General features: G+C 36.7%; 9 protein-coding genes, 1 long non-coding RNA gene and 1 pseudogene across 15 annotated transcripts; 5 read left to right on the top strand and 6 right to left on the bottom strand.

Annotated features, from left to right (window-relative positions):
• The first annotated feature begins 1,016 nt into the window (after positions 1 to 1,016).
• LOC117619795 lies at positions 1,017 to 2,756 on the top strand (annotated as a pseudogene).
• Positions 2,757 to 3,056: 300 nt separating this feature from the next.
• LOC117615456 (cryptochrome-1) lies at positions 3,057 to 7,919 on the bottom strand. Of its 2 annotated transcripts, XM_034344536.1 has the most exons (5): positions 7,146 to 7,919; positions 6,277 to 6,495; positions 5,163 to 5,869; positions 3,646 to 4,442; positions 3,057 to 3,390 (listed from the first exon to the last, which is right to left on the bottom strand). In XM_034344536.1, exons 1-5 carry the CDS (start codon positions 7,456 to 7,458, stop codon positions 3,387 to 3,389), a joined length of 2,040 nt encoding a protein of 679 aa, XP_034200427.1. In that variant the 5' UTR covers positions 7,459 to 7,919; the 3' UTR covers positions 3,057 to 3,386. The 2 variants fall into 2 exon arrangements, with proteins under 2 accessions (XP_034200427.1, XP_034200428.1); XM_034344537.1 differs by lacking the exon at positions 3,057 to 3,390 and having other exon boundaries at positions 3,642 to 4,442; positions 7,146 to 7,662.
• Positions 7,920 to 13,757: 5,838 nt separating this feature from the next.
• LOC117633414 (mediator of RNA polymerase II transcription subunit 18) lies at positions 13,758 to 19,961 on the top strand. Of its 3 annotated transcripts, XM_034367032.1 has the most exons (9): positions 13,758 to 14,215; positions 14,386 to 14,457; positions 14,569 to 14,622; positions 15,014 to 15,113; positions 15,527 to 15,584; positions 15,686 to 16,042; positions 16,444 to 16,532; positions 17,106 to 17,166; positions 19,846 to 19,961. In XM_034367032.1, exons 3-8 carry the CDS (start codon positions 14,587 to 14,589, stop codon positions 17,123 to 17,125), a joined length of 660 nt encoding a protein of 219 aa, XP_034222923.1. In that variant the 5' UTR covers positions 13,758 to 14,215; positions 14,386 to 14,457; positions 14,569 to 14,586; the 3' UTR covers positions 17,126 to 17,166; positions 19,846 to 19,961. The 3 variants fall into 3 exon arrangements, with proteins under 3 accessions (XP_034222923.1, XP_034222919.1, XP_034222932.1); XM_034367028.1 differs by lacking the exon at positions 19,846 to 19,961 and having other exon boundaries at positions 17,106 to 17,286; XM_034367041.1 differs by lacking the exons at positions 17,106 to 17,166; positions 19,846 to 19,961 and having other exon boundaries at positions 13,760 to 14,215; positions 16,444 to 16,794.
• Positions 18,136 to 19,665, bottom strand: LOC117633438 (transcription factor MYB93). The gene is made up of 3 exons (XM_034367053.1): positions 19,533 to 19,665; positions 19,143 to 19,272; positions 18,136 to 19,034 (listed from the first exon to the last, which is right to left on the bottom strand). Exons 1-3 carry the CDS (start codon positions 19,663 to 19,665, stop codon positions 18,242 to 18,244), a joined length of 1,056 nt encoding a protein of 351 aa, XP_034222944.1. The 3' UTR covers positions 18,136 to 18,241.
• Positions 19,962 to 23,088: 3,127 nt separating the features above from the next.
• On the top strand, positions 23,089 to 25,698 carry LOC117614749 (signal peptidase complex-like protein DTM1). 2 transcript variants are annotated; one of them, XM_034343648.1, is made up of 3 exons: positions 23,089 to 23,511; positions 24,204 to 24,340; positions 25,591 to 25,698. In XM_034343648.1, the coding sequence occupies exons 1-2, from the start codon at positions 23,180 to 23,182 to the stop codon at positions 24,289 to 24,291; spliced, it is 420 nt and encodes a 139-aa protein (XP_034199539.1). In that variant the 5' UTR covers positions 23,089 to 23,179; the 3' UTR covers positions 24,292 to 24,340; positions 25,591 to 25,698. The 2 variants fall into 2 exon arrangements, with proteins under 2 accessions (XP_034199539.1, XP_034199538.1); XM_034343647.1 differs by lacking the exon at positions 25,591 to 25,698 and adding an exon at positions 24,694 to 24,884 and having other exon boundaries at positions 23,090 to 23,511.
• A 324-nt stretch (positions 25,699 to 26,022) lies between these two features.
• On the bottom strand, positions 26,023 to 28,746 carry LOC117616102. The gene is made up of 3 exons (XR_004584104.1): positions 28,296 to 28,746; positions 28,109 to 28,173; positions 26,023 to 26,186 (listed from the first exon to the last, which is right to left on the bottom strand). It is a non-coding gene; the product is annotated as an uncharacterized LOC117616102 (long non-coding RNA).
• A 1,105-nt stretch (positions 28,747 to 29,851) lies between these two features.
• Positions 29,852 to 31,003, top strand: LOC117614837 (multifunctional methyltransferase subunit TRM112 homolog A-like). Its single transcript, XM_034343753.1, has 2 exons — positions 29,852 to 29,960; positions 30,431 to 31,003. The coding sequence occupies exon 2, from the start codon at positions 30,491 to 30,493 to the stop codon at positions 30,857 to 30,859; it is 369 nt and encodes a 122-aa protein (XP_034199644.1). The 5' UTR covers positions 29,852 to 29,960; positions 30,431 to 30,490; the 3' UTR covers positions 30,860 to 31,003.
• A 75-nt stretch (positions 31,004 to 31,078) lies between these two features.
• Positions 31,079 to 35,307, bottom strand: LOC117614836. Of its 2 annotated transcripts, XM_034343750.1 has the most exons (8): positions 34,876 to 35,307; positions 34,656 to 34,796; positions 34,317 to 34,544; positions 33,586 to 33,793; positions 33,305 to 33,441; positions 32,583 to 32,663; positions 31,626 to 31,692; positions 31,079 to 31,544 (listed from the first exon to the last, which is right to left on the bottom strand). In XM_034343750.1, exons 1-8 carry the CDS (start codon positions 35,178 to 35,180, stop codon positions 31,245 to 31,247), a joined length of 1,467 nt encoding a protein of 488 aa, XP_034199641.1. In that variant the 5' UTR covers positions 35,181 to 35,307; the 3' UTR covers positions 31,079 to 31,244. The 2 variants fall into 2 exon arrangements, with proteins under 2 accessions (XP_034199641.1, XP_034199643.1); XM_034343752.1 differs by lacking the exon at positions 34,876 to 35,307 and having other exon boundaries at positions 34,317 to 34,549; positions 34,656 to 34,764.
• A 1,235-nt stretch (positions 35,308 to 36,542) lies between these two features.
• Positions 36,543 to 39,680, bottom strand: LOC117616441 (probable mitochondrial adenine nucleotide transporter BTL3). Its single transcript, XM_034345768.1, has 4 exons — positions 39,047 to 39,680; positions 38,384 to 38,687; positions 37,191 to 37,658; positions 36,543 to 36,885 (listed from the first exon to the last, which is right to left on the bottom strand). Exons 1-4 carry the CDS (start codon positions 39,589 to 39,591, stop codon positions 36,817 to 36,819), a joined length of 1,386 nt encoding a protein of 461 aa, XP_034201659.1. The 5' UTR covers positions 39,592 to 39,680; the 3' UTR covers positions 36,543 to 36,816.
• Positions 39,681 to 43,193: 3,513 nt separating this feature from the next.
• LOC117614879 (synaptonemal complex protein 1-like) lies at positions 43,194 to 49,560 on the top strand. The gene is made up of 19 exons (XM_034343804.1): positions 43,194 to 43,347; positions 43,437 to 43,486; positions 43,709 to 43,916; positions 43,997 to 44,122; positions 44,252 to 44,350; positions 45,166 to 45,842; positions 45,925 to 46,173; positions 46,252 to 46,380; positions 46,465 to 46,533; positions 46,613 to 46,723; positions 47,261 to 47,368; positions 47,454 to 47,564; positions 47,638 to 47,724; positions 48,039 to 48,125; positions 48,221 to 48,328; positions 48,552 to 48,638; positions 48,770 to 48,832; positions 49,108 to 49,210; positions 49,402 to 49,560. Exons 1-18 carry the CDS (start codon positions 43,194 to 43,196, stop codon positions 49,207 to 49,209), a joined length of 2,625 nt encoding a protein of 874 aa, XP_034199695.1. The 3' UTR covers position 49,210; positions 49,402 to 49,560.
• Positions 49,561 to 49,821: 261 nt separating this feature from the next.
• LOC117636371 (expansin-A16-like) lies at positions 49,822 to 51,048 on the bottom strand. The gene is made up of 3 exons (XM_034370845.1): positions 50,836 to 51,048; positions 50,423 to 50,741; positions 49,822 to 50,293 (listed from the first exon to the last, which is right to left on the bottom strand). The coding sequence occupies exons 1-3, from the start codon at positions 50,993 to 50,995 to the stop codon at positions 49,984 to 49,986; spliced, it is 789 nt and encodes a 262-aa protein (XP_034226736.1). The 5' UTR covers positions 50,996 to 51,048; the 3' UTR covers positions 49,822 to 49,983.
• Between the last annotated feature and the right edge of the window lie 9,900 nt (positions 51,049 to 60,948).

The raw sequence follows: 60,948 nt of genomic DNA, 5'->3' as shown, positions 1-60,948 counted from the left end.
ATTCATGTTGAATGCTTGTCAGAATGAAGGGTGTCAATTGGCAGCAAGGCATTGAATTTCCGAAAAACCTGGTGGTGACATCTGTTTGCTACATATTAAATTCTAGGAAGGTCTGCATGTGATAATTGGTCCTAACATCATTAATCGTTAGTCAAATATATTGTTCTTGATCTAAATGAAGTAGGGTCGAGCAAAAATCAAACTTTTGATGTAAATATGAAGATAAGTGCTTTATCATTAAAGTCAGAAGTTTTCGCTTAAATCTTCGTTAATAAGTTTCATGTTAAAGTTTCATAGCTGATGTGTAGCAGTGGAGCTGCCAATATTAAATGAGACTCAATTCTGCAACCAAAACTAAGAACTTCTGCACAATTTGTTCAATTTGAAATTTTGCTTTGCAAGGTTGTCTAGTTCCTTCACTAAGCCACAAACTTTGTCGCTTGCTTTGTAATTATTCTTGGTAAAATTTTACAAATGAAATTCAAAGGTTGAATGGACACTGTGTTCCATGCAATGGAATTATAGGATATGACTCAATGAGCATAATTACATTTCACCAAAAGGTTAAAAAAAATCTAACTTTCTTCTCTTGTTTCTCTTCTTGTTAACCTGCTAGCTGATACTGATATGAGCCATTCACTGTTGCATTTGACCTAGTTCTTGAACATGACAGATACTTTTGTAATCGACAGATGGAAGCCCCACATCAAGTTTACTAGTTCTGATACCACCAAATTGATTCCCAAATACTAAAAACGTATGCTATTCAAATCAATTTCCAAAAACAAACAAGAAAAAAGATATTTAGTCCGGCTTCAATAAATTATGCACAACTACAAACCAAAACAATTCATGGCAAGAAAGTATGATGTATAAAATTCCATAACATATATGGAAAATATCCTTGTGACAGTGCAGACAAACTCCTTTTTTTAATGCAAGAAATACTGCATATATATGTAAGTGAGTGCTAGAGGTGGCCATCAGGTCAAGCTCAAGCCCTCTGACTTTTTGCAATGTCTAATTCATTTTCAATTTCTTCCCCTAAACTTGTCTTGTCCACTGGACACACCGCCGTGCAAGAAGCAGGGGCAACTGGTACTCAGAAGAAACGTACAGTTAAGGCTGAAATTTCTACTTCAATCTTCCAAAGGGTAACTGATAATACATCCATTTTTGTGGTTAAATCTTTCTTTTGATTCAACAATTATTGTCCGTGAAAGTGGAGACTGAGTGTCACTAGGCCAAAAGATAGTTGGCTTTCACAACCATAATTGTTGTGATCATCTACTAACCAAGAGTTTTAATTCCCATTTTCACCATCTGGGATGTCTTTGTTTGTGTGAATAGATGATGGCAGAGCTTGTGGGCACATACATTCTTATATTTAGTGGCTGTGGGGGCTGCTCTTGTCAACAATATACAATCTCTTACAATTGTGGGCATAGCACTTGTATGGGGTCTTGCTTTTACGGCCACTGCATATGCAGTTGGGCATGTCTCTGGTGCCCATTTCAACCCTGCAGTTACCATAGCCTTGGCTGCTGGCCGCAGATTTCCATGCAAACATGTGAGACAATAACACCGAAGTTTGAGGGTTTCTTGATGAAATAACTTGTTTATAACATTTAATATAAAATGTTTTCCCTTTCCTTCTCTTAAAAACTTAGTAAACTAACTTGTTCTGAAATGGAAAAGATAAAGATAGAGTCGATATGTGAATCGATGTCTCATGTTCTCATCTTAACTTACATCTCCGACTCAATCTTGACTATAACACGGCCTTAACATGGTAATAACATGTTAGTTTTCTAAATTTTTATTGGATATGTAAACAGATAAGTCTTTTAAAGAAACCCAAAATTATTCAAGGGTGTCTCTAAACATTTTCAATTGTAACTTGGTTAAAATATGCTTGGTATTGTTGTGTAGGTACCTATGTATATCATGTCACAGTTGTCGGGAGCAACCCTAGCAAGCCTGACCCTGAGGCTGTTGTTTAACGACCAAAACAACATTCAAGCAACCGTGACTCAGTTCTCTTATTCAACAACTTACATACAAGCCCTCACCTGGGAATTTATAAGCACTTTTATATTGATGTTCACCATTTGTGGTGTTGCTACTGATGACAGAGCGGTAAAATCATCTACTTTGTAGGCTTTGCATTATAGAATTTCATCAACCCACCCATAAATATGTTTTGATAACCCCAACAAGTTCATTTTCTCCCTTTCATTTTGGTGCAAGAAAATACTAACCCTATATGCTTGACTGTCAAAAACAGAGCAAAAATATCTTTGGAATTGCTATAGGTGCTGCTGTTGTGTTTACTGTTATGGTTGCTGGGTAATTAACTCCTCAGTAAAAATCTAATAACTGATTTATTACAATAGCTTTGCATTTTACCTTCATTGTTATAGCACTAGTCTGCTGAGTTTTGTGACATTTTTTTATGCATTGGAATCTGCAGGCCTATCACTGGAGCTTCTATGAACCCTGCCAGAATTTTTGGCCCTGCTACCGTCACTGGTATTTATAAGAATATTTGGGTCTACACTGCAGGCCCTATTCTTGGAGCCATTGCCGCTACTATGGTGTACAGTGTTCTCAGGGTACCTACGCCGGTAGGATCTGATGACAGTGTTCTCCGTTCACCCACGTCTGTAAAATCTGATGAGAACGCCAGTGTCGTACACAATCCTGTTTACTCAAGCAACGCTGATCTGATAGCCAGAACACTTGCACAAGTGTGAAGTTTAAAGAGGAGTCTTGGCTATGCACAAAATCACTCTGGTCATGCCAAATAAGATGTAGAACGATTCCTTACTTTTAACAAGATTTCTCATATCCCCAAAAGTAAAGAACTATCCCTATACTCACAGACATCTTCAATCGTGTAGTTCGTCTCTTTCGCATTGATATTGCATTAGTATGTAAAGATATTGGGGCAGATACTTAGTGGGTGCAATTTCCATAACAGATCAGTAAATTTCCAAACCTACAACAAAGTGTGGATACATAGCATACGTTATAAGTATCTGCTACCAATAGAATGAGAAAGCAAAAACCTGAGTTTATTCAATGACTACATATCTTATTTCACTCTCTTCCTTTATAAGTACAACATTGCTATACAACAGAGCTGCATTATAGTAGAACAAGAAAAAAGAAGAAAAGGATAGCTAATAAGTTGCCTGTATTAATTAGAAAATATCACACACAGGAGGTCTACTGCTGTTTGAGGTCACTCGTGGACAGGAGAAAGGGTTGGAAGGTCAATGTGGAAGATATGTTCACCTTCCCCAAATCCATTTGATGGCGTGCATCACTTCACCACACCACACTTTTTTTTTTTTTTTTTTCCCTATTTGCATCTATATGTTTTACCTGTAAAAGAAGAAAATTGGGAGTGAAAATGAGATAGCCAGTGTACGAATATAAACATAAACTCTCAAACAAATAGGCATTCACTTAATGCTTGGTGATACATTGTTTTAGAACTTAACTCCTCAAGAAATTTAAGTAATACACCAACAGACCCAATTCCATTTTGTGATATGCCTCAAAGCTAAGCTTCTTAACTGCTTAGGCAAGAGGAAGGTTTTAAAAAGTCTGCTTGGCGAATTGTTCAAAAGTTCTTACCCAGTTTGAGATAGCCGCCTCCAATTCATTATTTGGTGAGACTGTGGATGTCTTCGCAAGTAAGAACTTGTTCCAATGCTATTGTCATCACTTGCAAACTGCTCCGAGTAGCTAGAAGTTGAAGGAGACCAGACTGGAACTACCCCTCCATCCCTCTCTCTCCTACTGCTACCGGAAGATTCTGCAGTGGAATCTTCAATAGCATGTTGCAGCCCTATTGCGGCATTTGGTTGTGGCAGAGTGTTGTTACGAATAGTCTGCAAAACCCCTTGGTTTAAAGTGTCTCTTCTTGGTTCTTGATTCACCATTTCATTCGTAGGCACTTCTCCTCTGGTTTCTTCCACCAAATTTTGAATTTCCAATGAACTTTCTTCCTCTTCAACTCTCACCAAAGATGTAGTCATGCTTGGGACCATCTGATCTTCATACCTTCGGGTGGCAGGAAGGTTGTTCCTCACGGGTTCATAATTTTCCTCCATTTGTATGTCTTGAGGAAAGGCAATTGGGGTTGATTCAGAGGAATCTCCAAGCCCTTCTTCAGTTCCATTTTCAACAGCAGCTCTTGAAGCAGCTTCGTGCTGCCACATCTCTAATAATGCTTCTTGCAACCTGGTTTTCGCCGCATCTATTCCTACAATAGGGAGAGGGTAATTCGATCCTAATTCAATTCCAGCTGCTTGGAGTACAGATTCTGGTGCATTCCATGGGTGGTGTATCCATTCAGTTGGAAGTCTGGCAAGTTCAGGAAGCCACTTTCGCACATATTCTCCATTTGGGTCAAATTTGTAACCTTCAAACTGTAGAAATCAAATCAATATGAGATTTTTTATTACTGAAACTTGATCAACTAAGACTGGTAATATTGCATTAATCCCCTCAAACAAAGAGGAGCATGAATCAATTGTCAACTTTCAAAATTGCGTCTGCACTCGATGCTTCAGACACAAATATAGCTAAAAGTGAAGAAACATTATATAAACAAAGCTTTTCAACACAAGATTTTTACAGGTTTTCATGTATGATTTGATAGTCCATGTGTGAAAACAACTCCACGAGCTTCATTTTTAATACTTTAAAGAGCAGCATGTCAATGTCCATAAAAAGCAAAAACCCCTGTATTCATCAATACTGTAGACCAAAGATTCCTAAGGGGTACTGTTGATGACCACCAATTACACTGCCCTTATAAACCTAGTAGCCACTACTGCCGGGGCCTTTCAGGTGAGGCACCATATGAGAGTGGAATCAAGGCAGAACTATGTCTCCCAGGCTTTTGAGAAATTGCTTCTTATGAACAGTCATGAGCACTGACAAACAAGGTGCACTAGATTCTATTCATTATTGATGACCTTTGATGAGGGACATTAGAATATCGAGCTGAAACTATATGTCTAAGATTCGAAAGCCAGAATTGCAACATATGAGTAAAAAAGCATGGATAAATTTTTTGCCTTGTAAAATTTAGAGCTGTGTGTGTATGGTCTAAAATTCAAGATAATCAAGCTCAACATTCACACCTGTGGATTATCTATGCGGTCAAATTCACGACCATCGGGTATAGTACCAGATATATACTGCCAACCAAGAGCATCACTTTCAAGATCAGCATCTAAGAGTGTATCCCAGAAATACTTCATTCCCCACCTCCATGGAAGCTGTAGAACCTTTACAAAAAAACTAGAAACTACTACTCGTATACGATCATGCAGCCAGCCTGTGGCCCACAACTCTCTCATGCCAGCATCCACCAATGGATAGCCAGTTCTACCTTGCCTCCATGCCTTAAAATAGCTCTGATTTATAATCCAGGGGAAGAACTTTAGGTGCCCAAGAAGAGGTCTTTCGTGACTGTAAGGATGATTAAAACTAATGTACCTTGAATATTCCCTAAGACCAATAGACTTCAGAAACAAGTTCACACTCTCTTCACCAGCCTTGTTGCCTTCATTGGCCCAAAGAACCTGCTTGATGCAAACAAGATGAAATGCTTTTCTCACACTTAGCTCCCCAAAATGCAAATGGGGAGAAAGTAATGATGTTGTGGCACCATCAGCCTTCCTGCGGTTTTGAGAGTACTCAAGTAATGGTCCATTTATAAATGTGGTCAGAGCCTTATCAGCGTTGCTCCACCCAGGTGACCAAGCTCGAGCAAGAAGCGCATTGCTTCCCTTCTCTGATTCATCTTCAAAAACCAATGTATCAGAAGGGCACCTTGATGTGTCACCTGAAAAGTTCATGAACTTTCAAATGTTAATCTAATACATGAACTGAAAGGTGTTTCATGAAAGTATTACTTGAAATTCTTGTAGAAAAAGTACGCATACTGGAGGAATCAGGAAACCTATAACACGCATAGAGCAACAACAGAAGAAAAAATAAAAAACCCAACCTAAGCCAGCAGTGAACCCTGCATGTTCACCAGTAGCATAGTCAAGACAATTACTCCCACCTTAGAGGCTATATAAATATCATGAGGCCTATCAAGGCAGTGACATAATTCCAGCACCAAAATATTTGTTGAAATATAAACAGGATGAGAAACAAGATGGGACATAAGATACAATAAGATGCTTGATGTGTATTGATATTGAATACAGTTGAAGTTCAAGAATAATTTGAATCCAAATAAACCTGATATAATTCTCTTAGGGGGGAGAAGCGGTGCATCTGGGTCATATGGCATGCTAAGGCATCTTCCCCAAAAAGCATCGAAGGTGGTGAACGGGCGACCATTGACATCATTAACATCCCATGGTTCGTAGAGCAAATCCGCATTAAAGGAACGCACAGCTATGCCTTGAGCAGTTAAAACCTCCTTGGCCCGGTGATCCCTAACCAGTGATATAGGATCTGAAATATAAAGATTAAGCATTAAATTGCAAAATGATTTTTTACTTTGATTTCCTCAAGTGTAATGGAAATACAAGAATTAACTAAATGAAGAACAGAAGGATCCTTAGACAGAACACACAAACTCTGTTCCTTGTAACTAAATATGTTGATAGTTAAAAAATTCTTCTTTTTATACTTTAAAAAATTCAATTAGGCTTAATGAACAAATCATAACTGAATCTGTTCCCACTGTTGGTGAGAAAGGACCACTATACTACAAACAATCAAATAGCATTTTTGCCCCAATCAAGAAACCTCAACACTGTCAACAGCTACTGAATAGTAAATCACCCAAACAGGAACATGGTAGGTAATTAATCAAATACTCAAACAATTCAGCCAGACACCAAAGCACCAACCTTTTTGAATTTGATAAGAAAACAAATTGAATTACTTTTCAACCAATACTACAGATTTACATGCCAACCCAATAAATTTATTGAACTAGCCCCAAACCCAGAAGAGGAGAGAAAATCAAAACGCCTATAGAAATCAGAATCATCCCTATATTCAAGACACAAAAACCAGATCATTGAAAAAGAAGACATCTTTAAAACTATTGTAACATATAAGAATTAAGAAAATTGGTGTAACAGATAAGAACTGACCATATAAGTGGTTGAAGAAGAGCTGAGTGGCACCAGTGGAAATAACAACCTCAAGAAGAGAAGAAACACTGTCAGTGGACCTCTTGGTGATGAGAGATGTGCCCAGACTTCTCAAAGAGGAATCAAGATGAGCCAAGCTGTGTTTGAGCCACCATCTTGACACCCTTCCCGGGTAATATGGGCCTTCTTCCTCAGGTGCCCAAATAAAGACACAAACCACACTTCCTGCTCTCACTCCAGCAGCTAAAGCTGGGTTATCTTCCACCCTCAGATCTCTCCTGAACCAGACTACACTGCATCCACCACCTGACATCCCCAAAAAATATTTCACCAACCAACAAAACCCAGCACAAGTATTTTCTATCTCAAACTAATATACCCATCTGATATATCTCTCTCTGTGTCTTTCTCTCTCTTGGAGCCAGGGGGGTTGTAATTAATCTTATCTTTTGCTCTGTTTCTCATACTTTAGAGTTTTATGAGGATGGGAATTTAGACCCAACAGGAAAAAAAAAAAGTTCATTTCTTTTTCAGGAGTGAAGGATTTGATTTTTGCCCTTATCTTTTACTTTTCTTTGTTATTTATTTATTCCTAATTTTTTGGATGAAATTCTCCCCCATGCAATTTAGGCTAGTTGCTACAAAAACGCCTTTTGGGCAGAGAGAGAGAGAGAGAGAGAGAGAGAGAGAGAGAGATGGGCTGGGGGGCTGAAGTGAGTGAATACGATTGGTTAGTGCCAATGGAGTGGGTGGTATACAAGTTACAACAAATTGGTAGGCGAACTGCAGCCACGACTTTTATTTTCTATATTTTTATATTTCTCTTATCTTATTATTACGCAACAAAACAAATCCCCATCCACCTCTCCAGTTCCTTCTCAAATCCCGTCTTTACCTTGACAGGGTGGAAAATATTTCTTAGCTTGCTCGGCGAATTTCTTTAATAAATTAATTTTGTTTAGATTCATATGCAACATGACATCGAAGATCTAGCTCTACAGGTCATGAGTTGAAAACCTTGACTCCTTCTTTGTTGAGAGAATCTTATATCCGGAAGTTAAACTTTAGCATAATAATAATATTATGGATTTTAATTTCCATTGTGAAGATATTGAATATTTTGAGAAAATATTATATTGGGGCGTTAAAGTTTAGCATATTAATAATGTTATGGATCTTTATTTCCATGGTCAATTAATTTTAAGGGACATTTTGAAAAAGGTCAAATGAGGGAGAAATATTTTTAAAATAAGTCAAAATGGACAAAAATGCCTTTATTTATTTTTAGATTTCTTAAGGAATCTTTTACATTTACATGTCTTTTGTTTGAAAGTTGAGGTGTTTTTGTCTTTTTTGAAAAAAATTGGCTTTTTCTAAAAGTGAATGTTTTTTTGTGGCTAAAACTTAAATTTACTTAATTGTAAATTGAATACTTTAATTTTCTTATATTCAGACGTTAAATTTAGCATAACAATAATGTTGTGGATCTTTATTTCCAACATCATTTAATTTTATCATAGTAAAATTAGGAAAAGTATTTAAGTGGATTACTAACAACAACATGAATTTATGAGTAAGTTATCGATATGGGACTTATACATCGAATACATACCAAAAAAGAAATCTCTTGCTTAGTGTTTAATCACCATCATTTGTCATTTCACATTGAATTGTCTCTAGTCTAATGCAGCCAGTCTCAGTCATGATTTAGGGTTTTGCTACTTGGGGAGAGATTTTGTTTCTATAATTAATCATTTATCTCGTTGTCTCAACTTGGGATTGCACAATTGGCAGCTTGGATTTTTGAAGGGGACATCTGGCATAGAGAGATAGGCATGCAGCATGCTGACTCTTTGCATTTTGGTTTTTTATTCTTTAGGTGGGCTAGTCCTTTTTTTTGGGTTTGGGCTCTTGATAAAGCTTTGTCGTATCATAGTGGTCAGATTCCATTTATGCGTCACTGTTGGAAGTGAATTGTGATGTGGCGCTCAAACAAATTCCATTTTCTAATGCATCATTTCCAACATTACATTTCTTCTTCTTGTTCTTTTTTTTTTTTTTTTTAAATACAAAACTTAATGTATTTTCTATAAAAAGTTTTTTTAAATTTAATTTCTGCACAATAAAATTTGTTGATAAATTTCTGTACGGTAATTTATAACTGGATTACATACCACCAAATAATAATAATATTTGGATTCCAATAATAATATCCAAGAATTATTTCAACAAATCTCTTTGGAGGTCCAACGACAGCTCGTGCCAAGTTGATGGTTTGGTTGTTTTTAAACTGAGTTCACAGCGTTACGGAAACATGTATTCTAAATTGACCCAAATTAAAGAGTAATTCTAGTAGCATCCAAAAAACAGGTCACTAAATCCAGTCTAGTTATTTTTCTCACTAAAACACAAATTTAGAAAATTAAACTTTTACCACCACACCTTACTATATTCCAAAAATACACCCTGGAATAATTAATTATATGATCCTTTAAAATTTACAAGAAGAAAAGGGTTATTAACAGAAATGATCCCCAAACTATTGCTCCAGTATCATTTTGGTCCACCAACTAAAATTTTCATTTCAATGGCCATTCAACTTTTCATTTAGTATCAAAACAGTCCTACCGTCAAAGTCTATCAATTTTAAGGTTAAATTAAGGGGTTAAACCGTTCATATAAACTAAACATCATCTCAGCTCTCAGCTCTCCCCTTCCCCCACCTCCCCTATGTTTTTTTTTTCTCATCTACAATAACATAAGCAGCAACCAACACAATTTTTGAAAACCAAATCAAAGAAGTAGAATGTGTTCAGTGTCCCTCGCTCTTGAGTTTTGGGCGATATCATTTCTTCAATTTTTTGCCCAAATTAGAATTTTGGGGCTTGGGGCTTGGGGTTGTGGGTTGCGGGTGGGGATGAGGTGGTCAGGTTGTGAGGGAGAATAAGCAGAGGGGTGTGTTGGGGGAGGTTGCAAAGTTAGGGATGAGGGTGGTGACTGGTGAGTGTCATTATTTTCCCGTACAGACTTTAGAAATGGGTGTATTCAATTAGGATTGTATAAGATTTTGAAAGATTTTTTTTTAAGTGACAGATTTCCTGGAATTGTATAACTCCTATAGGTTTTACCCGGATTTTTAATAAACTTTTATAAACTTTTATTATTGACTTCCATACTTTTGTATGAACTTTTGTTATAGATTCAGATCAATTTGCATAGACTTTATTACTCTTTCTTCCCAACACTATTTTCTTTACCTAACCTTCCATAGACTTTATAACTCCTATAGGTTTTACCCGAATTTTTAAGAAACTTGTATAAACTTTTGTTATAGATTCATATCAATTTACATAGACTTTATTACTCTTTCTTCCCAACACTATTTTCTTTACCTAGCCACTAATCGACCACTGAAAGCTATTTTAGTTATATGATTCGGGTGCGTTGAAACCTGCAGAACGGACGTGATGGGTATTGATGGTTTCTCCTCACATTCACATGTCAAGCCATAATATTCATGGAAGACCAAACTCCCTGACTCCTATTTTTCAGTCCTTCTTTTCCTCTGCTAAAGCCTCAGCTCTGTTGGGTTTGAACAATACCTAGAACAAGAAGAAAGGAAAAGAAAAAAAAAGGCAATGTCTTGAATAAGAGAAAGACACTTCAGAAATAACAAACTCAATTTGATTAGGCTGTTAGGCATGGAAGTGTGTCTGTCATCTTGCACTCAAATTCGATCTTCTTCTTTCATAAATTATTTAGATAATCGTTTTAGTATATATATATATATATATATATTTATTTATTTATTTATATACGCGAAGTTTAAACACAGGGCATCTATGTTAAAGCCATTACATCGAATTAATTAGAAGTTCATACAAAATCCCCTTAAGCATGCATGTAGTCAAAACTAACTTTTTGGAACCCTTTTGTCAACTCCCTAATTGGCTCTAATTAGAACTAGGTTGTCTACAAAATTGAATGCCTCGGCCACCAAATTTATTATTATTTTTTCAAAAAGGTCAAAAAAATAAAACAGAAACTTGAACATGAGACCTGTTCTTGTATGAATCATCACAATTTGATGAGGGGACTGAATCCAATTAGAGATGGACATGCTCTAAACAAATTACTTGCAAGAAATTATAGAAAGAAAAAGAGAAAAGTCACGAAGTTCATGGATCAATAATTGAGAGCTTGATGCCTGCGTCATGAAGGAGGAGGCGGCATTGGTGCTGAACAAGTACACAGCAAAACTCCTCACCAATTACACCAATTAGTGTCCAAACAGGAAAAACAAACTCTGGACAATGTCACCTTTTTAGCCCAAAATTAGTGCACATGTCATGTGTGCCCTAGCAGCTACAGACAAGATATGATGATAGTCTTGTTTGCAAGGTCCCTTTTCATCTCTAACCTCTCTCTCTGTCTACCAACCAAGCATCAACGCATGTATCAACCAGAAATGGTTGATCTGCCATTCAATCATTGAAGAACATATTGGCTCGTGATTAGGGGTAACGGAATTGAAAGATTGGTTTGGTTAGTAACTTATTTATTGATTTGCCTATGGCCTTTACCAAAAATCTCGGTTTACTCTTTGACTTTGCAATTGGGACAATATGCCTCATGTGCTTTTATCTCGTGTCCTATGTGCTCTCTTCCGTAAATTTTTTCAATAAAACCATTAACTTGCTGATCTGAAAATATAACTATTAGCATGTGCAAAATCTCAACACCAGCACATTAATTTTGCATTTATTTCTTCTAATCACATGTGTTGAAAACAAAAAAAAGTTACTACATTGATTTCTTCTAATCAGTGATGTTGGGGATGAGATTTGGAGATGGGATCTGGATGATGATGATGATGGTGACAACCGCAAGGGTGGGTGTGGCTTGTGGTGGGTTGTTGTGGAGCTGCGGCGGGGTGGCTGGGGAGGGGTCGAAGGTTGCTGCGATGGGATGGTTGGGGAGATGAGGGAGGAGGGGCTGCTGGATTCTTTTTAAAATATTTATTCAAAAACCCATTTTAGCATGACATATTATACAAAAATCCATATAGAGCTTATTTGGAGAGAAAAACCCAAACTAATCACTTGTCAGTCAGGTGTCATTTTCTAATTGGTTGTGTTAAAATTTTATAAGAACCAATTAGAAAATGACAATTGGTTAGTTTTGGTTTTTTTTTTTTCCCTCTGTCCAAATAGGTTTTATAAGGGTTTTTGTATAAGAAATGTCATATTGAAATGGGCCTATTTGTGGAAAGCCTCTTTTTTTGGTAACTTTTTATTTTATTATTATTAAATAATTGTAGCTTCTTAAAAATGTTTGTAATCTTTTTTGGATTTTAACTTACAAAATAAATAAAATGTCTACGCCACATCTACAAGTTAACAATGTTAGTGATCAAATTGACGGAATGGGACAATTTGAGACACGAAATAAAAGTATATGGGGCATATTGACCCAGTTACAAGGTCATAGGTAAATTGAGATTTTCGATAAAACTCAGGGGGTAAATCAATAAATAAGCCTTGGTTAATTGCTATATAAAATTATAAATGGCTTATTAGGAAGTAGTAGGGTGGATACATTCTTATTTCAATTGGTTTCATCGAAAAATCGTTAGGTGCGATTTGGTTCAATTTAAACTAAAATTAATAGAGAAATCGTAGTTTGGTTTGGTTTTGGCAATTTGAGCTTAGACTCAATACTTTATTTTTATTTTTATTATTAATCAATTATTGATCCAATCTTGCTAGCAGGAGACTTGAACTTTGATTAATCATCTATCAAATCACAATTGTTGTTGAAATGTCAGCTCAACCTTACTAATAATTGTGTACCAAGTCTAAACTGCTCCAAATTCTTTTGATTTTTGTACCGCTTCTGTCCCCTTCCATTTTGTTTACAAGCTGGCAGGACCACCTCTTAACACCTACAAATTTGTTTATTTTATTTTTCGTCTTCTACCAAAAAAGCTAACCGAACATAATGTAGAACTGTCTACATTCCTACTACATTTTTTTGGCTAATCAAAGTCTCATTCCATCCTTGTACCTATTTATTATCACTCATTTTTGCGCTGCCAATAGAGGTACTTAACATTGAAATCAAATTATTAGCTATATTATTTTGCTAAAGAGATTTCAAATTTGAATCTCCATATTTAGATAAATAAAATTAAATGAGATCGATTAAACCAGTCAAGCAATTTAATTCGACAAATTTCAATTATGTTATTTCTTATGAGTTCCGATAAAAATCCAACTAAACCGAACCAATCCAATTATATATGTTTTTAGGACACATTTGGTAGACCGGACTAGGACATGGATTGGACTATTTAGCAATAAGACCTGGATTAGGTAGGCTTAGAACCTCATTAGGTGGGCTTAATCTAGTCCTCTTAATTAAGTCCAGCCCAAATTAAGACCCAAAAACACCAGGTCGGCGTCTTCGTGCCAAATCGTCGGGCTTAATTTTCCTATCTATTTTTTCTCTTTCAAATTTTATTATTTATTAGACAAATATAATTGAATGATTTCAATTTGCCATCTTTTTCAGTTTGTCATAAACTCTGGAAGCCCAAGTTCAGCGCATCTGGCCAACTGGAATGGTAAATAATCTGGGAATTGAGGGTTTCGGGGGAGTTGGGTAAAAAGCTGCTGCTCTTTTGCCAAAAATGAGCAACTTGTTTCTGTTTCTTTACTTCATAAAAAAAGAGCAACTTGCCTCAACAAAACGACGTGTTTTGTTAAAAAAGTTGGAAGCGCCTTAGAAAAACAACGCCGTTTTGTCAGACGATTAAAAAAATAACACACGCAGCTTCTCTTCTTCCCCAGCAAGCTCTCCTCTTCCTCCTCAGGCTTTTCATCAAACAGATGGTGGGCAGTTCAAGGGTCACACCTCCAAGCCTATTTCCATGACTGTTAAGGGGTCGTTTGCCCTCTATGACCCCCCAAGTTTCCTCCATATCTAACCAATTTCTGTTTCTCTGGTTCGAATTTTTGTGAGGTTTTGTTCAACCGTAGTTTGAAGAGGAGCAGCAGCCAAAATCTGAGGTAGACTTTTCTTTCGAATTTTTTATATTTAATTTCGAATTTAAAATTCTATCAATGATGTTAAATTTCCTAGTATATAAAGCGTTTAAATGGGCTTTTCAAGGCCCAAACAATTTTATACTTGTGCAGTCTCTCTTTCTCCGGGTCACCACGTTTTGAACTTTTTCCAGGTCCCATAGGAACCCCTCTTTTTTCTCCATTCTTTTAGCTTGCTGCTGTCGCGCCGGAGCTGCAACTACCCGGTTAGTATTTTTGATTCGTAATCACTCCCTCAGAAGTTTATGCTTGATTTCTTGATGTTTTTCCCTTCATTTCTACGTAATTTCTATAAAAAGTTTACTGGGTTTTCTTAGATCAACTGTACCAACTTGATGGAGTGCGTGGTTCAGGGAATTATAGAAACACAGGTAAGTACTTTGATAATGTGGGGGTTGGGTTAGGCTTACATTTTGTTATACAATTTCTGGAAATGCCTCTAAATTCTGATCACTTGATAGCACATCTGTGTATTGCTGCTAGGGGAGAAAGATTGAATCTTCTGCTTAGAGCTCACTTTTTGACACATGTCTTCTAACCATGTTTACCAAATTGTTCATTTGAGGTTAATATGTGAGAAAGGAAGAAAATCTATATTTGGTTTTTTATTGAGTAGTTTTTGTTTTCTGGCATGTACAAGTTATTCAGGATTATGGACTCTATTTTGTTCACAATTGGAAATAGATCCCTAAAAGAACCCCTTTTCCCCCATCTGTGGGTAGTTTCTGTAGCTGCATCTAAAATATGGTTTTCATTTTGCAGCATGTTGAGGCCCTTGAGATTCTTCTTCAGGGTCTTTGTGGTGTTCACAGAGAACGTTTGAGGGTCCATGAGATATGTCTTAAAAGTGGCCCGAACCTTGGTAATTCATTTCTTTTCCTCTTTTCATATTGAGCTGTGAAGCTAGAATAATATGCACATTTTCTGTACAATTGAGCCAAAGTCAGAATAGTCAATTTTCCTCTTTTATGGACTCATTTAAAGAGATGTTGAAAGCCTTCCCTGGTGTGCTTAAATAAATTTTCATAGCAGCCCGTTGTTTTTTAATCTGTTTGGTACTTTTACTGTGTGACTCTTAAGTTCACATTTTTTCATTAATAACCTTTGAATTGATGCGATGGTTAGATGGATTTTTTTGAAGATTTTTATTATTAGCAACAGTGTTATTTTGTATAGATTGCTACTACAACTTGTGGTCTGGTTCAGTTATCAGCTGAATAGCACAGAAAGAAATTATTTTGTAAGCCGTTCTAGTAATGATCTTCCTTTCTATAGGGGCTGTAGCTTCAGAGGTTCGACTTATATGCAATCTTGAGCAAACTGAACCAACGTGGTAAGACTTAAAAACCTGCCTTGTCATATTTGTTAACATGTGGAAATTTGTGTTTCACACATATATATGATTGTTTCTATGCCAAATTCTGAGTTCTGTAGGACCGTAAGGCATATAGGAGGTGCAATGAGAGGTGCAGGTGCTGAGCAAATTTCAGTTCTAGTAAGAACCATGGTCGAAAGCAAAGCAAGCAAGAATGTGCTTCGCTTATTTTATGCACTTGGCTACAAGTTGGACCATGAGCTTCTGAGGGTGGGATTTGCCTTCCATTTCCAGAGGGGCACACAGATCACTGTGACTGTGGCATCAGTTAATAAGATGCTACAACTGCATGCCACAGATGAGGCTGTCCCTGTAACTCCCGGGATACAGTTGGTAGAAGTGACAGCCCCGGCTACATCTGAAAACTATACTGAAGTTGTAGCTGCAGTATCATCTTTTTGTGAATATCTTGCACCGTAAGTTTTTTTTTCCCCTTACTTTTTATTTATTTATAAAAAAGCATTAAAGCCCACCTACCTACACATAAGCTTGTTGATCTATGCCTCATGGCTAGGGGTCCCTGTGGTCCACGCTTGAAAACCGAACAGACTAGTCCATTTTTGTCTTGCATATCTAGTGGCTGGATATCCTCTATCATCTTTTTCATAAATAAGTCTTCATTGGGTGATCCGCGACAGTCCAAAGGGTCCTAATTGAATATTTCTTGCACCGTTTTTGATCATATTATAAATGACGAGGCATTCAATAGTGCATATAGATTGCATATAGGAAAACTGATTTTAAGGTTTATGATGACTATATATTGAAAATTTGTTTACTTGACAACATATTCATTCACCTGGAATTGATTTCTCAGGCTCCTGCATTTGTCAAAACCGGGCATTTCAACTGGGGTTGTTCCTACTGCTGCTGCGGCTGCTGCATCTCTTATGTCAGATGGTGGGGGTACGACCTTATAGCAGAAGTTGTAAATTGCTTTGATTTAAGTATCTCATGTCAATGTTGAATGATATATATGTATCATCTATAGCAATCAGAACTGCTTGTCAAACTTCATGTTAATTCCCCAAAGTAGTTTTTCCATAACTTGAACTTTAGATAGTTGTGTTAGTGACAGTTCCTCACATGTAGTCGTGATCGTCAATGACAATCACAGCTCTCTCTTTTCCCTAGGCAATCTGTTCAATACTGAATGAAACATTTAGCATTTGCTAGTCAAAGGATCAAAGGCTAAACTAGCCTGTAAAAAATGGCTAAGTTAGCCCTAGATCATTAGGAGTGTTGGCATCGAGTAGGCGCTGCTGGAACGGTCGACTAAACCCGTCTTGTGATGATGCTAAAAAACTAATTATGTTTCATAAATGAAACCCAGTTAATGATATTGTATATGCCGGCCTCCACTTTGTTGCCACTGACTTATTAGCACTTTCTACATTTCCACTCCAAACCACTTCATCAAGATCCCATTGCATTGCATTATTGCACTGCGTTTTATTCGTCTTTTTTGTTTTTTTCTAGGTGAAGAGTTGAGTTCCTAGAGTAACATCCCAGAGTTCCATTAAAGCCTAGAATAAAGGAGGTAAACTTATTTACACAGATCATACACACTGATTATCAGAACAATGAATAAGTGCAGTCTTAAACTTGTTTCAATATGTTTGATTTATTCTGCTGGAAAGAAAGATCCCTGTCTTTGTTAGTTGCCACTTGTAGCCACCATTTCCTTGCATTGTTTGGACATTAAAGAAGTCTTGTTGAACATGATTAATTGTCATGACATAAGAAACGTCTTTAACATGATTGCCATGACATAAGAAACGTCGAATGGGATGGGATTAGGTGGTGAAATTTATTTCTTTGAATTGGGAAAAAGGGAGGAAGAAACCTAATCAACCTTGATTTTCTATGTTGCTTTGACAACCATGACCAACTATTTAACTACAAGAATAAGGTTGGGTTAGTGTCGCTGTCAAATTCGATGCAAGTAAATGACATGATACAAACACAACATAACTCGGGTCCTAACCCCAATGTCTTCTGAACAGCTTATCAATGCAGGATGCATGTTTGAATTATGTTTTTATGTGTGCCGCTTAAATTAACGGTTAGAAATTGCCCACACACAATTGATTTTAGCAAAATTATATTATTTTGTTTATATCTCACTGTACATCTCTCTCTGTCTCTGTCTCTCTCTCTCTCTCTCTCTCTCTCTCTCTCTCTCTCTCTCTCACACAAAAGAAGACTAATTTGCATAGCCACAATCTACTAATTACAAGATCCCCCAGCCACGCTTGTTTACCTGCGATCAAAGTAGACCTTATTAATATAGTCGTGCCTTGCCAGGATCATAAGTTTCCCATATTTGCTTTGAGTAATACCAATATGATAATCACATTATAATGTGAAAAAAAGTATATTCCATGATACTTTAGTCCCAAATAATGTACATATAATACAATGCACATAAACATATATAAGATGTGTACGTGTACAAATAAATGTACGTAGATATGCATTACATCACACATATCTGTATGTCGGTATATACACATGCAAATGCATGGAATAAGTAAGAATTAATAATGATCAAAGACAAAGGCAGCAACCCCCAAATCTTTCTCAATCTGTGATAATAATTAACTAAGAATCCCTCAAGCATAATTGGCGTCCTCAAGAAAGAGTTCAGGCCAGTAGGAAGAAGAACCACTACTTCTACCTCCATAGCTTGAAGTGCTGCAGCAGACATCTCCTCCCTGGTTGCTAATCGACATCCCGGTCATAGTTGGAGGAATAGAATTAGGAGCAGGAGACATAAGATTATCAAACCATGGAGAGTCATCATGATCATGAGGTGGGTTATCTTCTTGGCTGACCATTGTATAGTTGGAGCCCATTTCATGATTACTATTCAAAGATGGTAGAGAACTGAAAGGGACTTGTGGGTCATGAGGCAGTAGGCTTTGATGGTGGGGTGGTTGAGAAGTTCCACCATATCCAAGAGAAAATGAGCTTGGATTTTCAAGCTGGGATGAATTTAAAATTGGGTTTTCTTTGATAGAAGGAACAAGTGAGTTCAACAAATTGAAAGCCTCCATGTCTGTATCAGCTGTATTTCTGTTCTGGCTATAATTCTCACCACTGCTTATATAGGCTACAGATTGGAGCAAATGCTGCATGTATTGAAGCTTGGCCAACTGAGCAGCTTGATCTGCTTGTAATGTTGCAGCATGTTGATCAATATCTAACGGCTGATATTGCTGCATGAGGTCCTGCAGGTTTGCCAGGGCCAGAAGCTGAGACAAACCGGAAAAGAGATCGGTTCTTGGTTGATGGGTCATTGGATCAAAACCCATTTGGATCAGCTTTTTCTTCAAATGGGTGTTCCAGAAATTCTTGATTTCATTGTCAGTTCGGCCATCTAGGTGTGTTGCAATTGCTGACCATCTTGTAAACAAAAGCATAGATATATAAAGAGTAAGTTCAAATATTCAAACATATTGAAAATTTGATGGGTTTAGTCGTTGAAAAAAAGAGAATAGATTAAAGAATTACTTGTTTCCAAGGATAGAATGGAGATGTAGAATTGTTTGCTCCTCTTCTTCAGTAAATTTGCCTCTTTTGATATCAGGTCTCAAGTAATTTGTCCATCTTAACCTACAACTCTTGCCACATCTATTGAGACCTACAAAAGAGAAAACCATAGCAATTTAAATGAAGCATTTGGGTTTTTGTTTGGTTACAAGGCGGGGCGAACCCGAACCCGAAAACTAAAACAGAAACTAACAAAGAACACATTGGACCGACACCGGCCTCTAAATCAAGCTTTCAGAGATAGTGTTAAACCAACAAATCTTAATGACATGTGAAGGGTAGTCTTAATATGAGCTTAAGCTAGTAAACCATCCAAATTTATCAACAAAGAGAGGCTTTGATTAAGCAAACCTGCAAGCTTTGGAAGAGCTCTCCAACTTCCATGGCCATGTTCTTCAATGTACTGCACAAGCTTTTGATCCTCTTCTGGAGTCCAGGGTCCTTTCTTGAGGCCACTTTCATCACAACAAGGAGATCTCCCCATTATGTTTCAATTTGTAAATGTATTGCTTCTTGAGTTGATCTGTTTCCAGAAAAAAACTGTGGCTGCCTATTTATACACAAAATAATTAGCACAAGGGCTTCTATGTTTCCATACGAATTAATTTTTAATGCCAATGCTGAAAATGAGTGAAACTTTCAAATCATAATGTCAACGTTGCAGGTCGCTTCTTTGTCAAACTCGATCCATGCACGCAAGAAGAGGCACTGTCGTCATCGTTTGCATGGCTTCACGGAAGGTTATAGCTTTGTTACGTCTTCAACTCTATGAGACCTTTAGCCCTTAGGCTTAGGGTATCTACAACTAAAAGTGATTATTTATGTATAAATTTAAACTAAATATGATATATAGGAAAATGTTGCCTCGCTATACTCTCCGACTATATATGACGCTTATGTTGATATACTGTAAATCTAAATAACTTATCAAATTATATATTACAACATTCTGTTAGTTAGATTTCATGATCATTAGCTTGACTAATTAAATTATCATGTATTTCTCTTAATAGCCTCAAACCATAAATCAAGTTCTATTATTATGTATGTATATATCTAAGGTATTTCTCTAGGTATAAATTCAAATATTAATGAATTGTTGTGATTTACGAAAAAGATAAAAATAGTGTATTTATATATTAATCTTGAAATAAACTATCACAATATCTGAAAAATTCATATAAATTAGTCATATGGATACAACCACTAAGTACGAATGATGTTGAACCTAGCTGGTTCGTTGGAAGCAAGAGTTGAGTTGTGCCGCACCATCCTACATGATAATCATTTCTCTGGAGAAAAAAAAAAGAAGAAAAAATGCATACAAAGTTGGCCTCATTGATGGTGCCTATACAGACAATTATAATATGGCACTTGTCAATTGTTTTTCAATGCTTTAGTTAAAATCAATCAGGTAATCAGAAACTAGAAAAATCCTTGAAAACAATGTGTACCAATCCCCATTCAACCCCAGAAACAAACATGTAAAATATAATTAAAATTATTTATTTCAAAAGAAAAGACTAAAAATTTATTGGTGGCAGTAGGCATGGGTATATATAATTGGTAGAGAGGGACAGTAGAAAATGTGCAAAGATGGCCCATTTGACTTGGAGGGTGGGGCAGTTAGAGGGGAAGTTGGTGCAGCAAATGCCCCAAATTTGAACCAATTTTTTCTCTTCTTTTTCTTTTTTGTGTGCGACACACAAGACATTCTTTACACGCTTGAGAGAAACTCTTCCATTTCCATGGGATTTGTTGGTGGCTTGTCGTCATTCATCTGGTTTCTTATGCACATTTTCCCTTGCTATTGGTAAACTTCTCTTCTGTAAATCAACCACTAAAGTAAAAGGTTATCTTCTAGTACAAGCCATTGTCTTTTGAAGGTATATTCATTTAGGGTACCCAACAAGTCCAGCTTCTTAATAAACTAACCAATTTCTTTAATCTTAATCCTTATATCTAGTAGACATGAAGTTTAGCTATGTTGGCTAGAGCGAATGTGCTCTCCACTCTACATTGCACCTGAGTTTGAATTTCCCCTCCTCGTAGTTTAGATTAATTTAAAGTAGAATATCACTTGTATAAAATAAATAATAATAATAATAAAATCCTTGTATCTCTATTAATCAACCTACATTATAAGTGCTTATTTCATATATGAGCACCAAAACTGAGTAAAAGTTAAGAAACTAACGACTGCCATTGGCATGGCATAAAGTGTAGCTTCTACTTGTCTAAGAATATGCTTTATTTGATGCCTAAGATGCAATTTCCCCCTCTTTAATAAATGAACTTGCAACCCTATTTTTGAACCTTCTAGTTAGCTACGCTGGCTCGCATTAATTAAGGGTAACAATTTTAACACTCCTAATTTAGCTTCGTTTAGCTTCTTATTTATAAGTGCGTAAAAGTTTATAAAATATACAATTTGAAGCATCATAAAGCTAAACCAAGAAAAATGTCAAAATTATTGCCTTATTTATAAATAAATAAAAAAGATTCCTACACACACAAATTTTGATCCTCCAGCCTATGTTCCTCGTCGGGTGACCAATTATTTATAAATAAGGAAAGGCCTGCGATGAAAGCTAAGCTTGACTTATTATAATAAATTATCTCTGCTTTCCTTGTCAAATTAACCAACTGATTTGTTTTCTGAAATGAGTTTGCAAACAACAAGTAATTATTGGGCCCAATCGCCAATCATGTACATCTCCCTTTAACTCCAACCAGACTCACACAAAAGCTCCCCATCCAGCCTAGACAAATCAATGGACACCTGTTGAATTCAGACTCAATAATCTCCTCTTCTGATCAGGGCACCATTAGGTTTTCCTATTCCAGTCAAAACTTCTCAAATTATTGTAAATGTTGGATAAGTTTTTTGTTTATGTTTTTACCTTCAATGAAATCGAAATAGTTCACTTCATTTTTATGCTACGTACTACATTGCGATGAAACCGAATCATCTTTTACATACCAAACCAAAGTTTTCATTGATTAATTGCGATAATTTCGGTTGTGAAATCAAAGTCGATGCGGTGGCTCTCAAAGGATTTCGATCTCATTCTTTTACTTCAGAATCGAAACCCTTTCGAGCCAACCAAATGGGCTTAACCCTTCAAATTAAAGATATGTATGGCATGCATGGGCTTGAATAGAAACCTCTCTCAAGCCCATCAAGCTTCTGTAGAGCTTCAACAAGACTCAATTTTTAAGTGTAAAAAAATAAGGGTTATTCGTTTTATTAGTCATTGAACTTAGACCTGATTTGCATTTGAGTCCATAAATTTCCAAAATCATTCCCGTGGTTCTTCAATTCAGTTTCGTTAGGACAAATGGTCATGCAGTCAATTTTGTTAACTTTTCTGTTAAATACATGAACAAAATAGTATAAATTAATTAAAATATGAATAAAATATTAAAAAGAAAAAAAAAGAAAAAAAATTCAAGTTTTTAGGAATAAGAACTAAATTTTAATTTTTACTTTGACTGAGGATAGGAATAAGATTTTTTAATTTTTAATTTATTTTTTGGGTAAAAGGAATATTCAGAAATTGGAAATTAAAAATAATACAAAAATTCTATTTTATCCCTGTATTTAACAGAAAGTGTTAACAGAATTGACGATAGGACCATTTGTCATAATGAAACTAAAGTTAAAGGACTATGGGAACGATTTTGAAAATTGAAGGACTCAAATACAAATCAAATCAAAATTCAGAGACTAATAAAACGAAAAATCCAAAAAATGAAGAAATGGGCATTATTACGTGGCATTCCCCATGCAAATAACAGCTAAGCCCCGAACTGAAAGAGAAGTTAAACATAAAGGAAAAATGCATTTATAACAACAGCTGGGTTCGCATTGAAAGCATTTTCCAACCACTTCTGCTCTTAATTTGAAGCAAATCCTTAGACTGAGAGAGAGAGAGAGAGAGAGAGAGAGAGAGAGAGTATTGTGTGGCTGGCATGGCCGCCACCACCACCCATTCATGCCCATTTCTTCCTTCCCCACACTAGTACTCTCTCACCCATCTTCATCCCCTACTTCAACTTTATCATTTTTATCAAGCCACCCCATGGCAAATGATGCCGTTTTCAGGGCCTCTCTTGTTTGGTTGGCTGCAGTTATAGTGGTAGTTGGAGTATGCACACAGTCTTTCAAGAAGATGATGTACACTTACGTGGTTGGTGTGCTGGGTATTTCTGGGTTGCTCTTGCCCGATTGGGGTTACTTTGACCGAGACTTTTCGCGGTGGACGTCTCCGGTTTCAGCCGAGGAAAGAGCCTCTGAAGTTGCTCAAAGATCTGGGTTAATTAGAAGGTCAGTTTATTTTTATTTTTTCGGACATGTGAGATTTACTGGTTTTTCAATTGAATGTTGTGACTTTGTTGTGGAAGAATATTAGTGAGCAATTGATTGATGTTTATGTGTTTAGCTTAGGGTCATCATTAAGTAGTAAAACATCAACAAACAAAATTAGGGATCAATGTTTGGCCCATCGACTTAAGGTTTGTTGGACTAGACCGGCCCAAAATTTGGCCGATATGATCATATTTTACTTTATAACTTGAGCTACAAACCCCCTTGCAGCAACTTATTAATCAGTACTGTTATTAAAAAAATGTTGTTTTTTTTCAATGAGAGAATTAAGAAAATATTGTCTGTCAAGTGTTAGAGTACAAAAATTTAATGATAACAACAATAAAATTAAAATTTCAGGGCAATATAGTAATTAACATTTTTTTTGTTCTCACTTCTATACGATAACTTCTTTCTACACACCAATACAATCTAAGTATATTTTACGTATGTATGATATATCACACCTATATATAGAGGGGTTCCTCAAATAAGTTTATTTGAGCGACACTCTTATAGGGTCCACCACATTGTATTTCAATAATCCAAACCGTGTTTGTCTATTTTATTGATCACAAGTATATTCATGGACTAAATTTAGGTAGTCCGGAGTGTTTGACTTGTAACCTAAGAGACAATTCTCCCTTTTGCAGATTTAGAAAAATTCCTATGAGATTGGTTGCTTATGCCACAGCTTATGGGTTTGCTCTACACAAGTGGTGGATGTTCATATCAAGCTAATATCAAGCCAGAGAAGATCAATGGTGTTGGGGTACTTTCTAGTTTATCGGTATGTAAATTATGAATGATGACAGTTGCCATTGCAATATTTCTTTGGGTTCCATATATATATATATATATATATATATATATATATATAAGATTTCCAAATCCAATTTACTTGGAAGATATAGCTCCAATTTCCTCTTGGTTTCTAACATGCTTAATTCGGCTTAAATTTGTGTTGAAATGCATGCTACGAAGACTAGATTTTTATACCACATGATGTAGAAAGTGATGTTTATTTTTCCGATAGGAAGTAAAACTTGAAAATAAAAAAAGAAAAGAAAAGAAAAAAGACTTTTAATTAGTTGCATGGTGCAACGATTTTTAGTGACGACTGGGTGAATGAATTGCTTGCAGGTATGATTGAGTAGAGAGTGTGAAGAAAGGAAGAAGAGAGGTGACCGGACAGTAATTATAGGCACAACAAGCACAAATGTTATTGTCCTAAGTTTTCAAGTTGTTATATGTTATTTTCTGTAATCATTCATCAACTAATTGTTGTTCAGAAAACCAAAATTTAAATATGGTATATATATGGTAAATAAAGATATCATAATAGTTTAGAGTATGGCGTGTATAGAGAACAAACTAAAAATAACTTAGTAGAATAATAATTAGTACTCAACCGTTAACAGAAAATCCGAATTACAATTTCAAAAGTAGCATAAAGGAGGTTTCAGCCATCAAAGTTACATGCTTCTGGCTTGATAATCTTTGTTCAAAATCTGAAAGACAACAACAAATTGAGCAATGGACTAGCATCCACCTCGGGTTATCTGGACTTCCAAGACATGAGTTGATTTTGAATCTGACTTAGATGATACCGGTTTGAGATTGAATATGCAGGCATCCCCATCTTTGAGCTTGTTGGCTTCATAAAACTTGTACCATCCTTTTCTAGTAGCTATACGATAACTACCCCTGGTTTTGCTTTCCCACTTACTTATGATCAGCGGCCATGATCTTCCAGAAGGGTCTTTGAGAATGATTCTGGATGTGGCCACAATGCCATTTGATCTTGCAAATTTCGCAGGAAAAGTCTGTCATAAAACAACTACCAAATTTAGAGAAAATCCAAAAAAGAAAAAAGTTGTAAGGATTGCAACTCAACCCCGAACAAACAGACCAATTTCACAACTCTGCCTAGGGCTTTGCCACTATAACTCCAGACTCAAGAAGTGTGCTTGAAGTGAACATCATGAAATTTTTTATCTTCAATAATATGCAAATAATAACATGACACACTTCATATAGGCAAAGAGAAGTTAGAAAACTTACCATATAAGCATGAAGAGGATCCCCATGGGATTTACTCATCGTGGTACTGAACAATGTCCTTGAGCTTGAGGATGCAGTTCCTTTTAAGGTTCTTTTTCCTGAAAGTAGAACCCACATTAGATGCAACCCAACATTCATTATAATTAAGAGGGTGCAATCCTATCACAAGCAAAAATATAGAGTGTAACCTGATGTAAATCTTGTGGGAAATGAAGGCAAATGAAAATTAATATGCCACTGCCATTCTTGTGTGAAATGCAAGAGAATTTTAAATTTAACCCACCTTTGTAATCATGCTGGTGCTTGTCGCTCTGCAGTTCATACTCTTTCTCACTACCAAGTGACTCATAGGCAACCACATTGAACACCATTTTGCCTTTGTGTTCAAATACTACCATTTCTCCAATGTTCAGGCCATGATGGTTCACAAAAACTTCCCAACCTTCTTCGAAAGAAAGTACTCCATCAACACTCCTGCCAAGTCTCACACACCAAGACCCCAAGCAGCTTTTAATAACTGCTTTATCCAGTTTCTTTTCACTCAGAGAACTACTGAAAGCTACTGGAAGTGACTGTTCATATGTAGAACAAAAATATTAGGCGACAATCCTAATCATTCAATTTTACTGAAAAGTATAAACAGTTTACACGTTAAGTAAGATGTGGTAGATGCCACAAGTACTTTCGAAGAAAAAAGCATCAGGATTTTGGTGGATATACCCTAATTTCAAAATAAAAGGAATGGGCCCATACCGTTAAACATAGTTGAAAAATATTGGGAATGTAAGTCTAATTTGAAAGCAAGGCATGTGACGTTGAACCATCTAAAATCATCACGCCTGTTTTACCCTGTTCCTAACATCCCTTTTTTTCATTACATAAACATAAACTACCTGCACACGATTCTAAAAATAAACAATCTTTTATCGAATAAACTTCTTTTCTACGGCTACAATCTAATATAAACTACCTCCATGTAACACCTGTTAAAGGTCCAAATGCAGAACTATAGAAAACAGGATGCAAATTCAACTGCATCTGCACTCTATAATCACATACACACTCAAACAAGTAATACCATGTTGCAGACAAAATGATATGCCACAAAAGAAGATTGTATACCTATTATATTGATCCACTAAAACTGAAGATGAATTCATAGTTGAACTCAATAATGTATTTTCAATGAAAACATTAAAATCTCTGTCAAACCAACTAGAACAAAATATATGTGAGCAGTATGTTAAGCTACAAATCAATGTACATCAGAAATCAGAAATTGCGTAATGAGCAGTATGCATTATTGATAAGTCTAACCCGAGAAGACTAGGAACATTTAATGGAACAACTGCAAATTAACCTTTTCCTCCCCACTGATTGATTGAATCAAAAGTCTCATATGACCATTTGAGATACCAATCTTTTGAACACTCCCACTGACAAAACTTTTAGTTGGAGATTGCGTGCCAATATGTTCAACATCAATATTGTCTGCAAGGCCGGAAGTAACTATAGTAGTTTGTTTTGCACTTACAATGTGCCAAAAAATATGTTTGAAACCAAAAACATATCAACATATAAATAACTGCATGCATCTTTAATGTTTTGAAAGGCGAGGCGTAGAGACAAAGCATTTTTATTCGCGCTATGCGAGGCGTAAGCCTTGAAGCGTTGAGGCGTAAGCCTTTTGAAGATTAATTTATTTTAATAAAAAATTTGATAAATAATACAATACACAATTAAATTATAATACTAATTATTATTGAACCCTAATAATGTATTAAGTATAATCAAATATAAGTACTAATGGTCTCATTAATTCATGCATAATAATCAATCCCTAAATCTAAAATATTTATTCAACATCAAAACAAAAACACATATATTAGGGTTATACTATAAATAAATAAATAAATGAATATATATATTTATCCATGTTAATATATTAATTTATGAAGGAAAAAAAAAAAGGAAAAAAAGGGTAAGTAGTGGTGTTTCAGTGGAGGCGTTAAGCATGTTGTTTGTTAAAAACAAAAAATCATGATTTAAAAATAATAAAAAAGGCATGCTGAACGTCAGTTTCTTTAAGTAACCTCAGTGCTAAACGTTCATTAACTATATGAAACGAAGGCGTTTCATTAACAACGAACCCAAAAGAAAACACGCGTGGTTATCTTCTTCCTCTCGCAGCCGTTTGCAGAACAGCGGCCCTTCGTCCGCCTCAACGTGCAACCTGCTAAATAGATGAACGCTTCAGGAGATATCCTTCCGCCTCGCTCCGACGCGCACTCCGACACGCCCTAAGGCATGCCTTTGAAAACACTTTCTTTATTCAACTTTCAACTTAAAACACCAATTTACCCTATAATAAATAACTTACCAAGACATAGAAACTCTAGATTTGTCAAGAGAAAGCATAAGATCAACTCAAAACAACATAAACCTGGAAACCCACATATATATTAAACAGAGAGCGAAGAGAAGAGAATCATACAAGTCTTTTGTTGAACCCAGGAACCAAAAACTTGAAAAACACGGAGCATTTCCCAGCCATGAATCCTGATGAGATGAGTGAACAAGAAAAAGAAATGTAAAGACAGAGAGGAAAGTTGAAACTGTGAATGGACTGAGATCTCTGTGGCTTGTATTCTCACGAAACAAAATATTGGGTTTAGCCTTACCAACTGAGTGCAAGATATATATATAGCCTGAAAGGACCAATCGCTGCTCTCCAACGCAGCATTGGCTTACAGAGAAGTGATGGAAGCGCCATGAATGGCATTGGCGGGAGCTTGTACTTTGAGCACAGAGTGCAGGCCATAGGGGTCGGAAAAGCCTGAAGCTTTTGCAGCATCGTCTGTGTCTGTGACTCTGTCTCTGTGCTACTAACGCGTACGCCTAAAGAATGGCATATTGTTAGAGAAGAAGCCAGCAAAATGGGCCTGCTGTGCCTTTAATTGACTGTGCCACAATGAGAAAAAGGCCCATTAACTCTAGCGCATTTCATGTAAAAGGTAAAACCTTTCAAACACGGTACAGAAAGCTGCGCCGAATTGCACCCCTTTCGGCTTCTGTTGTGTTTATTTGACTTGTGCTTTTCCAGGGGTATTTATAAGGGTTTAGGGTTTTGGACAGGTGAGGGTTTTAATTTAAACGATATAATTCACTCACTCCACACACTACCCTCTTTTATATCGTTGATTAAAAAAATGCCCTCTTTTATATCGTTGATTAAAAAAGAGAGCCCTATTTAGTGTCAAATTGATCATGATCACTACCTACATTCCATCAAATTGTGCACTACAAATAGGAGCTAATAAAAACATATGTGTGATTACAAATGGGCATTAAGACCGAAAATCGAGTCATACCGGATATAAAAAAATCGTGTTGACTAAAAAGTCAATAAATTGACACTGAACAAATTCAAATCGATTCTGATACCAGTTTCACACCTTACAAACCGGAACATGTGTGCAACTTTTTAAATTAAAACAAAATTATTTAAGTCCATACTAAATTTCTAATCTCATAATTAATGGTTAAGTTCAAATATAAAAAGGCATTTAGGAATTAGTTTTCATTTGAATCAAGTTTGCAGCAACTATTAGACCCATATGGCTTGCTATCGAACCAGTTTGAACAAATTCATTATTTGAAGACTAAATCAAAACCCCATTGAGATGAGAAAAAAAAAATTACAGGACAAATAAAAACTCAAATTTGTTCAAATTGACTCCTTTTAATGTGAAGAACAAAAGCTTTAGAATAATTAAAATATGAAGCGGCAAATGAGATGTATTGTGATGTCATGTGCCACCTGTGTTGGTATTTAAAAGTTGAGACTTAAGTTGGTGTCCGTAGCATTATTTGTGTGATAAAGTGTTAAGGTATACAATGTATTTTTGATAGTTAAATAGGGTATGCTTAGTTAATTTTACATTTTGATTTAAATATTTGAATGTACTTAATTAATTTTAAAGTTCATTAAATTAGCAGCAATCTAAATTTTTCTCAAGGAGGAGGAGGAATTAAATACATAACCTCACTGCCCTGGCATGGTAATATTTATTAGTTTTTAGTAAACTTTCTCAAATTTTTTTAATCCGTTAGTAGAATAATGGGTAAATTACTCACTGCTACCTAGTACCTTCCAAATTAGCAATTTAAGAGTAAGGGTATTCGGGTAATTTTCTCGATCAAATAAAACCCTAATTCTTTTCCCCTTCACTGTCATAGACGCTCACCTTCCCCTCCGACTCTCTGTATTCTATCTCCCTTTCTCCATCTCTCTCCACATTGCTGCCGGCGGCCAAATTTCAGTCCCCACCTTCGGAGAATCAGAGGTACTTAGCTTACTCCTACTCCCTTTTTGCTTTTTTGGAAAATCAGAGGCACATGATTTAAGTTTACGAATTGTTCAGTTTTTGTGGTGGGTATGCATGAACTTATATTTCCAATCGTTCAAATTTCTGTCTGATTTTAAGGGCTTCAGCTTCTTCTCTTGTTTTCCCTCTTTTGTCTTGTCCTATGTGCTTTGCCCTTTTTCTGTGCTCTGTCTGTAGCTATAGAAGTGTTTAATCAATTGATTGCAATTTATTGTACTGAATGAGAGAGAAAGCTTTGATCAAAGATGTTTTATTCATTTGTTTTCTTCGCCTCCTTGTAAGATTTTTTAAGCCAATTTTTGTGTGTTTACATGCTGTCTCTGACTGCGTACACTTTTCGAAAGCACGAACGAGCAAAAACTCAACTCTAATTGCAAAAACACGACACATTGCTAGGTCTAATTGTTGTTATTTACTTGTGACCTCAGGTCCTCAAGCAAAAGTGAAAGGAAAAATCACTGCTGTTTAGGCTAGATAGTTAGAGAGAGATGAGGCTGCTAACGCACAACATGCTATCTTCCAACATCAAAGGCGTGACCAACGGCTTCCCTCTGCGCATTGAAATAGAGAAGGTCGTGGAGAAGCAGGTTGACTTCAATGCTGATTTCCTTAGGAACATGTTCCCTAAGATCGAGTGGAAGGCCCTCGTGGGCGCCGCTCGTACTTTGGGCTATGTTGAGCTCCCTGAGGAGGTTGAGCCTTCCAGGCTTGATTCTGAAGATTTTCTGCGCAAGTTCCATCATGCCCTTTTGGAGCTTCATCTCGAGGAGGGTGCGCTTGTTTGCCCCGAGACTGGTCGCCGGTTTCCGGTTTCTAAGGGAATACCCAATATGCTACTTCATGAAGACGAAGTGTGAATCAAGTTATGGTGGACTGGACTGTCATTGCTCATCTTGTACTTACTGAAATTAGAGATTTTGTTCTGCAGATTTTGTTACTATAAATTGGAATGTTATGGTTTTGTTTAGTTATTATGTTTTATTTTGATATGTTGAAAATCATAGCAGGGCTAAAACAATTTTTAAAATGTGGCCTTATCTCTTGAACTTGAAGTCTTAAATAATTGAAGAGTCATGTAGAACTAACAGGTCTGAGGAAGACAAACTCGCGTATTATAAATTGAAGTTATTGAAGGGCAGTAATAGAATGTTTGAACTATGGTACAAATTTCCCCTCCATTTGGTTTAGAGGAAGTACAAAAGAAAATCTCTCTTCAAACTGAAAATTGGCAGATACCTCTTCCTAACTCATTTTGCAGCGAGGGGTTTCACAAGAAGGAGGTGGGACGCCAAAAACCCAATCAAGGACATTCAAGTATTTGGATCGGAACACTTCCCTCTCCTGTGCATAGCAATGCATTATGATTGCCGTGGATAAGCTGAAGATTACAACATCAGCTCTCTTCATTTTTGTTGATGGTGGCAAGTATCCGGTATCAGCCATGCATGTGAAAAAGCTCTCGATGGCCCGAGCAAGACAGTAGAGGGAAATCTCAGTTCGCCTGCTTTTCTTCTCAATGGCCAAGGCCAAGCCAGTTGGGAACTGCCGAACAATGCAATTGATTAAGCAAAGATATAAGATTCATCTTGCTACCAAATTAAAAGAGTTGAAGAATGTTCATACCGTCCCCATTGCTACCATTGGAATATTACATCTCCTGAAAATCCTAAATAGAAAGCATGTCCATGCCCTGAAGAACAATAAGAGATGGCTTTTTAACTAACGAATAATCCACTTTCTCAACAAATTTGAAGTGATCAGAAGTAACAAGGTGGAAATACAATGATTTACCATTTTGAATATGCAAGTTCATGTAATTATTTACCTGACATATAGTGGTGAATATGCTAGTTTAACTTTTCTTTTTTCGTTTTTATAAAAAAACCCAGAAATCACCCAAACCCGCTTCACCCTGGATACGAAACTGGGGCCCCCGCTGAACCCTACTATCTTTGTAAGGCAAGAAACTCTAGCAAATAGCTAGATACCTTGGGGAAGTGAATCCCTGACAACGTGGGAGCAAACCATGGGCCTGACCACTTGACTAGCTGATTCCATATCAGATATTGTCCAACATCACTAGATTATAGCAACTTATTTATCCCTTGAAATATCAGATTTTCTAAAATTCGTCCTGCTGATGATGGTCCAGGCAACTATTAACCCAGAGAAGGATAAAGGAAACAAGCACAACAGAGTTTATTAGTCTAGTAACCTAGTTCTTGGGGGTCCAAAGTGTTTCATCTGGTCTTGAGTTCCTTGAGTATTCTATATCCACTGGTTTCCTATGCTTTGCCAAAAAAAAAAATATATATATATATATTGCACTATGTTTCAGTTCAAGTTTCATCAGTCCTTACATCTGGGACTTCATGCCCCATGAAAATAATTTTTCTGAAGAATGATATATTGAAAACTTATCACAGAGGTATGAGGAAAGACCTAAGTTTTAAAAACTGATTCTGGATGCTTCCCAGGTTCTCATCTATGCATATTCAATAAAGCGGGCAACTTTCCTAGCAGCAGTGTTCACGTAAATGGTACCATTAGAATGTGAGATAGAAGAAAATAGCTGCTAACCAGGCAGATGAGCAATATACGGATAGAAACAAGCTTGATCTTGCAGTACCAAGAAGGCCCTTTAGTAGTATAGAGTAATGCCTGCATATAAACAGCAAACATAAGGAGCAAAACTGACAAAAGCCAAGATTACATTAACACAAATACAAATATCCACTATGTATATTGCAAAAAGAAGTTCAAACATGGCACGACTATATGATTGCAATATGCATATAGGTATGTATCAAATGAATATGATAAGAAAGAATGGGTAATGGTTTATAAACAACTTCTAACAAGACATCAGGGAAAATCAAGAAACAAGACTCAGGAGGGTTCTTCAACTTAAAAAAGAAGGGAATAAACAACTGTAAATCAAAATGTTTCTATTGCTCCAATTTAAAATCGTCAATCATGCCACAAATTGATTAGTGAATCAAATTCCCATTCCCATCAAATAATTGCTAAACCAAAAAGCTATCCAGTGGTATAAATTTATTTTAACAATAAAAAAAGCTCCTAAATTACTAATGCATGGACTGCTTAAAGGTATTTAAGATTATCCACCAAAAGGACTTATGGTACACCTAAAGCCACAATATCAAAATCTCAACACCCCTCAGTTCTCAACTTCTTTTTCCAGGAAATTTATACTAGAAGATGATAGCACTTGACCACATCTCCATAAAGCATCATCAGTATAGGAAAAAAGATGATCAAAAGGAAATTATATGAATTACCTTTTCAGGAGATCTTGGCGATGAACTATAAGGGCGGGAATCAGATACACTGGAAGATAAACTGGTAATGCTCTCTTATAGGCTTGAACTAGGAAAGAAATAATATGCGCACTACACGACTGATCTCCATGTACAATCTGCATGAATTGTGAAAGCTTAAGACTTCAAATAACAAGATTGAAGTTAATGAAGTTTAAACAATTTTGATAAAAATGACAAACAAATGCAAATTATTTTCACATGGTAGGAAAAAGGTAGAATGATAATTGAAGAATGCATACCGAGCAGGGAACTTCCATGGCTGGATCTAGTTTAATATTTGTTCCAATGGATTTGTAATATTTTTCTATTGCTTCCAAATTAGTAAAAGGTATGCCACTTGCAATCTCTTTTACACCTTGCAATATTACTGTATCCTTTCCACCATGTTTATTGAGAAAAGATTTGTATGATGGAGGTAAACTTTCCTGCTTCAATATGTAAGCAGACCTGAGAAACGAATTGTTTCCTCCTTTTAGTCTTAGTACAGTCTAGGAAAAGTAAAGGGTATCAAAAGACCCTAAAAGTTAATGGTAAGCAGAAAATCTTGACAACTTCAGGAATCTATAAAACACTGAACATACATTTCTAAGTTTGATGCATATGAATGGGACACCATCCAAAAGCCAAAAACATAAACTTTGAATTGCATCAGCAACAATATCCATTAACTTTTAGGTAGGTTTGGTTAGCAGTCACCAGAGGATCATAATTAGGGTTGTAGAAATTGTAACTTCAAAAGCAGCAAACTTTTTAAGAGTTTTCATTACACATTGTGACTTAGTAGTAAAATCTGCTTTGACGATCAACAAGATGAATTCATAAACAGATCCAAAGGGCATGGAAGTTTTATCGATTTCCACATATGGCAGTGCATTTCCATCATTGCACCATAAGAGAATATTTTGCACTCATGCCATCGTTAGCAATACTTTGCACTAAAAAGGAACATTTTGCAGTAAAGGGTACATACAGAATTTGCGAAGAGGAGAGACACATAAGAAAAATGTCACCATGAGCCCAAGTGAGAGGTTTACAAATGCCCCCGAACCGTTTGCTTTTAATCCCACACCGCGACGCCAACACAGCAGCACGCATAAGTATGTATATGGCCAAGCTCGTATGCTGCGTGTTCAGGCCAGTGAGAAGCATCGATGGCCCAGCTATAGCCCCTGCTAACAAAGCCCTCCATTTGGCTGTCCTGAACTAGAGTAACAAGCAACAACCAAACCCATCAATTAAGTCAGAGCAAACAGAAATTTAGTTTAAGCAGAAAATGAGAAATTGAATCATGGAAGAACAGGGAACTTGCCCACGGTGACCAGCCAAAGAACCTATAATCTCATCCACTGAAACAAATGTACCAGCAAAAGTTCCAAGAAATAGACCATATCTCAATGTCTCTTTCAAAGCAGTAACAATAGCTTCATTATTTGTAATCACACCCTCCTTCCTGAATAATAAAAATAATCATTACTTAAATTACCATAAATTTGAATTATTGAAAATTCGTTGCTCGGTGAGTTCTTCACCTGAGAGAGGCTAAGAGCTTTCGTCGTCTCAATCGAGCTAAGATGGAGAAAATGGCGAGCCCGCCTTTGAGACCAGCTCCGATGGTGAAGCCCTTGATTGAGGCAGTTACGACCCGCCGTAGCTTTTCCGAGTCGCTCAATGGCACCGAAACGTATCCGAGCGAAGAAGAATAGTAAAACGACGACGGCGACGGATCGGATTTCTTGCAATGCGTACAATTCGGATCGGCGGATTCGTGGTGGTCACCGTAAGGACCGCCATTTTCGCCGGCGAAACATGTGCAGAGGTCGCCGGACGGCGACATGGTGGGGAACAGATTCGGGGTTTGCAGGAATGGCGTTTTTTGTGAAGAATACGAAGAATATTCGAAGCAGATGGGAGGAGTGTGCGTAAGGGCTTTGCGATTATCGAAATGACGAGTGAGAGAAACGCTCACGAGTATGACAGTTTAGGTCGTTTGGAATGATGACGTGATATTTTTTATTTATTTATTTTTTCTATTTGCAGTTTAGTGAATGCTTTTTTTTTTTTTTTTGGGTGTGTGGGTAAGAAGAGGCTTTTTCTTGTTGGGAGGAGTATTTATTTTGTAAACTTATTTTCAGTCTTGTATTGGATAATCAGACTCTGCAGTTTCATTCATGGTCTGACCAAAAAAAGTTACATCTTGTAGAGTTGCTCTGCTTCATGTGGTGCTGGATATGGCTAATAAGGAGCAGTGCCTCTAGTTGACTCCCATTTGGGACAGTTGGCCATGTGTGTGTGGGTGACTTTCAACCATTGGCCTCACAATCAGGCTGCCTGTATCGACTAATAATCATGTGCTTGTGGGTGACTCTCAACCATTGCACCCTATGTATCGACAACCAGTATTCATTCATGTACATGTGTAAGTGACTGTCCCAAATCATGTACATGCGTAAGCGACTGTCCCAAGCAAAATAGTCCAAATCCGGCTAACAAGTTAATTTAACTTAACACTCTACTACCTCAATAACTAAACTTTAGTTGGTGAGAATATCCACTCCATCCTATCTCATCTAAAGTCGCATAATAGCTGTTCGGTTTGGTAGCTTTACATTTATATCTTCCGGCTTGTAGTGTTTGAACCCATAACTCATGACGTATGAATTGAAGTAATGAATATCTAAAAAAGCACGGAAGCTCCTTGCTCAAACATTTGGTCCTATTTAAAACGGAGATGAGGACATCAGAAGATATAGTATATTAATCTCCATGACATAGGAGCAATTGAATATTACATTACTAGTAAATTACTTCGAAAAAAAAAAGGGTCCATAAGCATACACCTGCAGCATTTAGAATGTGATGAATGACTAATATACTTACTGCAGCTCAAAGCTCACTTTTATGCCCAAAAGCACTATGGCAGCACCACAATTTCTTTTGCAATTCCTCAGTGCTAACTACAGTGGTGCTTTCATAAAAATAAAGCCTCAAGGGAATAGAAACAGAAAATAATGACAACCTAATTGTTGCAGCAAGTAAATCAGGGCAGCAAGCAGCAGACCACTTTCTCCTCCGAGTAGGCACAATCAGCACCGACAAAAATGGATGGTGTTTGTATGAATTTGCTTCAATTAAGCATGCATTGTCCCAATGTGAGAATGTGATAGCAAACATGTTTAAAGTAGCACCAAATAATTGCTGTTTCCTGACCTGAATATGTTTCTTGAGAATGGAAATCAAAATTTGGCAGTGAACAAAACGGTTAGGCTCGCAAATGAGTTAGTACGAATTCAGAGAAGGCTAAGATGTGGACTATTTTTTTCCTTTTGCAATACCAGAATCTTTTGGGAACATGAATGGTAACTGCTAAAGTCACTATAATCCTACAATTCTGAATTTATAGCCGGTACTCCTCTCTAAGTATACTGTAAAATCTCCAATCATATTCCTTTGGTGGTTCCCATTTCATTTCTTCATTCTACCTTGAGAACAATCTTCATGAACTCATAAACGAAGTAACTTATTGCAGCTGAGGGAAGTACCTGAGTATGCAAAACACCAGAGATAAGAAACAGACATAACTTCAATGCTTACAATTTGAAGGGAATGCAACAATCTTCACATGTATAGCAGAGGGGTATGGGACATAGTACGAGGATGCCAAGTATATACCTATAGAAAGAGATGCATTCAGAACTTATAACCTAGGGATCCATATACGTCAAAACTTCAAAGCCATTGAACCAAAGAAATATAAAAAAAGAATATGACAACAGTATCACCATATTAACTTTTGTAAAACACAACAAAGTAGCTAAGGTAAATAGGGATCCATGTAATAACATGCCTGTAACAAGCTGGGAACAAGTCCTGCATAAAGAGCTGGGACACCTCCGTGTTCCACTATTTTCATACAAGTTGCCAAGGCACTCATTTTAGTTGCCTGGACTTGCAATTGCAGCTGTCTCCTCACCACTTCAAACGGATATGTGGCAGCTTCTGCACAAGCACCAGCAATAGCTCCATAAAGTAATGTCCTAACAGGTCCCAGCTCCAGTTGGTCGAAAGCATTCAGGCCCAGCCCTTGTTGGCTCATCTTTTGGATTCTTTTCCTTCCATCTGGTGAATGCAGATAAGCTGATTTTAATATATCATAGACACCATAGAAAACTGCACCTGAAGGTGCCATGCTTGCGATGGAGGGTACCAAGCCCTTATAAAGTGAAAAGAACCCTTCAGTTTGGATCATGTGGTGGAAAGCACCAATTACACCACCCAAGACTTCCCCACCAGGAGCCACCAACTTAGTCCGAATCTGAAGCACACAACATCTAACTTAGCATATATAACTAATTGCATGGTTAGTATATCTATGTAATAGCAGGGTACAATTAATAATATCATAAACTTTGTTTTTCTTTCTTTCATTAGGCATAACCAAAGTTAGATCTGCTTCAGCGTGGACTAAATTCCAAGAATGCAAACTTAATAGTCAATACCAACAAAAAGCACGAAGTGCTCAGCTTACAGGTAGGACATTTTTGTATTTCTTCCATTGTAAAGGTAAACCATAATTTCTATCTTAAAATGAAAAAAAGAAGAAAAGGAAACTCAAGCATCAAAAGGAAGACTTCACTTTCAATAAACGAAAGGAGACGTTTATCTATGCACCATACCCAAGATTCCAAACAAATTATGCTTTGACCACAGAAAATATCACAGTGGGATAAGTCGTTTAGAGTGGGCATAAAATACAACCTTCAGCATAAGTTATTTCAGACTATCTTATAATCTATATCTCTGCCAAAACGAGTTCCCAAGTGAAAAGGCATACCCTTGTTGAACACTTGCAATTACATGCATACTTTCTATTGGCCTAGATTATGGAAGGGAAAGCGAGTTAAATCATGTAGGTTTAGCTGTGTCACTACTTTTTCAAATCCTCGCAAACAGATTCTTGAATTTCTATTTCAACCACTTAGCATAACCCAATTTCAGCTAGTAATTGATCAAACAGCAAAATCCTAAACGGTCACTTACCGTGTCAAGAGGTAAGCAGAGTATGGTAGCAGTAATTCCAGCTGCAGCACCGGCAACAAACCTCCCAAAATTTGTAGTCTCCTTATTTCCGGAGAAGCGGAGCAATTGTTTTCTGTAAGTATCATAAGCATAGAAATTGATTGCTTTAAATGGAGCTGTACGAAGAATATTGACTAAGTTCCCCTTCCAAAAGCCCCTCACGCCCTGAGAAACCGCAATTGACTTAACCAGCTCAAATAGATGCCTCTGTTCTCCACGAACTATATATTCCAGCTTTAGTCTCTCAAGAGGTGCAACAAAAGTTCTGACACAACAACATTCAATCAGCCACAAATGAAGTGCTAAATGGTAACAATCACAGAGCAACTCCAAAGTCTAATACTATAATCTCTAAATGCAGATTGTAAATGAAACATAAAACTCCAATTTTCCGGTTCTCAATTTCTGTGTGTCATCCAGTTCACGAAACATGAAATTCCGATTTCCTATCCATAACACTCCCGTAACTTACTGAAATCAACAAATTAATACAATCAACTGAAATTAAGTCAATGAGAAATCAAATTCCTTCAAACTATTCTTCTAAACTGTCAAATGCAATATATACCAATTACCCAGAATAGTTTGAACAAAATTATGAATTATAAAAAGCAAAAAGCCGACCTGGAAACCATGGCGGCTATAGCACCAGCCCACAAATGCTTGGTGGTGTTCATAGCTCTACCTCCCCTAATCCCAACTTTCTCTGTCCTCGTCTCTTCAACCACCGCCTCCTCCGAACCCTCATCTCCGTTCTGCACCAAACACCCTTTGGAGTCCCGTACAACCCCATCGCTTTTCAAGCTCACCGACAAGAACCCACCTCCAGCCACCGCTCTCAGCCTAAACCCATACGACGAACCAGACCCGGAAACGACAGCCGAAGAAGACTTCCGGAACGACACTACGGAATTGAGCAGAGAATTGGAAACTGTGGGTTCCAAAAACAAGCCGCCGATGATGAAAAGGCTCGAATTTGGGTCGTCCATTTTATGCGTGGGAATGGGATTGAATAGGTTTTGGGTTTTGTGGGCTGTGGCTGTGGTCGTCTTCGTCAGAGTGTGTTTGGATTGTGGGGTTGGAGAGTTCGAGGGATTGGAATGCGAATGGGAAGAAGGGGGGTTGGTGAAAATGGCGGATTTGGCAGCTTTGCTTCCATCGCCAAACATGCATAGTACAATTCAGTTCCCTCCTATACAGTATACTATGCTTATTTTATCATTTCTTATTTATTTATTTTTTCTTTTATCTATCTCGCGCTAATGATTATGTTAGTTTGACATTGTTGTACTGTAAAAATAATCGATATCAAATTTGTTGTGAGATAAAGCAATTTGGTGTTTAGTAAACTTTTTGTTAAAAGTTTTGTTGGTACTGATTCCCGCATAATAAGAAATGATTGCCGCATAATCATTAAACTCAACGTCTCTTCAAAACTGATTCCTAAATAATCAAAAAATGAAAGCACATCATTAGTTGCTATCCCTTATAGCTTTCTCTCACATCAATTTTTAATAATAAGTGATTTTCTCATAGTTTATCAAAAGGGCTGGGCTTCCCAAAATTTTAAAAAAATTACTTATTACCCCAAATAAGCAATACCAAACTGACACAAGTCAAAACTATTTGTCTTTTCCATTTTATTTTTGTAAATAAATTAATATATCCTATCCAATATATATATATATATACCATTTATTTTATTATAGTTTTTCAGGCAAAAAAATAAAGTTTTAAAGTATGCCAAAGAGGAAAGGAGAATGTTGCTATTGATGTTTTGGTGGTAATCTTTTGTTTATGCCCAAAATGAAGCCGATAAGGTGACACCAACCACCAAACTACCTTCGTTAGTGTGCTCATTTTTGCAAACAAACGATGATTTGACAATGTCTTTAATCGACTATAGTTGGTTTATCGATAAATTAGTGCAATTCAGTTGATTTTCAACAAAAAAAATAAATAAATGAGGTGTGGCGGTTGCAATAGAGTCGAGGAAGAGAAGACAAGAACGAGAGAGAAGATGAATATGAAGGAAGAGGAGAGAGAGGGTTGTAGGGTTTAGGGTTTTAACCCTAAACTCTAAACAAATACACCCAGTTCAGTTTGGTTGAACATGGTACAATTAAAATCATAAATTATACAGGTTCAACTAGTCTATTTGATCTAAACCAAATTTTTTTAGAAGAAAAAAAAAACCGAATTGGCGGGTGAGAACATGAGATGATGGCATTTTAAGAGCTTCAAAACAATATATTTTTTTTGTGAGATGGAGATAAAAAGTTTTAAACTTCACAAATGTATTCGTTTATTTCATCAAGGAAAAAAAAAGAGATTTACTATTATATCTAATATAGGGGCCCAAATGATTTATAATAAAAAAAACCCACATGAAATGGACTTTAGAAGCACATCCAAAACCCATTTATAACATAACAAAAAAACTTCAAACTTCCTATAAATTACAAAATTGCCATTAATTTCTTAAAACGAGTCCAACCCAAAACCTCATAAAAAAAACCCAAAACAATCAATAGGGCATCAAAGTAATGTAATAATCAAAGTTAAATTCAATTGGGCAAGCTGTCTTTTTTTGTTTTTTGTTTTTTTAAGTTTGTTTATAGAAATTAAATAGTGTAGGGTTTATTTGTAATGATCCAAACCCAAAATTCATAATTAATGAGTAATTTATTATGAGGAAAGACAAGTTTGCCCTTGGAATATTTTATTAAGAAAAAGTGAACTTTTTGACCCGAAAGGAATTTGACAATTCTACAGACACCGTTGCGTAGAGCACGGTGAAATGAGTTTATAGACACGTAGTGGGCCCGAATAGGAGTTGTAACGAGAGAGATATGGTCAAAAGAAACTCAGTGGCACAATCGTAAATATTTCGAAAATGGATTTTATAAAAATCAGATTCTCTCTCTCTCTCTCTCTCTCTCTCTCTCTCTCTCTCTCTCTCTCTCTCTCTCTCTCTCTCCCCCCTCCCGAGAGACCCTCTCCCGCGTCGTCCCTTCTCTCCTTCAAAACTTCACCACCGGCCACGACTGTGGACGGGGGCCGGTACCAAAATGACCGGGACGATGTCCTCTTCCAACCCCAGCCAGCTCCCACCTCCAGCTGCCGCGGTTTCGCCTGAATTTGGAGAAGAAGCGGCCGGCGTCGTCCGATCTTCACAGCCGCCGATTTCCCTCCTCCGGCCACCGTTTCCGTAGAGCCATGTATGAATTTTGAACCTCTCGAGCTGTTCTAGCTGCCTGTTGGGTAGGAATTAATCAGTTCTCAGTGTAAATGATTTTATACAAATGAATTTCATTATTTGATCTTGAATAAGTTTTATTGAGTATGATTTTCCTAGCATGATTTGTTGAATTTAAATATCTTTATTTATATGCTACTTAGTTGAATATGCTAAAGAGATATGGAAAGTAGAAATTGAGATTTATATAAGACAAAATGGCAGCAGAGTTCTAGATTTAATCAAAAATTCAGTTATTTATCAGAATTTTCAGAAATTTTATATTTTCTTAAACCACCGTGGGTACCCAGTTACAGAAACAGTTGCTTTCAGTATATGTTGCCTTCGGATATGACGATGTCCACAGACATCCAGCTTTCAATTTGTCAGTGCACTTGACATTTGCCTCACGAGTTTCGGGGACCGTGAGAGCCAGGAATGCGGATCAGGCTGACTACGGTCCCCTGAATCCTGCTAGTTTGTGGCTCGGGTTGACTTTGTGTCACCGAGACCTACCAGGGAAATTGACGGATATCAGGAATTGACGGAATAAAAGGGGTACACCTAGGTGGTAGTTTTAAATTGATTTCAATGCTTTTAAGAGAGTTTTATTGACCTTGAGTATGATTTTGGCATATATGTATATAAATATGTGAATGCCTTGATTTTAGTATGATTCAAGTACAGATTAAATAATCGGTTTTACATAACTATTTTTTCAATGGGGGTTAGTATATTCTTATGCTATTTTCTGAACCTTTATTTTTGTCCACTCACATTTTTTGAATGTTTTGCGCCCCCAGGCTGTAGACGTGCACATGAATCCACCACCGGGCCATTTTTCCTTCTTCCGCACCTTTCTTTTGTTATAGAAGTTTTGTTTTGTAAAGAAATTAATTCATCTGTAAACTCTTAGTAATTGCTCTGATATTTTGTTCTAAATTGAGAATGGAACTGTTGGCATGTATATTTAAGTACTGGCGGTTGGTTATATAGATATACATGTTTGTTTTGGACATGTGTAAATTTGGGATTGAACAAATTACAGGGGAGATTCTGTCGAATTTTCGGTAGGAGTCAAGGCTAAATTTAAAATAAGTTTTAATTAGAAGGGCAAATAGGTCAATTGTGCCCGACATTCGCCAAGTGTCGGACACGCACAGGGTTCGACTCGAATTCCAAAGTGGAATTTAGATCGGGTCCTGTCATTATTTATATCACTAATGCTAAGAATAAAACTAAATATCTATAAATAAATAAATAAATAATCCTTTTTCACTTACCAGAAAATAGCGAGGAAGGATAGTGAACAATAGTCACACATTAAATAAATTATATTTTTTACTTGCCGCAAAAAAAATTAAACAAATTCTATGCCTTTTTTAAGGGAAGTAAAAAACTCTATAACTGTGTCAACATTACTTTGGCGCCAAGATCATTTCAGTTCCAAAAATCGCAGGGCTCCAGAGAGAGGGAGAGATTGATAAACAAATTTATAGGGCTTTCTCTGTGCGATCAATCTTAGATTTCAAAATGCAAAAGCTAGGTTTTCCGAGTATGAGGAGCTTGGATAAATTCAAGTCCCTCTCGAAATCGGTCTCAGGAACTTCGAATATCTTCTCCTACTCCTCCCGTCCTCCAGATTCGACCTCTTCTGGAAGTTTCGCAAATTTGAAGCTCACCGCAGGTTTTTACTGGAAATTTGTGATTATTGGTTGATTCTCTCAGGAATTTGGAGTTTCTGAGACGATTTGTCGTTGTTTTGTTCGTTTACAGAGAAATTAGTGAAAGAGCAAGCTTCTGTGAAAACTGATCTGGAAATGGCGGTACCTCTCTCTCTCTCTCTCTCTCTCCCTCTATCGCTTTCTATCAGTGTGTGTGAGTGAATGAGCTTATCTTTCGTGCTAGCTTGTGAAATTGTGTGGTTAGGTTTTTGTCTCACTATCTGCGTCGATTTGTTAGGATTTCAATTTCTTGTAAATAGGTGAGATTCATCTATCTCTATAAATTCGAAGGTATCTGACCAGAGATTTAAATGATAAATGCAGAACACTAAGCTGAAAAAATCAGTGGAGCACATCCGTGCATTAGAGGAAAAAGTGCAGAATGCTTTCAATGAAAATGCTAAGCTTAAGGTGAAGCAGAAGGAAGATGAAAAGCTGTGGAAGGGATTGGAGTCTAAGTTTTCTTCAACCAAAACTCTCTCTGATCAACTCACGGAAACTTTACAGCTCTTAGCTGGCCAGGTTCAGGATGGTAAGTCTTATTTTGAGTTCTCTGACCTTTCACATTTTCTTATGTTCACAGTGTTATTTATCCTTAGCTTGCTTTAACAGCCGAGAAAGACAGAGAGTCCTTTGAAGGAAAAATCTCTGCGAGTGCAATAGCTCTTGATGGTTTAAATCAACAGATGAATGGTCTGTCTCTAAAATTAGAGTCTGCAGAGGACATTATAAGGAACCGTAAGTTGTTTCCCTTTCATTTCCTTTTCCTGAGAGAATGTTTAAATTTTAGAATGTAGGGATGATGCAATGTTTAACTGGATAAAGGTGCATTTTCCTTTCTGTGATGTTTCTGAATCCTGACTGTAGGTGAAAAGGGGCTGGAGGAACTCAAATCTGATAAAGAAGAAGGGGAAAAATCTTACAGAGATGAACAGAGCAGAACTGCAAATCTCATAGAGGAAAAAGGTAAAAATCTTATGAATTAAGACTTTAGGTGGCATCATCACTTAGTTGCAACTAGATATTGCATAATGGGCTGAAATTTCTGGAACTACTGTATTTTTAGCCATTATAAGCCAATCTTGCAACTAAATAATTTTAAAGTACAGTTCATGGAGCTTTACAATTCAGTGCTTTTGAAGATGGTTGAAGCTATGCATGCATGTGTCATATGGCTCATGCATTAGTTTTTCCTTTCAATGTGGGCAACCTTCCACATAAATTGCTTTGTATATGGTTTCTTGCCCTTTAAGTGATTTTCAAATATATTGTGTGTACAGTTGTACATCAACCTTGTAACTCTCAACATTTTGACTCGCAAGGGTGAAAAAGTGAAAAAAAAAAAAAAAAAAAAAATCTAAATTCGAGTTAGGCAGTTCTATCAGTATTCGTCTTACCTCTGAAGCCTCTTAAGGAATGCATGGTTAATATATTTCTACCCCTCTCAGATGTTCAGCTTTCTCTAAACTTTGTTGCCATACAAAGATAAAATTCTTTTCCACTTGAATCAAGATTTTCTCTTAGAACACATTTTAGATCTGGTAGTATGTTTTTGATAGTCAATAAAGTACTGTCTAATTAATGCATGCACTTTTCTTTAAAAACAAAAAACAAAACAATTGCACCATGTTTGAAGGCATGCATTGTTAGGTTTACCTCCATGTTCCAGTCATTGAGAAAACAATTGCACCTTGAGCATGTTGAATGAAATTCAGAAATTATTATTTCAAGTTGTCGTGGGATTGTTTTATAATGTTTGTCATTTATGTCATTCCTTGCAGATGCTATGATAAAGAACTTTGAGGCAACTCTAGCAACTAATAGGTTGGCCGCAGAAAGTTTGAACTCTAAGTTGGGTGAGGTGCATCTTGAGTTAAAATTGAAAGAGGATGAAATCAAACGTTTGATAACTGTCCAGGAAAACTTGGAAAAGGAAAAGCTCGGTGTTCAATTGAGCAACGATGACCTTGTTAAGAGATTAGATATGTCTGTCCTTGAGATAAAAAACCTTGAAGGGTTTGTTCATGTGTTGGCTGCACACTTGGTCGAATTGGATAAACAAAGTTTGGATTTTTTAGACAAGTTTGATAAGCTAAACTCTCTCTATGACACGTGCTTCAAGTTGGTCCAGCAGGAGAGGGACCTTTCTACCAAGCTTTCTCAGAGACAGTACGACCAACTGCATGATAGATTTCTGACCTTAACATCAGAAAAAGATGCTATAGAATTGGTAAATCAGGAGTTGAACAATAAGGTCCTCGAACTCCAGAAAGTTCAGGAGTCTGTTGTGGCACAGCTTTCAGAGGAATGCCGTATAGCCAGAGAGAGGATACAGAACTTGGAGTCTGAAGCAGAAGGTCTGGTCTCAAAGAATATTGAAACAGAGAAGTTGGTCTCCCAATTAGAACTGCAAATTGATTCTTTGTTAGAAAGTTCAAGATCATCTGAGAACAGAATGGTTAGCAAATTCCAACACGTTGAATTTTTGCGTTTGAGCAGCGTTTTTGCCATATTAAGCTTTGTTTTATACCATCTTGCAGCAAGATCTGTTGCTGAAAATTTCGGCATTAGAAACTGAGAGTAAAGATAATACAGAGAAATTACAAGCAGAGTTACAGAAAAAAGTGGAAGAAATAGATAGTTTAATAAAGGAGGGTGAAAAACGTGAAGAGCAAGTAGATCTGATGGATAAACAAGTCAGTCAGCTTCAAAACATGCTAGAGGAGAAGGAGAACCTTATTCTGCAACATAAGGCACGAGAGAAGAATCTGGAAGAACAGAACACAGGGGTATGAATTCAGTGCGAATGTGTTGAGTGCATAAATCTGTTTTTTTGCATGTATTTACGATTCTGTATTTTTTTGCAGAATCAGGCATTGCTGGCTGCTGCTGAAAGTAAACTTGTGGAAGATAAGAAGCAATATGATCTCATGCTAGAGAGTAAACAACTGGAATTATCAAGGCATTTGAAAGATATCTCTCAGAGGAATGATCAGGTGTTATCTCTTGTGATATTCTTATATGGACACCATACAGGTTCTATAAGTACTTTTGGACTGACAGTAAGAGGGTTTAATTAGGCAATTAATGACATCCGGAAGAAGTATGAGGTGGAGAAGCTGGAGATAGTTAACATGGAAAAGGGAAAGGTTTGCTCGTTTTATAATATCTTGCAATATGCTTAGGAATGAATCATGTTCTTCAATTGTTATTCATTTGAAACTTCAGGCCGAAAAAATTGTTGGAGAAAGGGAGAGAGAATGTGAGAAAAAACTTGAAGAATGCAAAGAAGAATCTAGGCAGTACTTGATGCATGTTCAGGAGGAACATGCTACTCTGGTATGTGTTGGTGTGTGCTAATTGCTGATCACTTTTTCTCTATGATGCATTTGTTTGCTATCTTACCACCAAATCCTATTCTTGTTTTTGCTACACATTTTCTGGCATTACCAAACATTTACTTTCAGTTAGGGAGTAATTCTTTTTCATATGTTAAATACCTCTGAACTTGTATTGGATTATGCAGAATTTTCATTCTTAGCAATCACTCTTAGTTTTTTTGAATCTTACATTGTAATTTGAAAAAAGAAAAAGAAAAAGAAAAAAAAAGAGCTAGTTTGTTACTCAGTCTTTTTGGACTGATAATTAAATTAACTTATTAAATGAGCTTATCTGCTGTTTATTAATAAAGGTGAACATTTGTAAGAAATTACTTCAAATTTTCCCTTATTATCGTATTAGGTTGCTCAATTTAATATGGGAAGTTGCTCATTTATGAGGCATTTATATTGCATGCTTCTGTGTTTTCTACTTCAAAGACTGACTTGGAATATTTGGTAATGAACATTATTGACTTTCATATTTGATGTCGTTTAGGTCAGTCGTATTCAGCAAGAGCATGATAAAAAGGAACTCAGTCTAAAAGCTGAACACAGTGAAGAGCTCAAGCATATCCAACTTCAAGCTGAAAACGAATTGAAAGAGGTTCAAATAGCTTGAAATTTAGTTGGAACTGCTAATTTAAGTTGAGTGTAATATGATTTACTAATCATTTTATTATTTTTCATAGAAAATGACATCGCTGAGGAACGAACATGAAGCCCAGCTTAGAGGTTTGAGGCTGGAGCACGAAGATGAGTGTAAGAAGCTGCAGGATGAGTTGGATCTTCAAAAGTCCAAAGTACATATCTAGCAGAAGTGCTTTATATAATAAGATTTATCCGTACATTTTATTTATAATGCTTATTTTACAGGAGGAGAGACAGAGGGCATTACTGCAATTGCAGTGGAGAGTTATGGGTGATAAACCACAGGAGGACAAAGAAGTGAATTCAAAGAAGGTGGGATTTAAAATCAATAGATCTCTCTCTTTCTCTCTCTCTCTCTCTCTCTCTCTCTCTCTCTCTCTCTCTCTCTGTGTATCTTGGAGAGGGGTGGGGGGTAGATTGGGGGTTTTGCAAATAAAATAATTTCAAAGTTTAAACAGTCTGAAACAGTGTATTCACAGCAGGTGGGAACTGGGAAAGCATATTGTTAAGAATTTTTCTTTTTGGGGTTGAAGTGTAAATTTTCATATCAGGAGTAATTATTTTAAATGAATTACGATGCAACTAATCTGAAATTCTATGATTCTGATGCCTTCATTCTGCCTCAGGATTACTCCATTTCGTCAAGGCAGATAAGAAACTCTGTTGGTAGAAAAAGAGGTCAGCATTCTCTGGTACCAGAGAATGATGAAAAGGTGGCACATTAATGAAAAATCATTTCTACTTTCCTTCATTTTTCCACATGACAATATGACAATGATTATGATATGTGATTCTATTTCATTGATAGGATTCACCGTTACTGGTAGCAACACAAACTCCAGTGTCAAAGTTGTTGAAGAAAGTAGAGAACGCAAACACAGGAAGTATAATGAGTATTCCAAAGCATCACAAAAAGGTGAATAACTTATGTACTAATGTTTTTCTGCTAGTGTATTCTTAAACGATGCAACATTTGCTTTTCTATACGTTATAACTGCATTTCAGTAGTAAGAAATATATAAATCCTCTTGGCAGGGGCACTAGTGGTCGTTTAAGAATTTAATGTTGCTTACTAATATGATCGATCGATATGTGCCTTATCCCCTCAACCTCTTTAGGCTAACTTCATCAGCTTGCAGGTAACTCATCGGGAATATGAAGTTGAAACTTCTAATGGAAGAACAGTCACGAAAAGAAGGAGAACAAGAAGCACAGTGATGTTTGAAGTATGTACCTGGTCACTTCCGTGAAGCTATATACTAAATCTTTGTTTTGTATATGAAATAAATAGACTTCCAGAATTGCTCTTTTCAGCATACATTACCCAATACTGAATTTTATTTATATGTAACATCAGGATCCAAGAAAACATAAAAAGACAAGTACTCCAAAAGCCACTACTCCCAGGAGTGTTGTTAAGGTAACAGAATCAACCAAATACTTATTTACTTCAGTTTCTGTAATCTCTTGTAATGCTTCTACTTTTTCGTGCCCCAATATTGCTCGGGACCTTTCTTTGGAGCATGTAATGTAATTAGAAGTATTATTAATGTATTTATCTATTGGAAAAGCTGGATATGCATGTATAAATCGTGAACCATGATAGCATATGTAGCATGGCTTAAATTATATTACTGCAGTGTTCCTTTTGATTTCCACATGCAGAGTTTGCAATGTGTCATATTTGTTATGTAGGCATCTAAGGGAGGAGGTCAACCAAATCCTTCAAACATAGGGGACTTGTTTTCAGAAGGGTCTCTGAATCCATATGCAGACGATCCCTATGCATTTGATTAAGGTATTTTCAACTGATTATTGTAGACATGATTTTGTTTCATTTATTACAGAAAAATATGATGCCTTCTTTTCATTTTAATGCAATTTTTTGAACTCCCACCCTTCCAGATCGTTGATATGATTTTGAGTAGGGTCTGCTTAGACTAAATGCGAGTATTTAGCAACTGACCAGCTTTTCTTGTTTTGGTTCAGGTCAGAAAAGAGATCTCTGTAATTTCCCTGAACTGCTTCACTCAAAGCCAGCTGGGCACATGATATCGACGTACAGGGTTTCTGCTGGTTACATGCTTTCTCTTGTATATATGTGCATAACTTTGGCATTTTACTGATTTGCAAGTTCCAATTTGATCACTACCTCACTCCTCTTTTGTCTATATGGGCTTTGTATATGAAACTTGTTGGTTGAAAGGTTTAAGGATTTTGAACATCCATTTTCAAAGCTTCGTTTATAATGTTTTTTTTTTTTTTTTTGTTTTCAATTAATGTTAGAGGAAAGTTGGAGAAGAGAGAGTCGATGTGAGGGATAAGCGAAGGAAAATACATACACTGATTTTTCCCTTCTAACTTAAAAGAAGTAAAAACAAAAGCATAATCGTTCCCGAACAATCCTAAAATACTTTTAAGCTTTTAACTATGTAATTTATTAGCATTGGCCAAGGAAATGCTTGTACAGTTGAGGAATTTTGACATAAGATTTCATGTGGACATCATAACATAAGCATACATATGGTTGTGGTTTGGGTTTTGTGTAATTGGAACACCAAGATCATTTTTCTATCGGAAGTTCTTGCCTTCGAACGTCTGGCCAAACTGCCAATTCTTGGGGGCTATATGCCATGAGGTGGAGTATCTTTTATCACTTGCTAGGACTCGGAAGGTGAGTGACTCACCAACCAACTTGGCATCAGTAACCCACCTCTGACCCCACATCCGCTTCATCATTGTCCATTTCAACTTGTCGTGGCCCTTCACTTGCACGCTGACCACATCCCCAACTCCTGCCACATTCCACACCAACACTTCGTTGAAGTAAGGGTTCCCGGTTATTGTGAATCGAATACCTCCTTTCTTTTGGCATGAAACCCTGTAAAACATTATTAACATTTCATTCAATGTTGAACATGAAGATAATAATTAAAATGGTTGATCGATAATATTCTCTTGCTATTTACTATGACATGTTATATTGTTACACTGTTATGAATAAACTTACCTGCGATATTCGATTGGGACGATGCCAGCCTTGTACTCGGCAATATTGAGGAATACAGGCTTGGCTATGTCAAAATGCTCGCGTGGTGGATTGCACCATCCTCCATTGTTGCTTGCCTGATTCCAATTCGGGGGGCAATTGTTAGTCGCCGTAACATGCAGAATCGGATTCCCGGGCTTGCACCATTGAGGTTGGTCTACACATTTGATATCGTAGCATGCACCACATGACTGTCCATTGTTGAACAATGCATTGCTCAATGCTACTGTCTCCAGGCCATATCCTTCTTGAACAACATCATGGTAACCACAAGCTCCACCTGACAAGCTCAAAACAATTAGTTGCAAATATATATAATGTAACTAAAATATAGTGCTCTTGTGTTCAAAACAACGTTGTTTAGAATTTGGTACCAAATGTTCCGGAGCCTCCTTCATAGAATGTGGCATGAGCTTGCTTCCAAGGGCCAGCAGTGAAGCTTGGCCTATGGTGGGCAATGGCATGGTCGGGAAATACTGCTAGAAGAAAGAGCAGCAATGAACCCAATAGGGCTTTCAAATTAGGCAATCTCATGGTGGCCTTTGGCTGCAGTAATTGTCTCCTTGAACTTAATTATAAACTTATTGATTTCTCTCTTGTTTTTTGTTATGAGGATTCTCATGCATCGTGGGTATATATGGTACAAAATTCATCGTTGTCATTGTAATTTTAGCAACTCCCTATTTCTGAGGGAATGACCTTAACAACTCAAGCAACTGAATCATACTGCCAATTATGAGCCGTCATTTTCCAACAAATGTTGCAACAGCATCAGATAGGTTATTTCCAGCAAACTCGTTCACACGCGTGGCATCTATATGGTTTAAGCGTTTGTCTTAGGCCTATTAATCGTGTTTAGTTTTCATCCAACGGTAATCGTCGGATCAAACTTTACAGAGTGTTTTCAGGCTATACAACTCCATTTTCCTCTACTATCTCCACATTAGTTACAAAAGGTTTCCAAAAACTTTGACACAGAGTCTTCATATTTAGGGAAGATGATTTTAAAAGTACATCACTTACAAAACTACGTATGAGTCAGAGTTATAAGAATTTGTACACCCCTCACTCTAAGGACTCCAAAATCTATCACCTTCCAAGCAAAAACAGAGAAATCAGTTAACTACTACTATATGCACACAAACTCAAAAATAGCATAGCCTAGTAACTAGTAAGCACAACTAATAAAGGAAAGATGACATCGGAGGAGATATAGAGAGCTCGGCTTGCGTTTTATTTACTTGTAGCTATGCTTTGGAATCAAGGTAGGCGGTTTTTTGGGAGCCTTTACATAAATTGATTTAATTAAATTTTGTGAATAGTGTATTGTTGTTTAAGATTGTTAAATGATGATATTATTTGATTAATGTTGATATGTTATCGGTGATAGTTGGAACTCTTGGATTGAGAAAGTAATTATGGGAAAGAGGGACCATGTTCAGGTGAGCCCGTGTGCACAATATAATAGGATATCGGTGGTATAATTGTCAATTGGTTGATTTGAGCTTGGAGATCAATGGTTTTGACAAGATGACTAACAAAATGGGAATTATGGGATGATTATTAGATGGGTGTTAGTTCCTACAAATGGGCATTCGAGACCAACTAGTATAAGCATGGTATGAGACGTGCGAGGTCTGCTTGTTCATTTATATGAATTAACGGGAATAGAAGAGCATACATTATGCATTACTATCATTGATTGTATGATTGTACGTCACTTAATTTAGTATGGTTTATGTCCTTATTGAGTTGTGGTTTCACTCACCCCCTTATAGACCTTGTAGGTTTAAAACCCAAAAGACGGATGGTAGGCGAGTTGAGGTTGAATTAGTTGAGAATGGTAGAACTTTATCTATTTTTGGTACAATATTGTAAAATTTTGGAGCTATTTTTATAAGAGAAGTTTATTTAACCCATGTTTCAGCCCCTCTATATTCACACACCCTTTAGGGTCCCCTATAAATATTTTTTCAACGATCCAAACCATCTATTTTTTAAGTCTACATTCATAGATCATAGATCATCCTTGCAAAAAAATTAGACAAATCGGAAACCGTTTCGATATCCAATTGTTTCCTACAAAATCAATGAACGCGATGCTTCAAGAAAGTACTAAAATTTCAATAATTCAATTGAGTGGTCAAATGATATCGGACTCAAGTGATTTTTTGTAGAGATGATCTTTGAATGAGTATCTACAAAATGGATGGTTTGGATTAGTGAAATACAATACGGAGTCGGCCCTACAAAGGTGTCCCTTAAATAAGCTAATTTAAAGAATTCCTCAACAAAAGCTCTTTGTGTGTATATATATATATATATATGTGTGTGTAAATAATGCATTTAAAATAATGCTTTCAACATAGATAATTTTGAAAATAACTTTTTATTTATACTTACAAAGATTGCAACTGCAATTCTTCAAAGCACAACTGCACGCTATTTACAAGAGTGTTTACAAAAGTGAAATTCTCCGAAGGATGTATCAGAGAGATTTCTTTGAAACTGAAGAAAGGAAAAATTGCATTCCTTTTACAACTGAGGCCGAAGCCTGCTTATAAAGAGAAAATTAACTAAGGTTCAACTATGGTAGAGTTACTGGAACGGAGGCTACTGCTAGGTCACAAGAAAGCAACCTAATTCAACTTTCAATTTTGTCTGTTTGTGGGGAATTCTTTTACTGATGGAGCTTTCGGTGGAAAGTAGATAGTAAAAGCAGATTCTTCACAGAAGACAATGATCATGTCGGCGACTAATGACAACTTTTGTAGGACCGGCTACTTTCGGCTACTTTGGCATGTGAAGATATCAGGAACATCATGAGGCCTAGTCAGAGTTCAAATCGTAGGCGTCATAGGGGTCTTGACTGTCTTCATACCAGGTCTTTGGCTTGACAGGGATGGGCTGACAACTGGAAGACGAGGGGGACCCGTTGTCTTCATCATCATCCATCTGGGAGGCTTGTCTGAGCAACTGGGTGGCGATTTCTCGAAGTTCTGCTTTTGATTTTCCTTCGACTGAGAGGGAAGATCGAACAGATGCAGAAGGAGAGACCGGCAGTGGTACTGGTGCAACTGGGAGGTCGTTGTAGACGTATCTGGCAATTCTATCAACTTCAAATTTGTCCCACCACTTGACAGAGAATTGGCGGGCAAGAATGCGAACATCTTTAGTGACCCTGTAAGACCATTTTAGTATCCAGGGTACCTTGTATCTGGCAATAAATAACAACTGTTTGGGAAAAAATAAATCAACTGCAGAGAACTTGGCCTTCTGGGTGTAATGGCGGATGAGCTCAAGGACTGATACCGGTAAAATTTCTTCAACTGGACCATGTTTTTCCCACCAATGGAGGAACCAGTAGGGGAAATGGCTTTTGAACTTGTTATCAAAATTGATGAACCAGGAATGACTAAAATCTTCAGATTGATGAAGAAAAATAGTATACCATGCATCAATATAATCAGCATAATTGTATTGCAATTGGGACTGAAGTAACTTGAGCTCATAAGGACGACTGCTGAAGGCTTCTTGGCTTATAATTTGGTGAATATATAAAGAATGATAAAGGATAGTGGCAGGATTGTCACGATCCTTAATCGGCTTGATTTCAACTGATTTGGTTTCAAGTAATATATCTCTATAATACTTGAGGGACTTGTAAGGGTTGGAAGGCATATAATGGAATCCAGGGGGAAAATAGTGTCTGGCGATTTCAACTGGATTGGTATTAATATCATACAAGGGCTCAATGACAAATAAATGGGAATTGCTTTTGGGCAAATAAGGAGATGATTTTTTAAATGTAACTGAGGGGCCTGCAGGGATGTCTACTGCAAAGGGATCATAACTGGCAACTAGAGTAGACTGGTAACTGGGGCGGATTTGGCCAACTGTGGATCCTAAAGAGGAAAATCTATTGGCAACTGATAGAGGTGTGGCAACTTTGATGGGGGTGCAACCAGGATAGGGAACTATCTGTTTGGGCATTTCTGGTTTGGCTGGACTTATGGATGGCCACTGAGATGGTTTGGTTTGCGACTGGCTTGACTTGGGTTGACTGGCAACTTCTTTGTTTTTGTCTTTTTTGGGAGCCATTGTGGTTCCTGCAAGAATTCTCGAGTAAGAAAATCAGGAACTGAATTCTCACTGCCTCTCAAATATTCAATATCAAAATCAAATATACTTAATATACTCTGCCATCGTGCAAAAATCTGTTTAGATGCAATGTTATGAACATCTTTTTCTAAAACATGTTTTGCAGACTTGCAATCAACTCGGATTAAAAACTTTTGATTTAGTAAATCATCTTGAAATTTACTAATGCATAATACAATAGCTAATATTTCTTTTTTAATAGTACTATAATTATATTGTGACTGAGTCCAGGTTCCAGAATGGAAACGAACAATTTGTTCTGGAGAATCTGGACTGACTTTCTGTTTGAGAATGCCACCATAACCTATGTCAGAGGCATCTGTTTCAACTATTTTGAAAGAATCAACTGAAGGAATACCAAGACAGGGAAGTGTCTTGACATGGGCTTTGATTTGTTTGACAACTTCAGTATGAAGATCAGACCAAGGAGGAGGATTATTCTGCAACCTATCAAATAAGGGCTTACATTGTTTTCGCATATTTGGATAGAAGTCAGAGATATTATTTAGAGATCCTAAAAACCTCTGGAGTTGACTTTTATCAAGAATCTGATCAGGGAATTTATCAGCGAATTGGATAACTCTATCAATTGGGGAAATCTGAGACTGGCAGATATTGAAACCAAGAAATCTAATATTGGTTTGAAACAACTTAATTTTCTTATCAGAGACAACTAGACCATTTTGTTTGACGATGTGAAGGAATTTATGCAAATGCTTCCAATGTTGTTCAACTGACTCAGAAAAAATGAGAACATCATCAATATAAACAATCGAGAAATGACTGTAAGGATTGAAGATATCATTCATAATATTCTGAAACTCACTGGGGGCATTTTTTAAACCAAACGGCATGACATTCCATTCATAATGACCGAAAGGAGTAACAAATGCAGTTTTATACCTATCTGACTCATCAATTTGGATTTGCCAGAAACCACTTTTCATATCAAATTTAGAGAAGACAACTGCTTTTCCTAATCGATTAATGAGGTCTCGTTTATTAGGTATGGGGTACCTAATCCATTCTAGGACCGAATTAAGGGGCTTATAATTGATGACTAACCTGGGGACTCCTCTTTCTAGTTCAGCATTTTTCTGGACATAAAAAGCAGGACAAGACCAGGGGGACTTACTTTTGCGAATTATTTTTTTCTGAAGCAACTCATGAATTTCTTTTTTACAAAATTCCATTAACGCTTGGTTCATCTGTATTGGCCTGGCTTTAGTGGGGATATTTTTCTCACTAAAGGTTTTGATATGAGGAAGACAGACAACATGCTGTTTTCTATACCAAAAAGCAGTAGGCAATTCAGAACATATTTCTTTTTTTTAATTTATTTTCAAACGACTGGATTTTTAACTGTAAAGCTTTATCGGCAAGTTGTTGTTCAACCCTTTTAAACTTAATTTCTTCTTTAAGAAATTTCAATTGGTTAGTTTTTCGGATAACTTGAATAGATTTAGCAACTGACTGTTTTTGTAAAGCTTTCAAATTATGCAACTCAGGTTTTGACAAAAATCTAAATTTGACTGTTTCTCCTAAATGGGTAGAAATGAGGCCATCATATTCTACCTGGAAAGGATACAGTAAAGCTAGGAAAGGTAATCCTAGAATGACTTCATCAGTGATATTTTTAACTAAGATGAATGAAGTTTTAAAACAGATTTTATTTTGGCAAATATGGGCTTTCGGTATTTCAAAATTTAACTGGAGAGACTTCCCGGAGGCTGTGCTAAGGGATTCTCTAGACTTCTGGTAATACTTAGTAGGGATGAGACCTTCCTGAATACAGTTAAGATCTGCACCAGAATCGAATAAAGCGACTGTGGTAAATTCAAAATCATGAACAAATATCGTGACTTTTGAATACCATTTTCTAAGATGAACTTGTTTAATTAAATTGACAACTGGTTGTTCTTCAGAAGGTTCATCATCAGACTGATGAGGACTTTCTGAAAGATTACTAGGCTTGCAGGTTTCTTGCCGTAGGTCATATAAATCTTGCTTAATGGTATAATTCTTGGCTTGCAATTGTTGGCTTATTTGTTTTAATTCGACTAATTCTTTTTTAACCTGCTTGACTTCCGATTGGAGGTCATGAAGGGTGACATCTTTTCTACGGTTGAATTTTTCTAACGTAGTGTTGATGCTAATTGGCTGAGGAGAGGGTGAACTCTGACCTTCCTGACTTAAGATATTTTTTAGCTTTTTCAAACATTCAGATTTCAACTCAGGGTTCTGAACTTTTCCTATTAAATCTACAAGTAATTCTTCTTGTTCTTCTTGTTTAGTAAGGACTAAAATAGATTTTAACCTATTACAACATTTATCAGTGCAACCAAATTGAACTTGGGGTGAACTATGTCTTGAGTCTGAAGACTGGCCGGACTCAGAATCGGAACTAGGTACGAAAGACTCAACATCACTCATTTCAGAGTCTCGCAACTCTAAAACTTGGATTAATTTGTTCTTATCTTCTTCTGTAATTTGCAATTGTTTAATAACATCTTTTACTTTGCATTCAGAAGCATAATGACCAAATTTCTGACACTTAAAACATTTAACTTTGCTTTTATCTTTCTTAGAGCGACTTTGTTTGGGGTGTTTCGACCAACTCTTTTTAGGGGAGAACTTTCTTTTCTTATAGAATTCATCTTTTCGGAGAAACTGCTTCTTCGGAAAATGACGCTTTCTAAGATGACTAGGCTTATGTTTCCTGGAGGGAGGAATACTAGTGAGACCATACTGTTCACAAAAGTTTCCTAACTCATATTTGGCTGACTTTCTATCGGACTGGATTTGGCGATTGATTTTAAAGTCAATACACATTTTCATACCGACTTGATTAATTGTGCTTATAATGTTTCCATATGTTAAATTATCCCAATCAATTTGACCTTGTTCATTGCTTAGTGTCATGCGTATTTTGTGAGCAAACAAATTAGGCAGACCATTAATGAACTTTTCTTTCCAGAATGGTTGATTACTATCATCTCTAAGCATGACTCTAGAAATGAAAACATCTTTATACCATCTGAAATCAGATAATTTTGGGCATCTAAGGTTACTCAACTGATCATGGATCCTAGCAGTGGTATTACTAGGGGTTCCTATGAAATGTTCAATCATCGTGTAAAACAGAGTGTTGACACCGTCTTCTATACCTTGACCTATTTGTTCGTCAAATATAGGGAGACCGTCTTCATTAAGTTTTACAGCAAAAATGATTCGATTTTTAGACTCAGGGGTAAGGTGCTTATCCCACCAATATCTGAGAGTACCAGTGAAACCGGTAACTATCAAAGGGACAATTTCAGACTGTCTGAAACTGTGATTGGTGATGTAACTATTGGCGACCATGGACATATGTTGCAATTTATTTAGGATTTCTTGCTCAGAAAGACCATCAATATTCCATTCATACAATTTATCAGAAGAAACAGAAAACTGGGTTTGAAAGTTTCTCTCTTCAAATCGGATATCTGGAGGTGTTGGTCTGGGGTACCAATTTTTTGTAAGACTGGTAGGACTTATATGTTTCTCGATTTTTTTGACTTTAGGCTCAGTTTGGACTTCTAAATTTCTAAAGGCGTTTTCAATTTTAGAAATATTACTGGTTTCTGAACTTATTGTATCGGACTCAGAATGAGAAGTGGCAAAAGCATCTAGTGTTTTAATACCAGATGTATCACCTTTCTCGGGCTTGACCGGGGTCAATTGTGCTAACATGTCTTCTATCTTTTTCATTGTGGAGTTAACTTTTAAAACTGGACTTGTTTTTAGTTCTTGAAATTGAACTATGGGTTTTTCAACTTTGTGCCTGGGTCTGGAGTCTGCAACAGGCAGACTCAGTAGATCAACTTTGGTTTCAATTGTATCTAATTGTTTACCTATGGTGATTAGACTCTGGTTCGTGTAATTGTTTTGTTCAATTAGTTTTCTATTAGGATCACTGCTTTCAAAGGTTTTGAAAGGAGTGGCGGCAACTGGCGCTTTCTGGTGTTCTATTATAATTGTTTCTACTGGAGGGTGACTCGACTCTACTACAGATTTATCAACTAGTTTCCATTTTTCTTTAGTCAGGGTTTTTAATTCATCACTAGTCATATAACGGCTTTCAATAAAATCAAGGTAGAAAATTTCAACTTTGGCTGACCGCATATAATCTTTCCATTGTTTAAAGATCATATCTCGGTGTTTGCTATTAGGATAGGCTTGATGATAAAGATCTCGCCTTGGCTTGTATTCAGGGGCTTTTAGATGACGATTTAGACTTACCCAATTAATTTCAAATTCTTTACTGAGGGTTCTAAGCTGATTTTCAACTACAAAGTCAGACTGGGTAGGTGACTCAGGTGACTCTGACTTGTCTTCTTGAACTGGAACCGTGCTGTAGCAAGGTTGGGTGACCTGAGAGGTTTTTCTCAGAGACTCAAGTTTGAAATCGATCATGGCCTTTTCTAACTCTAGGTCTCGTTCTAGAGTGGAGGAAGAGGCAGCAAAGGAATGCCGAGCAGGGGCATGCCTCTGGGACTGACCAGGGGTTGGCAACTGCTGTAACTGGACATTAGACTTTCGTAAAGGATGACTGTCGAACTGAATCTTAACTGTGCCATCTAAGTATTGTTGGATGTAGTCTAAATTGTTTAGACTACGCTGGATCGGAGCTGGTTGGCTCTCGGTAACTAAGGTCCAATCTTTTGGAAGGGCAACTTCAGACCACTTGATAGTATGGGGGACTTGTATATGGGCGTCTGAGGTATGACTCTGGATCAGGACGGTTTGATCCTTCGGGCTTTTATTAAGGGCTTGGAAATTCATATTAGTTCCTGTGACCTTATAGTAGATTCTGTAAACTAGGGCTAAAGGTTGGGTTCCTGGGAGGACATTATAACCTTCAGTCTTAATATTCAGAGTCAAAGTTCTCAGGATATGAGGATCACTAAGGCTTACAGTGAAATCGGGATAGCAGTCAAAATGGACAGGGCCATTACACAGACTGGACTCAATAATTCCGAGGGTACTATCGCTAAATTCAGTGAATCTAGCATCTCGCAGACATAGTAGGATTGAGGCTTTCAACCCTAACCGTGTCAGGGGCTTGACAGCAACTTGAACTAAACCAATATGCAAGAAATTATTACCATCTTTCTTATGTTTTAAAATAGACTCAAGATTAAGCAACTGGCAAGTTTCATGTTCCTTACTTAAAGCGTATACTTGTTCAACTGTTTTGACATGTGTTGTACTATTAAAACTGGAAGGCAACCAATGTTTCTTATAAATTTTCTGACTTGGGACTTTAGGTATGTTCCAATCTCTAAAATCTAATTGTTCTTTACTACTGGAATTATATTCAAATTGTTCTTCATTTACTATCTCTGGAAGTCGACTCATACTGGCACTAGAACTGGCAGAATTACAAGACCTTGTTCTAAATAAACTATTCATGGCTACTCAAGAAACTGGGTTTAGCAGACTAAGGAAGAAGATGAACAGTAGATCCTAAGCCGACCGTTTAAACTCTAAGCAACCTATTAATTTTCTCAATTTTCTGTCTCCTGCCCAGCACACGCACCCTCCCTGGGGATTTACTGATCTAGCAAAAAGGACTCACGGGTCAGACCTTAGAGAAAACCAACAGAGGACTCAAAGAATAAAAGGGAAGAAAAGGAAGAAATGAAAACCTTCTACTCAGATGCTTAAACCAGCCACTTGGGCGGGGATGAGTAGCAGACTTAGACAAAGACCGTAACACTTACGGCTCTGATACCAACTCAAGAAGAACAAAGAGAGATAAAAATAAAAGAAGGACAACTGAATATAATACAGAAGAGAGACCAGAAGGAAATTAGAAATGGATGCAATCCTAAACAACTTTCAGACTAATGCAGAAAATAATGATAATGCATCAAAATAATGCTTTCAGAAAATAGATAATTTGAAGATAACTTTTATTTATACTCACAAAGATTGCAACTGCAATTCTTCAAGGCATATATATATATATATATATAGGGTAAATTATTCAAATGGTCCTCAAACTTGTATGAGATTTACATTTTGGTTCTTAAATTAAATTATTAGTCCAAATGGTACATAAACTCTATGTTAATCGCCCATTTGATCCAACCGTTACATTTTCTGTGAGTTTTTAACAAGTCAACGCCAGTGATGGGGTCTAGGATGGGTATATGCGTCTTTTTAAATCTGAAAGGGTATATGCGTCTTTTTAAACCTCAATGTCTTCTCCGATTAGCCAAAACGTCATATTCAGTTCGTGAGCATCCAAAAAGGAGGTGCGAAGGCAATAACAGAGATTT

The sequence above is a fragment of the Prunus dulcis genome, chromosome 1 (genome assembly GCF_902201215.1).
Source record: "Prunus dulcis chromosome 1, ALMONDv2, whole genome shotgun sequence".
Classification (NCBI taxonomy): Eukaryota; Viridiplantae; Streptophyta; class Magnoliopsida; order Rosales; family Rosaceae; genus Prunus; species Prunus dulcis.
Note: the sequence above shows the minus strand (reverse complement) of the source record. Positions and strands in the feature narration are given on the sequence as shown.

Coding starts and splice junctions, on each gene's coding strand:
- LOC117615456 (XM_034344536.1), bottom strand. CDS start 7,458: ATGTCAGGTGGTGGATGCAGTGTAGTCTGGTTCAGGAGAGATCTGAGG. Junction 5,870..6,276: donor CCCTAAGAGAATTATATCAG/GTTTATTTGGAT, acceptor TGAACTTTTCAG/GTGACACATCAAGGTGCCCT. Junction 4,443..5,162: donor ACCGCATAGATAATCCACAG/GTGTGAATGTTG, acceptor TGATTTCTACAG/TTTGAAGGTTACAAATTTGA.
- LOC117633414 (XM_034367032.1), top strand. CDS start 14,587: ATGGAGTGCGTGGTTCAGGGAATTATAGAAACACAG. Junction 14,623..15,013: donor AGGGAATTATAGAAACACAG/GTAAGTACTTTG, acceptor TTCATTTTGCAG/CATGTTGAGGCCCTTGAGAT. Junction 15,585..15,685: donor GAGCAAACTGAACCAACGTG/GTAAGACTTAAA, acceptor TGAGTTCTGTAG/GACCGTAAGGCATATAGGAG.
- LOC117633438 (XM_034367053.1), bottom strand. CDS start 19,665: ATGGGGAGATCTCCTTGTTGTGATGAAAGTGGCCTCAAGAAAGGACCC. Junction 19,273..19,532: donor AGCTCTTCCAAAGCTTGCAG/GTTTGCTTAATC, acceptor TCTCTTTTGTAG/GTCTCAATAGATGTGGCAAG. Junction 19,035..19,142: donor CATTCTATCCTTGGAAACAA/GTAATTCTTTAA, acceptor TTTGTTTACAAG/ATGGTCAGCAATTGCAACAC.
- LOC117614749 (XM_034343648.1), top strand. CDS start 23,180: ATGCCCATTTCTTCCTTCCCCACACTAGTACTCTCTCACCCATCTTCA. Junction 23,512..24,203: donor AGATCTGGGTTAATTAGAAG/GTCAGTTTATTT, acceptor TCCCTTTTGCAG/ATTTAGAAAAATTCCTATGA.
- LOC117614837 (XM_034343753.1), top strand. CDS start 30,491: ATGAGGCTGCTAACGCACAACATGCTATCTTCCAACATCAAAGGCGTG.
- LOC117614836 (XM_034343750.1), bottom strand. CDS start 35,180: ATGTCGCCGTCCGGCGACCTCTGCACATGTTTCGCCGGCGAAAATGGC. Junction 33,442..33,585: donor CCATGGAAGTTCCCTGCTCG/GTATGCATTCTT, acceptor CAATTCATGCAG/ATTGTACATGGAGATCAGTC. Junction 32,664..33,304: donor CGCCAAGATCTCCTGAAAAG/GTAATTCATATA, acceptor GTTTATATGCAG/GCATTACTCTATACTACTAA.
- LOC117616441 (XM_034345768.1), bottom strand. CDS start 39,591: ATGTTTGGCGATGGAAGCAAAGCTGCCAAATCCGCCATTTTCACCAAC. Junction 37,659..38,383: donor TCTGCTTACCTCTTGACACG/GTAAGTGACCGT, acceptor TGTGTGCTTCAG/ATTCGGACTAAGTTGGTGGC. Junction 36,886..37,190: donor TTGTTCCCAGCTTGTTACAG/GCATGTTATTAC, acceptor TTGCATACTCAG/GTACTTCCCTCAGCTGCAAT.
- LOC117614879 (XM_034343804.1), top strand. CDS start 43,194: ATGCAAAAGCTAGGTTTTCCGAGTATGAGGAGCTTGGATAAATTCAAG. Junction 43,348..43,436: donor AAATTTGAAGCTCACCGCAG/GTTTTTACTGGA, acceptor GTTCGTTTACAG/AGAAATTAGTGAAAGAGCAA. Junction 47,565..47,637: donor TGGATCTTCAAAAGTCCAAA/GTACATATCTAG, acceptor CTTATTTTACAG/GAGGAGAGACAGAGGGCATT.
- LOC117636371 (XM_034370845.1), bottom strand. CDS start 50,995: ATGAGATTGCCTAATTTGAAAGCCCTATTGGGTTCATTGCTGCTCTTT. Junction 50,742..50,835: donor AGGAGGCTCCGGAACATTTG/GTACCAAATTCT, acceptor TGAGCTTGTCAG/GTGGAGCTTGTGGTTACCAT. Junction 50,294..50,422: donor GTCCCAATCGAATATCGCAG/GTAAGTTTATTC, acceptor AATGTTTTACAG/GGTTTCATGCCAAAAGAAAG.